We start from the raw sequence: 71404 nt of genomic DNA, 5'->3' as shown, positions 1-71404 counted from the left end.
ATTTAAAATACTTGTGTGAGATATGACCAGCTCAGCATCCCCCCCCCCTGCTGTGTACTTCCTACTTCTGCTATTCTTTCCTCCCTTTTATGATATCTGAACTAGATACTTTCTGTGGCATTTGAATACTTGACAATTCGAGGTCTGTATTTGATATGACCTGGGAGTTACTTTCTGTTAAGAGCCCTAATAATAATAATAATAATAATAATAATAATAATAATAATAATTTATATCCTGCCCTCCCCAGCCGAAGCCGGGCTCAGGGCGGCTAACAACAATAAAATAGTACACCATTCTAAAATCATTTCATTATAAAATTAATTCAAATCAAATTGATGGCAACCATTAGGCTAAAGTTCTGTGAAGATTGCCAAAGGAGGGAGTCAGGCTGTGCCCTGACCAAAGGCCTGGTGGAACAGCTCTGTCTTGCAGGCCCTGCAGAAAGATGTCAAGTCCTGCAGGGCCCTAGTCTCTTGTGACAGAGCATTGCACCAGATTGGAGCCACAGCCGAAAAAGCCCTGGCTCTACATGTCTATATGATACCATCATACCTTTTGACCGTCACCTTTGGTTGTAGTGGGATGTACCGTATGTTCATAACCCTGTGCCATCATACATTTTTGTCTCTGTCTCTTTTGTATCTGAGACTGAACACCTTGTGTTAAGTCAGAGTTAATGTGTTCTGCATGTTGCGTGTTGAGGTCCCCAATCCACCCCCCAAAATAACTCACAACGGACACGTAATTTTTTGTTTAAGATTTTTGGCATGATTTTGGCCACAACTTTATTAAAATACAAACTGTGAGTGGTTGTTTAGGCATTGGTTAAGACTATCTGTCCCCCCGCCTGGGGACAGAACTGACTTCCGGGCACCACCGAAAGACAGTGCGGGGGAAAGCAAGTCGGGGAAGAATTGGAGCTGAGACACAGACCCTCAACTCTCACCCGCCTGCTCCCCGAAGGCTTGCCGGCCCTAGTCCCATTCCAGGGATTGGACGAAAAGATGGCAAGCCCCAGGATTCCTTTAACGGAATTCCCTTTCCGCAGCAACCATGGAGGGGCAGGCCCAGCCTATCCTAACCCCTCCTCCACCAGATTTATAACCAATGCCTAACCACAACCTTACAAGTTGTGACGATTTGCTACGCAGTAGGCAAAAACCACCCAGCCAGCCAATTTGCCAGGTGGAAAAATTCCTACCAGGCCCCTGCTCAAAGGCAGACGACCCCATGACAGGCATAGCAAGGTCAACGCAACAACCCCTTATTCTAGGGCGGGTGGGCGGGTGATCCGTTGCATGCAGCAAAAGAGAAAGTAGAAGGCTGCATGCAGAGTATTTAAACCTTTTACCCCTCCCACCAAAATTGCAACATAACTTTTCCCCCAGCAACTCGGCAATCCAATCAATGCCCCCTGGCCATCTTGGAGAACTTACCCAGCAACAAAGGGGGTGGCTCAGTAGACCCCACCGCAACACGTGCTCTCCCTGAAGGAGAACACGCTTTGCAGTCTGGGCCTGAGTTTTCTATTAAACTAGAGCTTAGCAGGGGATCTTCGTTTATCTAGTTATGTGGCCCAGTCATTTTGTAATGCGAAATAAAGGTCTGTTTTCAGTCTAAGGGTTTTTCCGTAAATGCTTTGTAATTTTTACTTTGCTTTCTGCCACCCCGCTAGTTCAGTAGCATGCAGTGAAATTTCTAATGGAGGAACAGTTGGGGCTAGAGGCACTAGCTTGCAAGGGGCATATATAACCATCTGAAGAGTATTATTTTGCCCTATCTCAGTTCAGTGCATGCACTGAAATTTTTAAACTATCAGTTCACACATACCACCTCACAGTCGGTCTCACTGCTTATCTGACTATGCTAAAAGCTCTGGGCAATGCAAGAGCCACCACTAAATTTCAACCAGGTGTAAACTCTAAAGAAATACCATAGATTTCAACTGTAGAAAAAAAAATACTTGGAGTGTTCTTGAGGCCCTTGCTTGCAGTGGTCACTAAGGGTTTGTGGTTTGTCCTGCTTATATTGGTCTCCCATATAGAAAGGTGTGAATTGTTTTACATTCAGCACCTCTTTTTCTATTTGTGCCCTGAACATATTCAAAAACTTGCTGTAGTCATTCATCAGGTTCTGTGATAATACTACCACAAGCAAGGATTTCATATATATCTTACTGCTATCAATTCCTTTAAAGATGTGATACATTGTCTTGTTGGTGTAATATGAACAATAGGTTAAATTACAGAGTGCTTGGGCTCATGTCTTAAGGTGCACATCCACCATGTCTGAATGTTCTGAGATAAGGTTGCCACGTGCACTTTGTTGCCATGGCAACAGCAACGAGGTTGAGTATATGACTTACTGAGCCATTGCTTCAGGAATTATGTCTACACATAGACAAAGGTATAATAATCTCCAGGGCTTTGCTTTCATTATGGTTTTGTTGTGCACTTCCTGTTGCTGTCCTGCTTGCGTGTCAGGGCCTGAATCTGTGAGAGAAAGGGGAAGAGGTTGTAGGTTTTACAAAGCAGTATTAGCTAGCATGGTGATAGTGTTAGCAGATCTCTATACATATATATCTTTACTTCAAAGTCCAGAAGAACTGTACACATAGTAGTGTTTACACTACTATGTGTCTGAAGTGTCTATGTGTCTTGTGTCTGGAGACAATAAACACTTTGGTACTTTGAACTGTGTGGAAAAGGAGATTTTCCATTAACTGCGGACTCTGGAAGAAGCTGTTCTAATGGGATCAGGAAATTTGTGAAGACTCTGCTGATACATGCCACTAGATGAGGAGTAGTTAACTACCAACTGATTGCCACAAGGCACCAAAAAGTCTTGTGGTGCACTTTGGAGGCAGATTTAATATGAAATATGTGCATAAACACAAACTCTTTATGTACATTAGTATTTTCCATTTAAATACAATGTTCACCTTGCCTATTCCTTAAAAGAAATAAGGATACCTCTGTTCAATATAAAATCTTTTGTGTGGCTTATTGTGTGCCATCTTCCAATAAGTCCCAGAGCATGAAAAGTTTTTAGTCCTAGCAAAAGTTCCGTATTCACATAATATTGTAAATGGGATGGCCTCCATCTGATCTTGGAAGCTGACCCTCAATTCTCTGTTGGTATACAACCAAGGAAGCAATTGGCAGGCCCCCAGCTGGCTCCATCCCACCAGCTGGTGTACCAGACAAACTCTAGTCCTTGGTACCACATGAATCAGTGACCTGAACTTCAAAAGCTAGGGCATGCTCTAATCAGCAGACATAACGCTACGCAACAAAAGTTTGTGTGAGCATATTTACAAGCAGTTTATTCAGCATACATCAGGACAAAAGGAAAACATGTCTGATCCCCTTCATGTCCAAAGCAAGCAGCATAAGCAATAGCTATACACAAAACGAAAGTTCCCAGCAAGCTGTGCTGGAGTGTAAACAGGCATGTGACATACAACAATTCCACACGTCTGTTCTTAAGGTGGAACGCAATTATGCCAACATTCTCTGTGTGGAATTACTTCTCCAGTGTAAAACTACGGTCTAGTATTTTGTTTCTAAAAGCACTAGGTTTTTGTTTTGTTTTGTTGTTTAAGATTCTGATACTTTGTGTCAGTGATCACTGTGTCAGACTCTGTCACTGAAAATGGGAACTGGATAGCATGAGCAATTTTCTGTTTAAAAGATACAGCTCTCCTTATTAACAACACTGGAGACTTCAGTTTCCTTACACTTACATGTGGGTTCCAACTTTATGGTTACTCTTCAAAGGCACAACACTTCATTTTATACATGCGTATTCATGTAAGGCACAGCATGTCGTTTCAGGCAGACACTCTTTACACTGAAGTTTAAAACCCCAGTCAGCACTTTTCTTCAAATTTCTTCTCAGGGTAGACTATTTCCACTTACAATGGACATTTGTTTCACTGCCCTAGCAACTATCTTACAACCCCTTCTAAGATTTTTAATTCCACTTCAAGGAATCAAATTGGTTATCCATGTTTAGCTACAGTAGTTCCTAATCCCAATCAGAATAGGTCCTTCTCTCTCCAGGTTGCTGTCTAAATGACAAACAGTGCCTATCGAACTGGCATACAATCCCAATCTGTTTGACAGCAACAGATTGGTTCATGTTCTAACAAACTCTGACTGCTGCTGACTCAAGATCTGTCCACTGCAATCACATTTATCTATGCTGCTATTCCATCACACTTCCATTTGTTCTAAGGGAATGGTGAATTCCTCTGGTTCCTGTTCGGTTCTTGTTTCAGGAGTGATGTAAAAATCTACACTGGCGGGTGAGGAGGTGTGTCTCTTTTGTGTTTTCTCCTGAGCTTCCTTTAGATGGCAATATATTTTTGCAAAGAGGTTGTATTATTTCCCATGCATTCTGACACTTCCCTATCACAGGGCAGTGTTTGTATTTCTGACTGCCTCCAAGATGCATGTACATTTTGCTGAGATGTTAATTCAGATTTGTGTGTATGTGACATTCCAGTAAATCTATGAAATCCAGGCAACGCCAAAAATCATTTCATCTAGGTGCAGTCACTCCTTTGAAAACCTGAATACTTGGTTAAAATCACTGTGGTGTGTCAGAGCCGAAAGGAAATATGACCTGTTATTGTCCATGTGTAAGGGGTGCTGACATGTGTTCAGCCACTTTAAGAATCATGCAAGTGAACAATGGGGTATAAACTTCAAAATACATACATAAATGTATTGTCAACATGCCATGAGAGCTGACAAACAAAAGTGTGATATAGCTGAGCTTAAGGAATGCAAGATGTTATGTGACACAGGGCAGATATTGTGTCTGCATATATTAATTTATCAGGAAGATTTAACTTGAAAGGATGCTATATTCCAGGAACTCCCTTTAATTACACCTTTTCAGAACAAGCCTGGAAAATATATCCAGAGGAGATTTCCTCAAACCCAACCATTTTGATAATGCATTTTTGATCTCCTTATTCCTCATGCTGTAGATTATTGGATTGAACATGGGTGGAACAAGACTATACATCACAGTTAATGCAAAGTCCCCATCAGATGGAGTCTTAGAGGGAGGCCTAAGGTAAGCAAAACATGCAGTGAAACAAAATACAGAGAAGACAACAAGGTGAGGTATGCAAGTGGAGAAGGCCTTTTTCCTTCCCTCAACAGAAGGGATTTTTAGAACTACAGTAAAGATGTGCACATAAGTGACAACAATGAAGACAAAACATCCAGACACAACTATTATACTCACCACTATAGCTCCAATTTCCATTAGGTAGAAGTTTGAGCAGGCAAGTGTAAGTAACTGTGGGATCTCACAAAAGAACTGATTGACAATGTTGGAGCAGAAAGGGGTTGCAAAAGTTCCACTCGTGTGCATGACTGCATTAAGAATTCCAGCAACCCACACACCAGCAACCATTTGTTTGCAGGCTGCCCTGTTCATCAACATTTCATATTGTAATGGATTGCAAATGGCAACATAGCGATCGTATGCCATGACTGTAAGAAGGGAAAAATCAGATGAAAAAAAGAAAACAAATAAAAGAACTTGAGCAACACATCCTCTGTAAGAAATGTGTCTGGTATTCATGAAAGAATTCACGATGGATTTGGGGATGGTGACTGAAACAGCCCCTAGGTCCTGGATGGCCAAGTTCATCAGAAAGAAGTACATGGGAGTGTGAAGGTGGTGGTCAAAAGCTACAGCAGAGATGATGAGAAGATTCCCAAATACAGTTGCCAGATACAATGCCAGGAACAGAGAGATGTGTAGAATCTGCAGTTCTCGTATTGCTGAGAACTCCAGAAGCAGAAATTCAGAGACAGAGGATTCATTACTTATTTTCTCCTTCATTAATAAAAATCTTCCTGTCACTGGAAGAAAACAGGAAGATATGTATTGGTTTAAGTCCTCTAGTGATAACAAATATTTACTAAAAAAATTTTTTCCTTCCAGTAGCACCTTAAAGACCAACTAAGTTAGTTCTTGGTATGAGCTTTCGTGTGCATGCACACTTCTTCAGATACACTTGAAACAGAAGTTGCCAGATCCCTCTATATAGTGAGAAGGGTGGGAGGGGTATTACTCATAAGGGTGGTGGGAATGGGTGATTGGCAGATAGCTGTGATGAGCCTGTTGACGACTCTTAATGACTGCAATAGGTCTTACAGGAAAAAACAAGGGGTGAGAAGGTGAAAAATGGCTTTGTCATGTATAATGAGATAAGAATCCAATGTCTTTGTTCAGACCAGGTCTCTCCATGGTTTTAAGTTTGGTAATGAGTTGCAATATTTACTACTTTGGAGGAGGGTATTTGGATGTTGAAGGTAAAAGAAAGAAGTGAACAAAAAAGGAGAAACAATTATTTTTTATTCAAATGAGAATTAAGCTTTCAATTCCATACAGATATCATTATTTTTTAAAAAAACTACTACTGTTTCAAAACTAGTAGATTGTGGCGTTCACAAGTTCTTGAAGTTGATTGAATGCTGCCACTGCTAGAGGGGGAACACAGGAGTCTTACTGCCATCATTTCCATACTTGCTTTGTATGTGGAAATATGCTGAGGGCAGATGCACCTAGAGAGAATCCCCATATTTACAAAACATATTTTGATATTTTAATTCATGGTCAAAACTGAAGTAACTCTTAAATATAGGGGGATAACTTGCTGCCTATATGATGCAAATTCAAAATCAAGTTTCTTCTATAAATTCCAATGTCCATAAGATTTGGGTCATGGACATGTTAAATGCTTGATTCCTGATATCCCCATTCACTCAGTGAGTCTTTTGCAAGAGTAATGGATAATAGTTCCACAAGACTCACACACTTGGCTCATACTCACCTGTATTCTGTATTCTAGGCCTAATGTTTAGTACTCCTTCTTAGTTAAGATCACACAGGTTTCAACTATTTTTATCTTTGTTATATGTTTTCAATCTTAATGCATGCTGCACACAAACCACATTGTTTTGCATGTAAAATGTATAGGCTCACAGCTGCTTTGCGCTTACCCAGATATTTTGGCTGCCACATTATGCTAAGCAAAAGACAAGGTTCTTCAGCTCCCTCCTCACTCACTTGGAGCGGTAATGAAGTTTTTTTCATGGTTAATATTCATGGCTGGTGAGGAGAGAGCCAAACCTCTAGTCTTGGCTTCGATGATAGGCTAAACCAAAACTTGGTGTAGCTTGAGCTGACCCTAAAAAGCATCATGGAGGAGCAAAGCTACTGTACTCTGCTCTCCATGAGGTTCAACATTTGTGCAGTCTTCCTAAGATAAAATTTGGTTTAGCATGTCATGGAAGCCAGATCACTGGGTATTCCTTGTGAGTCTCAATAAGTTCCAGGAGAGACCACAACAAACAGGTTTCCTGATTCTACACCATACACTATAAAAATATTGTCTGTGTTTACTCCTCTGAAAACTACCCAGGTATCACAAAAGTTATAAAAATATCTTACTCTTTTTCCTTAATAGAAAGTAGATTTCCAGATGCAATTTCTTCTTCACTTCATTTTCATCTGTATTTTAGAAAATCACCCTATCCTTTTGTTCTGTAATATTCAACATATGGGTATACTCTTGCAGAATGAAGCTTTTAACATGGAGTGGAAAATTATAACCTCTCTCTCTCTCTCTCTCTCTCTGTGTGTGTGTGTGTATGTGTGTGTGTGTATATATATATATATATATATATATATATATATATATATATATATATTCAAGAGCCCAACACAAATTAGCCATTGTGTCTCTCGAAAATTGGACTCAGGAGTTCCACTAAAATAAAAGCAGTGTTTCTAAAGACTTAGCCCCAGGAGTCTAACACAAATAATCAATGTATGTAAAAAACAAAACAAAACTTCCAGTTTCTAAACAGCACACTTTCTAATATTTAAAATAATAAGATTGCTACAGAAGTCTGTCTGGAACCTTCTGGTTTCAACTGGACTTTTTCAGACTCATTTCTTTCTTTCTTTTTAAATAATGTTTTTATTTATTTTCATGGTACTGAGAGTTGTATGACGTATGACTGGCTCAGTGTTTCCCGCTCCTTCTCCTTCTCCCCCCCCCCCACTGTGTTTTGGTCAATGCTCTAAATTTCACCCAGGTGTTTATCTTGTGAACTGCCATGAGAGCTTGTGATGAAGGTTGGTTTTTAAATCTAGTAAGTAGCAAAATAATAATAATAACTCTAAGGAAATACTATAGTATTCCACCAGGAAATAAAAATAGTTGGAAGGGTATCCTTGAAACTACCATTTGCAATGCAGACATGGGGTTTGTCATCTGCTTCTGCTAATATTGGTCTCCAAATATAAATTTGTGGATTTTTTTACATTCAAATACAAGGGCCAGCACCTCTAATCCTATTTGTGTGTGGTTGCTTATGGGGTTGGTGAGAGGGCTTGCAGCACATCCTACTTGTCTCCAGAGTTTCCATATCTATGTGAGATTTAATGTGTATCACTGTTGACTTTGGTTGCCCTGGGCATGTTGTTGTTTAAAAAATCCATTATAAAAGCAGTTCCTATGCCTACTCTGGAGGTAACTATGGACAATTCATAATCAGAATATTGTGTTCAAATCTTTAGCTATGTTAGCATGCCATGTGTACAGAACACGAAGTTCTTTTCATTTATTCATACAGATTCCATACATTTGAGTACTCCCAGCCTTGTGAGGTCCAAAGGAACTTTGCAAGGAACATGTGTCACTAGTCTTTTTGGCTATGTTATTTAGATGTTATATACATCGTTCTGGTTGGATAGTGTTTTCGAGGTTACCAGCATGAGTTTGACCAAACTGCGGGAGGTAGTGGAGGACAGAGGTGCCTGGCGTGCTCTGGTCCATGGGGTCACGAAGAGTCGGACACGACTAAACGACTAAACAACAACAACAATACATCGTTCACTTTGCCCATTCCTCCAAAAATATAATGGTACCTCTGTTCAACGTGAATGTCTTTTGTTTGGCAAATTGTGTGTCATCTTTCAATGAATCCCAGAGCATGGCTAGTTTTTTCTCCAAGCAATGGTTCTGTATTCCCATACACTATCACAAATAGGATGACCTCTATCTGTTCTTGGAAGCTGACCCCCAATTTCCTGTGTAGAATTACTTTCTCTGTGTGGATCTCAATTCTTACATTTTCCAAAAGTATGTGGTTTTGTTTTTTAAGATTTTGAGAAATTGTGTCAGTGGCCACTGTGTCAGATTCCCTCACTAAAAATGGGAGGTGGGAAACATGACCAATTTCCTGGGTTTCCAAAAGATACAACTCTCCCTAGTAACAACACTGGAGACATTTTAACTCTTTGTCGGTAAAAAACAGCCAGGTCTTCTTCTTATGGGAAGGATGCCCTGTGTCCACTTATCTGCCACCAAAGGTGCAAAGTAATGAGGAGGCACTTCTGGAACAAAGATAGAATTTTATAGATTTACATTCATTGAAGATTTCAACTTAATAGTCACTCTCTTAAGGTACAACACTTCATTTTAGAAATGTTACTTGAGTGGGACACAATAGTTTCAGGCAAAAAATATTTACACAGAACTTTTAAACCCCAGTCAAAACACTAGTTTAAAACGAGTCTCAGGATAGACTTTTTCCAACTAAAATGGATATTCATGTCACTGCCTAGCAAGAATCTCACAGCCCCTTCTAGGGTTTTTTCCTTAGCCTCAGGGAAGCAAATTGGGTAGCCCTCTAAAGCTAATCCGTAAATCCAATCAGAACAGGTCCTTCTCATCTGAAATTCCTAAACAAGGGCTCATCCACATTTTTCCTTTTCCCATGGCTAGAAACCAAGTGGGTTCCCCCCCTCCTTTCTGTAGGAAAACCCACTTTAGCTTTAAATAAAAAGAAATGACAATCCACAGAAAAGCTGATTGCCAGAAGAATGCACTGGGTCAGAAAGGGTACACATGCACTATATGACAGACATTCCCTCTCTAAATGTATGATTAACAGGCTATGTGAACAGAGAGGCAACATTGTTAATGGTACAGCTAAGCTGGAGGAACACAAGATGTCCTTGTGACACCTGGCAGATTTTGAGTCTGCATATCAAAAAGTTTTTGGAAGCTGTAACTGGTCATATCTCCACAGATTCCAATGCTTATATCTACAGAGAGAAGTGTAACCGTTTCAGTATAAGTCTGGAAAAGATATTAATAGAAGAGTGCTTCACACCCAAGAGCTTTGATACAGCATTTTTAATCTCCTTATTTCTCATGCTGTAAATTATTGGATTGAACATGGGTGGTACAATGGTATACATCACAGTTGTTGCAAAGTCCCCATTAGATGGAATTTTTGAGGGAGGCCTAAGGTAAGCAAAAGATCCTGTGAAACAAAATATGGAGAAGACAACCAGGTGAGGTATGCAAGTGGAGAAGGCCTTTTTCCTTCCCTCAACAGAAGGGACTTTCAGAACCACAGTAAAGATGTGTACATAAGTGACAACAATGAAGACAAAACATCCAGACATAAGTATTACACTCACTACTATAGCTCCAATTCCCATTAGGTATATGTTAGAGCAGGCAAGTGTAAGTAACTGTGGAATCTCACAGAAGAACTGATTGACAATGTTTGAGCAGAAAGGAGTCACAAACGTTGCACTAGTGTGCATGGCTGCATTGAGAAAGCCAGAGACCCACACACCAGCAACCATTTGTTTGCAGGCTGCCCTGTTCATCACCATTTCATATTGTAATGGATGGCAAATGGCAACATAGCGATCGTATGCCATGACTGTAAGAAGGGAAACATCAGATGATGAGAAAAAGGAAAATGAAAGAACTTGAGCAATACATCCAGCGTAAGATATGTGTCTGATATTCATGAGGGAATTGGCCATCGATTTAGGGATGGTGACAGAAACAGCCCCTAGGTCCTGTATGGCCAAGTTCATCAGAAAGAAGTACATGGGAGTGTGAAGATGGTGGTCAAAAGCTATGGCAGAGATGATGAGAAGATTCCCAAATACAATTACCATGTACAATACCAGGAACAGAGAGAAGTGTAGAATCTGCAGTTCCCGTACAGCTGAAAACTCCAGGAGTAGAAATTCAGAGACAGAGGATTCATTGGCTATCTTTGCATTCATTACTAAAATGATTGGTGCTTCTAGAAGAAAACAGGAAGATAAGCACAGGTTTAAGTCCTCTTCTAATAATCAATATTTATTATCCAATACTGCTTCAGATATGATTTTTGTGGGATATAGATTTTTTAAAATGTAGTGAACAAAATAGTGTAATAATAAATATTTATCTAAAGGCGATATTAGCTTTCAACTCCATATATGTTAAAATAAATTACTGCTAAGTAGTCTTTTTTCTTCTGGGAATTATAGGGGTAGAGCTACCCAAAGAGCATTGAAATTTATTCATGTATGCTACTACGACGGCAAGAAAGTTATTTGCCCAAAAGTTGAAAGAAAAAGAAGAATCAACAAAAGAAGAATGGATACAAAAACTTATGGACTATGCAGAAGTGGCAAAATGTACTGGAAAAATAAGAAATCAAGCTAACAAACATTTTATTAAAGAATGGACTGAGGTAGGCGGAGACCTCCAGGTATCCCACCTGGGGGGAGGCGAAGCCAAGCCTGTGGTAATGGTGCCACATCGGGTCCAGGGGGCTGCACATGACCACGCAAAGGGCGCCCCCATTTAATGTGGGGAGTGATCATTATTGAATATTTATGAACAAATTGTTGCACTAAGCTGCAGTTTCATAAGAGTATATAATTAAAGTAGATGAATGAAAGAATCTGTTAAGATAATTTAGAATATGCTGGAAATGAAAATAAAAATAAAAATTAAGGAACCACGGAATGTGTCGAGTTTTGAAATGATAAAATAATTGTAAAACTATTGAAATGTATATACCTGACAACCATATATATATAAAAAACAAACTACTGATGTTTCAAAACTAGTAGATGGTGCTGCTCACAAACTGGATCATCTTAAAGGATGGTCCTGGTTGCAGGCAGGCCCACAATACAGTTCCCTCACCCCTGGTATGGGGGAATGATGCCCTTTATGCCAGAGTGGCATCATGATCACCCCAGGCCTCTTTTGGCCAATTGCGATTGAGTGGGGTGGATGCTGCCACTTCTGTAGGTCTATGTCCATCTTTGGCATATTTTCTGTCTATGTGGAAGTCTGCAGAAACAATGTAGAGAGGGCAGATGCCTCTTGCTGTCATCTCCATATTTACAACACATATTTTGATAATTACTTAGATTTTGATGCTGAATTTCAGTAATACTTATATATAGGAGGATGATTAGGTGCCCATATAATCGAGACTAAAATTTGTGGGGTTTGTGTTAATTTCCAGTGCAATGCCCATCACAACTTGAGTCTACAATACCTTAACAGCTTGTTTCCTAACACCCCTCTTTGATCAGTGAGGTCTTTGACTGAATCACTGGTAGTGGTTCCACATGGCTCAGACACAAAGCACATACTCCCCAGGAGGCATGTATTCAGTATTCTGGGCTCAATGCTTTGGAACTCCTTCCTAGTTGAGATCACAGAGGTTTCAAGTGTTTTAATCTTTGTTTTATGTTTTTAACTTTAATGTGCACTGTGGACAGACCACAGTCTTATAAATGTACAAATATATAGACTCTTGGAGAGAAGCTTACAGCTGCTTTGCTGCTCCCCAGATCTTTTTGCTGCCACACTATGACAAGACAAGACAAGCAAAGTGCTAAAACTCTCTCCTAACTCACTAGGAGCTGCAGTGAAGGTTTGTTCTTGGTTGCAGCTCATGGTTGGTGAGGAGATAGGCTAACCACTAGTCCTGGTTTGGATGGTGTGCAAGTCAAAACCTGGAGTAGCTTAAGATGACAGTAAAAAGGAGCACAGAGGAGCAAAGCTCCTGTAATCTTCTTTCCAGGGCATTGCACACTTGTGAAGTCTCACTAAGTTAAGATTTGGTTTAGGTTGTCATGGAAACCAGGTCACTGGGTTTTCTATGTGCAGTCTATATAGGTTTGAGGAGAGAACACATAACAAGCAGGATTTCACATTCTACATAATACACAATAGTTGATTTAACCCTCCAAAAACTACACAAAAACTACACAGGTATCACTAAAGTTATAAAAATAGAAACATCTCACTCTTTTCCTTTAAATAAATTTCCAGATGAAATTTCTTTATCACTTTAAGATGGTCTGCATTCTTCTAGCCACCCATGGATCTTTTTTTTTCTTTCTTTTAATCTCTTCCTCCTTTTCTTCTGAGGCAGTGAAAATGTTTCTATACTCTTGCAGAATGAAGAGTTTACCATGGGGTGGAAATTTATTACTATTGTTACAGTTATGTTCCTAGGAGTTTGGTCTCAAGAGCCTCAATCAAATCAGCAATTGTGTTCCTTGTTGCTTGGACTCAGGAGCCCCACAAAAAGCAGCAGGAGTGTTTGTTAAGCCTTGGTCCCAGGAGTCCAACACAAATCCATCAAAGTATGTAAACTTCCACCTTAAACATTGCTCATGAAAATATTTAAGCTAGAATAAACCACAGACACTTAGATTTATTTATTTTCCTGTTTCTAAAAAAAAACCCACCATATTATTTAATACTAATAATAGTGATGATGTCAATGCCATATAAGTCTTTCTGGAACCTTCTTGTTTCAGCTGGAGCTTCTCAGACTCATTTCTGATAGTTGCGTGAGGTATAACTAGCTCAGTGTTCCCCATGTACAGTAATTTCCCCTTACCCACTGTGTTCTCCCATTTAGGGTATCTGGAGGAGATGCTGTTTATTGCATTTTAATATATGTTCATCTGAGGCCTGTATTTTATACTGTCTGAGAGCTAGTTCTTCATTAACAACATCCCTATGTGTCCCTGAGATATCATCATGCATTCAACCCTTACCCTTGGTTGCAGAGGAGTCTGTGCTCATAACCCTGTTCCATAATATCATTTTTGTCTCAGTATCTTATGTGTCTGGGACTGGACACCTTATGTTAAATCAGAGTTAAGGTTTTAACACGCATGGTAGCCTGGTCCTGAGTTTTCTATGAAACAAGAGTTCATCAAGGGAGCTTCCCTGCTCTAAGGATGTGGCCCTGTAATTGTGTGTCAATGTCCCTAAGACACCCCCAAGAGAAATAAAGACACAAGGACACAGCATTTTAGGTTAATGTTAGTTTAGGCCACAACTTTATTGGTTACAGAATGTGAGCGGTATTGTCTTAGGCGTTGGCAACAACAGACTACACTCCTGCCTGCCTTGCAGGAAGTCTGTAAGGGTAAACCACCAGCAGGGGGAGCCCTGCTGATGTGGATCAACTTGAGCATCCCCTGGATTCCTGAAGGGATCTTGGGATGGCCCTAGCCCCTCCACAGGCTTTGGACGAGATCCATATCCCCAGATTCCTTTAACGGAATACCCTTAAGCATGGAGGGGCAGGTGATGGCTGCACCTTCCCTCCCCCACACAACACTATTCCAATGCCTAAGCACCATGCGAGCCCAAATCTCACCACCAATACCTTCACACCTGCAACCAGCCTCTTATGCCTTTGATAATATCGGCCAACCAAACATTAATTTTGTGATGCCAAATAAGGATCTGTTTTGAGTCCAAGGTCTGTCCATCCGTCTCCCCCCCCCCCCCAATACTTTATAATCTTCACTTCACTTTCTGCCTCTCCACTAGAGTGGGACTTTTTGAGACTAGAAGTAACATGAAAAAATTTATTAAGTACCTATTTGTTATTCCATTACACTTCCATTTGTTTCTAAGGGAATGGTGAATACCTCTGGACCCTGTTCTGTTCTTATTTCAGTAGTGATGTAAAAATCTGCATTGTCTGGTGAGGAGGTGTCTCTCTTTTGTATTTTGTTCCTGAACTTCCTTTAGATGGCAAAATATTTTTGCAAAGAGGTTGTATTCCCCCCCCCCCCATGCGTACTGACACTTCCCTATCACAGGGCAGTGTTTGTGTTTCTGACTGCCTCCAAGATGCATGTATTTTTGCTGAGATGTTAATTCAGATATGTGTGCATGTGACATTCCAGTAAATCTGTGAATTCCTCATCCCCCCAAAATAATTTCATCTAAGTGCTATCACTTCCTTGAATACGTGAATACTTGGTTAAAATCGCTGCGATGTGTCATAGCCGAAAGGAAATATGACCTGTTATTATCCATGTGTTAGAGGATTAAGGGGTGCTGAGATGTGTTCAGCCACTTTAAGAATCATGCAAGTGAACAATGGGGTATAAACTTCAACATACATACATACATACATAAATGTATTGTGAACATGCCATGAGATCTGACAAGCAAAAGTGTGATAGAGCTGAGCTGAAGGAATGCAAGATGACAATTTGAAACAAGGCAGATGTTGAATTTGCATGACTGCATTAAGAATTCCAGCAACCCACACACCAGCAACCATCTTTTTGCAGACTGCCCTGTTCATCACCATTTCATACTGTAATGGATTGCAAATGGCAACATAGCGATCATATGCCATGACCGTAAGAAGGGCAATATCACATGATACAAAGAAAAAGAATGAAAGCACTTGAGAAATGCATCCAGCATAAGAAATGTGTCTGATATTCATGAGAGAATTGGCCATGGATTTGGGGATGGTGACAGAAACAGCCCCTATGTCCTGTATGGCCAAGTTCATCAGAAAGAAGTACATGGGAGTGTGAAGGTGGTGGTCAAAAGCTATGGCAGAGATGATGAGGAGATTCCCAAATACAATTGCCATGTACAATACCAGGAACAGAGAGAAGTGTAGAATCTGCAGTTCCCGTACAGCTGAAAACTCCAGGAGTAGAAATTCAGAGACAGAGGATTCATTGGCTATCTTTGCATTCATTACTAAAGTGACTGGTTCTTCTAGAAGAAAACAGGAAGATAAGCACAGGTTTAAGTCCTCTTCTGATAACTTATATTTGGTAACCAATACTGCTTTGGATGTGGTTTTTGTGGGAAATAGATTTAAAAGAAAGAAGAGAAGAAAATAGTGTAATAATAAATCTTCATCTGAAGGAGAACTTAGCTTTCAGCTCCATATTGATACTGCAACATCGTCCTAAGATAAACTACTGCTAAGTAGTGCTTTTTCTTCTGGGAATTATAGGGGCAGAACTACCCAAACAGTATAGAAATTTATTCATGCATGTGACTACAGCAGCAAGAAATTTGGCTTAGCTTGTCATGGAAACCAGGTCACTGGTTTTTCTATGTGCAGTCTATGTCAGGTTTCCGGAAAAACCTAAAACAAGCACTATTTCCCATTCTACACAATAGACTATAGTAGCATTGTCTGCATTTTGTTCTCTGAAAGCTATCCAGGTATAACTAATGTTATAAAATTAAACATCTTACTATTTTTCTTTATAAAAAATAGATTTCCAGATGCAATTTCTTCATCACTTTAAGATGTTCTGTATTCTTCTAGCCACTCGTGGATCTTTTTTTCTTTTTTAAAAATTTCTCCATCCTTTTCTTCTGAGACAGTGAAAATGTTTGTATATACTTGCAGAATGATTATTTTACCATGGGGTGAAAAATTAGTACCATTATTATATTTATGTTCTTGGGAGTTTGGTCCCAAGTACAGTATGAGCCCCAAACAAAATAGCAATTGTTTTCCTGGATGCTTGGACTCAAGAGTCCCACACGAAACAACCATGGGTTTTTTTTAAGACTTTGCCCCATGGGTCTAAGACAAATACTGAAGATATGCAACTAAACCACCCTGTTTCAAAACAACTTACTATATAATATTTAAAATACTTGTGTGAGATATGACCAGCTCAGCATCCCCCCCCACTGTGTTCTTCCTACTTCTGCTATTCTTTCCTCCCTTTTATGATATCTGAACTAGATACTTTCTGTGGCATTTGAATACTTGACAATTCGAGGTCTGTATTTGATATGACCTGGGAGTTACTTTCTGTTAAGAGCCCTAATAATAATAATAATTTAAAAAAATTATTTATATCCCGCCCTCCCCAGCCAAAGCCAGGCTCAGGGCGGCTAACAACAATAAAATAGTACAACATTCTAAAATCATTTCATTATAAAATTAATTCAAATCAAATTGATGGCAACCATTAGGCTAAAGTTCTGTGAAGATTGCCAAAGGAGGGAGTCAGGCTGTGCCCTGACCAAAGGCCTGGTGGAACAGCTCTGTCTTGCAGGCCCTGCAGAAAGATGTCAAGTCCTGCAGGGCCCCAGTCTCTTGTGACAGAGCATTGCACCAGATTGGAGCCACAGCCGAAAAAGCCCTGGCTCTACATGTCTCTATGATACCATCATACCTTTTGACCGTCACCTTTGGTTGTAGTGGGATGTATGTTCATAACCCTGTGCCATCATACATTTTTGTCTCTGTCTCTTTTGTATCTGAGACTGAACACCTTGTGTTAAGTCAGAGTTAATGTGTTCTGCATGTTGCAGTCTGGGCCTGAGTTTTCTATTAAACTAGAGCTTAGCAGGGGATCTTCGTTTATCTAGTTATGTGGCCCAGTCATTTTGTAATGCGAAATAAAGGTCTGTTTTCAGTCTAAGGGTTTTTCCGTAAATGCTTTGTAATTTTTACTTTGCTTTCTGCCACCCCGCTAGTTCAGTAGCATGCAGTGAAATTTCTAATGGAGGAACAGTTGGGGCTAGAGGCACTAGCTTGCAAGGGGCATATATAACCATCTGAAGAGTATTATTTTGCCCTATCTCAGTTCAGTGCATGCACTGAAATTTTTAAACTATCAGTTCACACATACCACCTCACAGTCGGTCTCACTGCTTATCTGACTATGCTAAAAGCTCTGGGCAATGCAAGAGCCACCACTAAATTTCAACCAGGTGTAAACTCTAAGGAAATACCATAGATTTCACCTGGAGAGAAAAAATACTTGGAGTGTTCTTGAGGCCCTTGCTTGCAATGGTGACTAAGGGTTTGTGGTTTGTCCTGCTTATATTGGTCTCCCATACAGAAAGGTGTGAATTGTTTTACATTCAGCACCTCTTTTTCTATTTGTGACCTGAACATATTCAAAAACTTGCTGTAGTCATTCATCAGGTTCTATGATAATACTACCACAAGCAAGGATTTCATATATATCTTACTGCTATCAATTCCTTTAAAAATGTGATACACTGTCTTGTTGGTGTAGTATGAACAATAGGTTAAATTACAGAGTGCTTGGGCTCATGTCTTAAGGTGCACATCCACCATGTCTGAATGTTCTGAGATTCAGGATTTATGTCTACACATAGACAAAGGTATAATAATCTCCAGGGCTTTGCTTTCATTATGGTTTTGTTGTGCACTTTCTGTTGCTGTCCTGCTTGCGTGTCAGGGCCTGAATCTGTGAGAGAAAGGGGAAGAGGTTGTAGGTTTTACAAAGCAGTATTAGCTAGCATGGTGATAGTGTTAGCAGATCTCTATACATATATATCTTTGCTTCAAGGTCCAAAAGAACTGTACACATAGTAGTGTTTAAGTTCCTCTTGTGTCTGGAGACAATAAACACTTTGGTACTTTGAACTGTGTGGGAAAGAAGATTTTCCATTAACTGCGGACTCTGGAAGAAGCTGTTCTGATGGGAGCAGGAAATTTGTGAAGACTCTGCTGATACATGCCACTAGATGAGGAGTAGTTAACTACCAACTGACTGCCACAAGGCACCAGAAAGTCTTGTGGTGCACCTTGGAGGCAGATTTAATATGAAATATGTGCATAAGCACAAGCTCTTTATGTGTATTGGTATTTTCCATTTAAATACAATGTTCACCTTGCCTATTCCTTAAAAGAAATAAGGATACCTCTGTTCAATATGAAGTCTTTTGTGTGGCTTATTGTGTGCCATCTTTCAATAAGTCCCAGAGCATGAAAAGTTTTTAGTCCTAGCAAAAGTTCTGTATTCACATAATATTGTAAATGGGATGCTCTCCATCTGATCTTGGAAGCTGACCCTCAATTCTCTGTTGGCATACAACCAAGGAAGCGGGGGCAATTGGCAGGCCCCCAGCTGGCTCCATCCCACCAGCTGGTGTACCGGACAAACTCCAGTTCTTGGTGCCACATGATTCAGCGACCGAAACTTCAAAAGTTAGGGCATGTTCTAATCAGCAGAGATAACACTACGCAACAGACGTATGTGTGCGCATATTTACAAGCAGTTTATTCAGCATACATCAGGACAAAAGAAAAACATGTCTGATCCCCTTCATGTCCAAAGCAAGCAGCATAAGCAATAGCTATACACAAAACGAAAGTTCCCAGCAAGCTGTGCTGGAGTGTAAACACTCATGTGACATACAACAATTCCACACGTCTGTTCTTAAGGTGGAACGCAATTATGCCAACATTCTCTGTGTGGAATTACTTCCCCAGTGTAAAACTACGGTCTAATATTTTGTTTCTAAAAGGACTAGGTTTTTGTTTTGTTGTTTAAGATTCTGATACTTTGTGTCAGTGATCACTGTGTCAGACTCTCTAAACTGAAAATGGGAACTGGAAAGCATGAGCAATTTTCTGTTTAAAAGATACAGCTCTCCTTATTAACAACACTGGAGACTTCAGTTTCCTTACACTTACATGTGGGTTCCAGCTTTATGGTTACTCTTCAAAGGTACAACACTTCATTTTATACATGCGTATTCATGTAAGGCACAGCATGTCGTTTCAGGCAGACACTCTTTACACTGAACTTTAAAACCCCAGTCAGCACTTTCCTTCAAACTTCTTCTCAGGATAGACTATTTCCACTTACAATGGGCATTTGTTTCACTGCCCTAGCAACTATCTTACAACCCCTTCTAAGATTTTTAATTCCCCTTCAAGGAATCAAATTGGTTATCCATGTTTAGCTACAGTAGTTCCTAATACGAATCAGAATAGGTCCTTCTCTCTCCAGGTTGCTGTCTAAATGACAAACAGTGCCTATCTAACTGGCATACAATCCCAATTTGTTTGACAGCAAAGTTCTGTATTTTTTTACTCACCAGTTCTTTCATATTGGTTGATGTTCTAACAAACTCTGACTGCTGCTGACTCAAGATCTGTCCATTGCAGTCACATTTATCCTTTTTTTTGGGAAATAATATTTATTACTTTTAACAGGAAAAAAGACAAAAAAGAAAAGCAAAAAAAGAGAGAAAGAAACAATACATAATAATAATAATAATAATAATAATAATAATAATAATAAAAAAAATTTTTATTTATATCCCACCCTCCCCAGCCGAAGCCGGGCTCAGGGCGGCTAACAACAATAAAACAGTACAAAAGTACAGCATAAACAACACCCTAAAATCATTCATTATAAAATTAATTAATTCAAGCCACTGGCAACCATTGAGCCCGAGCTCCGCGAAGATTGCCGAGGGAGGGAGTCAGGCTGTGCCCTGGCCAAAGGCCTGGTGGAACAGCTCTGTCTTGCAGGCCCTGCGGAAAGATGTCAAGTCCCGCAGGGCCCTAGTCTCTTGTGACAGAGTGTTCCACCAGATCGGAGCCACAGCCGAAAAAGCCCTGGCTCTAGTTGAGGCCAGCCTAACTTCTCTGTGGCCTGGGACCTTCAAGATGTTTTTATTTGAAGACCGTAAGTTTCTCTGTGGGGCATACCAGGAGAGGCGGTCCCGTAGGTACGAGGGTCCTAGGCCGTATAGGGCTTTAAAGGTTAAAACCAGCACCTTAAACCTGATCCTGTACTCCACCGGGAGCCAGTGCAGCTTGTATAGCACCAGGTGAATGTGATCTCGCAGCGAAGACCTCGTAAGGAGTCTCGCTGCAGCATTCTGCACCCGCTGGAGTTTCTGGGTCAGTCTCAAGGGCAGCCCCACGTAGAGCGAGTTACAATAATCCAGTCTGGAGGTGACCGTCGCGTGGATCACAGTGGCTAGGTCAGGGCGAGAGAGGTAAGGAGCCAACTGCTTAGCTTGGGGGAGATGGAAAAATGCCGCCTTTGTTATAGCTGCAATCTGCGCCTCCATGGAAAGGGAGGTGTCAAAGATTACACCCAAACTCTTAACGGATGGTGCTGGCACTAATTGCGCCCCCGCAAGAGATGGGAGTTGCCCCCCCAATCCCGTATCGCCCCGTCCTAGCCACAGGACCTCTGTCTTCGAAGGATTTAGCTTCAACCGGCTCCCACGTAACCATCCAGCCACAGCTTCCAAACATCTGGTCAGTGTGTCTGGGGCCGAGTCAGGATGGCCATCCATCAACAGATAGAGTTGGGTGTCATCGGCATACTGATGGCAACCCAGCCCAAAACTCCGAACAAGCTGGGCGAGGGGGGCGCATAAAGATGTTGAAAAGCATCGGGGAGAGTATCGCACCCTGAGGTACTCCACACACCAAGGAGTGGCGCGATGACAATTCCCCCCCAAGCGCCTCCCTCTGTCCCCGACCAGAGAGAAACGAGCGCAGCCATTGAAGGACTGTGCCCTGGATCCCCACGTCGGCAAGGCGGTGGTCCAGAAGTTCATGATCGACCATGTCGAAAGCTGCTGACAGATCTAGAAGAATCAGCAGCCCCGACCCGCCTCGATCCAGCTGTCTACGAAGATCATCTGTTAGGGCAACCAGAGCCGTCTAGGTCCCATGACAATACATAAGAACAATACAATAAGAACAATACAATACATAAACAATACAATATATAAACAATACAAAGCACAAACCATCAAGCTGAAACATTTCTTTCATTCCCTTGTTTCTTCGACCTCCTCTCACCTCCCTTTTTGTATTCCACTTCTACTAGTTATTTCAGCAAATCCTTTCCATCTTTCTCTATTCTCTGTCAAATTGTAAATAACATATTTTATTTTATTTTTTAACCTTATGTTAACATTAAAGCTAAAATACTTATATATGCTTAGCTCTGTATAACATTTCTGCTAAATCCATAAAATATCAATCCACCATTTTTCTATCACTCATTAATTTTGCAATAAACAAACTTTAGATTTTCTAATCTTCTTCCATCAACTCCTCTCCCTGGTTTCGGATTCTGCCAGTCCTTTCCGTCAATTCCATATAGTCCATCCATCTGGAGTTCTTATGTCCGAGGCTCTTAAATCATTTCCAGGCCCCTTCTGCAGATCTTCTTCATATTCTTTAATGCTAAAGAGCAAATCTCGTGGGAACTCCATCCTAGCATTACTTTTATTCCTTCTGGACATTTCAGCCGAATTCCCATAATTGAAGCTAGGGTCTATACAGTATTTCAGGATGTACTTCGACATTCCTCCAAATCCAAAGGCCCCCAAACCTCCGATCTCCTCCAAATCCAAATCCATGTCCCAAAAGTCAATTAATCCCTGGGTAGAGGGATCTTTCCAACTTTCCTTCTTCAGTCCAAGCTGGGATCCAGTCTTCAAAATCTGGTTTTTTCTAACTTCAATCATAAAAGGCCTCAATTTATAGTCCTCCACTTGCTTATGTGAAACTGAAGATCCCACTTGTGCTATTTTAGGCTCGAGAACAACAACTTTCTCCTTTTCCTCCACCATTTGTTCTGCCAAAGTAGGATCCTGTGCCAGGTTGGTGCTCGCTTTTTGTCTCAAATTATTCACTTCAACCCTCATGTCATCCATCTTTTTATGTAGCTCTTCCAGCAAATAGTTTGTCTTCCATAATGCAGTCACAACAGCTTCTCCTATCAACATTTTGAAAAGTCCAAGGTCAATCTCTGGTTCTCAGAATCTTTATCTTGCAGCTGGAGACCTCCCCAGTTACTCTCCTGTAACAGTTTCGAAAACTCCCTCTAGAGGGAAACAGTCTCCACTTGTATCAGTTCTTTCAAGCACAGCTCAAACAATAAACTTAGTTTCGATTTTCAGTTACTTTTTCCTCCATTTTAAATGCAGAAGAGGACAATGGAAACAGTATCTTGCTCTTATATTAACTAACTGTCAAATCCGTTCTGTCAGCAAGCATTCCCCGAACGTCACCTGGCAGCCCGTTCCCAGGTTCAGAGCTGTGGTAGTTTAATTTCCCCCTCTCTCCTGCAGGCTTACTAGGTTCGAAACCTGCTTCCAAGTGGGGTTTTGTGTTCTTAACCAATGGGGATTTAATCCTTTGTCAAAAGCTTTCAAAGACTTTAGCTTGTAACGTCTTTGCTTCAGTCTATTTACAAAAAGCGGAAGGCGGACTTTCTGTTTTTGACCTTCCCGCTTCGATACCAAATTAAGATATTTAAAGATCCAATTTTCTGTTCTACTCACGGGTAGTTGTTTAATATCCAATTGTCCACAGGTAAAAGTCAGCGCTTTCCAGCAACAGCAATGTGGCTTCACTCCATGAAAAAAGCAGTTGATTCAAAGCACCGCGCCACTCACCCCACGTCTCTCCGGATCCCCAAAACAGGGTTTCCCCACGAGTAGGGGAGGCGCAAAAGGTGCCAGCCGAATCCCAGGTTCACAAGCTTCTCCCGCTTGTGATTTCTGTGGGTCTCCGCCTTCGCCGTGGTGGTCAGACCCTATTTTCCACGGAGCAAGTTCCTCCCGATGAGAGGAGCTCCGCCATTCTCCGGAGGCGCCAACCCGGAAGTCTCTGCAGTCACATTTATCTATGCTGCTATTCCATCACACTTCCATTTGTTTCTAATGGAATGGTGGATTCCTCTGGTCCCTGTTCTTGTTTCAGGAGTGATGTAAAAATCTACACTGGCGGGTGAGGAGGTGTGTCTCTTTTGTGTTTTCTCCTGAGCTTCCTTTAGATGGCAATATATTTTTGCAAAGAGGTTGTATTGTTTCCCATGCATTCTGACACTTCCCTATCAAGGGCAGTGTTTGTGTTTCTGACTGCCTCCAAGATGCATGTACCTTTTGCTGAGATGTTAATTCAGATATGTTTGCATGTGACATTCCAGTAAATCTGTGAATACCTCCTCGCCCCCAAAATATTTTCATCTAAGTGCTATCACTTCCTTGATAACGTGAATACTTGGTTAAAATTGCTGCGTTGTGTCAGAGCCGAAAGGAAATATGACCTGTTATTATCCATGTTTTAGAGGATAAAGGGGTGCTGAGATGTGTTGAGCCACTTTAAGAATCATGCAAGTGAACAATGGGGTATAAACTTCAACATACATACATAAATGTATTGTGAACATGCCATGAGATCTGACAAGCAAAAGTGTGATAGAGCTGAGCTGAAGCAAGATGACCATTTGAAACAAGGCAGATGTTGAGTTTGCATATCTGAATCTATTAGGAAAATTTAACTTGAAAAGATACTGTGTTCCAGGAGCGCCCTTTAATTACACCTTTTCAAAACAAACCTGGAAGATATATCCAGAGGAGATTGCCTCAAACCCAACAGTTTTGATAATGCATTTTTTATCTCCTTATTTCTCATGCTATAGATTATTGGATTGATCATGGGTGGTACAAAACTATACATCACAGTTAATGCAAAGTCCCCATCAGATGGAGTCTTAGAGGGAGGCCTAAGGTAAGCAAAAGATCCTGTGAAACAGAATATAGAGAAGACAACAAGGTGGGGTATACAAGTGGAGAAGGCCTTTTTCCTTCCCTGAACAGAAGGGATTTTCAGAACTGCAGTAAAGATGTGCACATAAGTGATAACAATGAAGACAAAACATCCAGACACAAGTATTATACTCACCACTATAGCTCCAATTTCCATTAGGTAGAGGTTTGAGCAGGCAAGTGTAAGTAACTGTGGGATCTCACAAAAGAACTGATTGACAATGTTGGAGCAGAAAGGGGTTGCAAAAGTTGCACTTGTGTGCATGACTGCGTAGAGAAGGCCAGCGACCCACACTCCAGCAACCATTTGTTTGCAGGCTGCCTTGTTCATCAACATTTCATATTGTAATGGATTGCAAATGGCAACATAGCGATCATATGCCATGACTGTAAGAAGGAAAATATCAGATGATAAGAAGAAAAGAAACAAAAGAACTTGAGCAACGCATCCACTGTAAGAAATGTGTCTGGTATTCATGAGAGAATTCACGATGGATTTGGGGATGGTGACTGAAACAGCCCCTAGGTCCTGGATGGCCAAGTTCATCAGAAAGAAGTACATGGGAGTGTGAAGGTGGTGGTCAAAAGCTACAGCAGAGATGATGAGAAGATTCCCAAATACAGTTGCCAGATACAATGCCAGGAACAGAGAGAAGTGTAGAATCTGCAGTTCCCGTATAGCTGAAAACTCCAGGAGTAGAAATTCAGAGACAGAGGATTCATTGGCTATCTTTGCATTCATTACTAAAATGATTGGTGCTTCTAGAAGAAAACAGAAAGATAAACATTGGTTGAAGTCCTCTTGTGATAACAAATATTTACTACTTTGGAAGAGGGTTTTTGGATGTTGAAGGTAAAAGAAAAAAGTGAACAAAAAAGGAGAAACAATAAATATTTATTTAAATGAGAACATAGCCTTCAACTCCATACAGATAATATATATCATTATTTTAAAATAAACTTCCCACTGTTTCAAAACTAGTAGATGTTCACAAGCTCTTGAAGTTTAATGCTGCCACGGCTAGAGGAGGAACACAGGAGTCCTACTGCCATCATTGCCATACTTGCTTAGTATATGGCAATATGCAGAGGACAGATGTACCTTGAGAGAATTCCCATATTTACAAAAGGTATTTTGATATTGTAATTCAGCATCAAAACTGAAGTAACTCTCAAATATAAGAGGATAACTTGCTGCCTATATGATGCAGATTCAAAATCAAGTTTATTCTATTAAATGCAATGCCCATAACAATCTGGGTCATGGATATGTTAAAAGCTTGATTCCTAATATTCCTGTTCTTTCAGTGAGGTCTTTGGCAAGAGTCACTGATAATAGTTCCACATGTCTCACACACTTGGCACACACTCACCTATATTTTAAATTCTAGGCCTAATGTTTAGCACTCCCTGCTAGTTAAGATCACACAGGTTTCAACTGTTCTTATCTTTGTTATATGTTTTTAACTTTAATGCATGCTGTGCACAAACCACATTGTTATGCATGTAAAATGTATAGGTTCAAAGTTGCTTTGCTGTTCCCCAGACCTTTTTGCTGCCTCAATGCTAAGCCAAGAAAAGATGCTTCAGCTCTCTCCTCACTCACTTGGAGCTGCAATGAAGGTTTGTTCTTGGTTGAAGTTCATGGTTGGTGAGGAGAGAGGCTAACCGCTAGTCCTGTTTTGGATGACATGCTGAAACAAAACTTGGTGCAGCCTGAGCTGACAGTAAAGAGTATCATGGAGGAGTAAAGCTACTGTGCTCTCCTCTCCATGAGGTTCAACATTTGTGCAGTCTTCCCAAGATAATATTTGGTTTAGTATGTCATGGAAACCAGGTCATTGGGTATTCTATGTGAGTCTCAATAAGTTCCAGGAGAGACCACAACAAACAGGTTTCCTGATTCTACACAATACACTATAGAAATATTGTCTGTGTTTACTCCTCTGAAAACTACACAGGTATCACTAAAGTTATAAACATATAAATATCTTACTTTTTTCCTTAATAGAAAGTTGATTTCCAGATGCAATTTCTTCACTTTATTTTCATATTTATTTATTTTTTTAAAAAATCATCCCATCCTTTTCTTCTGGAACAGTGAACCTATCTGTATACTCATGCAGAATGAAGCTTTTACAATGGGGTGGAAAATTATAACATGTGTACACACACACACACACACACACACACACACCCCACTCCTCAGAGTTTGGTCTCAAGAGCCTAACACAAATGATCAATTGTGTCCCTGGAAGCTTGGACTCAGGAGTCCCACAAAAATTAAAGCAGTGTTTCTAAAGACTTGGCCACATGATTCTAACACAAATAATCAAGGTATTTAAAAAGAAAGAAAGAAAGAAAGAACTTCCTGTTTCAAAATAGCACACTATATAGCATTTATAATAATAATAATGCTATATAAGTCTCTCTAGAATCTTCTAGAATCAGGTAGTTAGCCTTGTTGGTCTGCCATAGTCGAAATAAATAAAAAAATCATGAAAAGATTATTAAAAAAACTCTTCCAAAAAAAAAAATCCTTTAAAATGGTATTCAAGTCCTTTAAAAAAAAAGTCCTAAGACAGTCTTTAAAAGAATCCTTCCCAATTTATTTATTTTTTAAATTGTCCAGTAGCAGCTTAGAGACCAGCTAAGTTATTCTGGGTATGAGCTTTTGTGTGCATGCACACTTCTTCAGATACTCTGAAACAGAAGTCACCAGACCCTTATATATAGTGGGAGGGTGGGGAGGAGTATTTCTCAGAAGGGTGGTGGGAATGGGTGATTGGCTAATGGAACCTTCTGGTTTCAACTGGACTTTCTTACATTCATTTCTTTCTTTCTTTTTTGAATAACATTTTTATTTAGTTTCATGATACGGAGAGTTGTGTGACGTACGACTGGCTCAGTATTCCCCGCTCCATTTCCCCCCTCTGCTGTGTTCCTCCCACTTCTGCCATTCTTTCTTCTCCTTTTCAATCTCCAGAAGAGTTGCTGTCTGTTTCATTGCAATACTTGCCTATCTGAGGTCACCTTTAGTTGTCAAGTGATCAGTGATATTATTTTTGTCTCAATCTCTTATGTAACTGAGACTGAACACCTTGTGTTACGTCAGAGTTATAGTGTTTTGCACATTGTTGTCTGGTCCTGACTTTTCCATGAAACAGAAGCTCAGCAGGGGATCTTCCCTTTTCTAGTGATGTGGCCCTGTAATTTAGTACAGTGGTACCTCAGGTTACATATGCTTCAGGTTACATACGCTTCAGGTTACAGACTCCGCTAACCCAGAAATATTACCTCGGGTTAAGTACTTTGTTTCAGGATGAGAACAGAAATCGTGCTCCAGCGGTGCGGCAGCTGCAGAAGGCCCCATTAGCTAAAGTGGTGATTCAGGTTAAGAACAGTTTCACGTTAAGTACAGACCTCCAGAATGAATTAAGTACTTAACCTGAGGTACCACTGTAATGCCAAAAAAGAACCTGTGTTAGTCGAAGGCTTTTTTTCAGCAAATGCTTTGCAATTTTCACTTTGATTTCTGCCAGCCCACTAGACTGAAGCCTCTGTATGTGGGACTAGAGGTAACATTGAAAAAATATATATAGTAAACTTCTTAAATACTTGTGATGCAATCTGAGGGTCATTATCATTCCTGAAAATCTGAGGTATCCCATGCCTGGGAAAAGATAGCTCTCAAGTACGATTCTCAATTGTGACTATTTTTGTGTAATTTTGTTGCAGAAAGAGGTTTGGAAGGGAAATTCTTCAACCTCTCATAGTTGATACAATTGTGATTTCTCCAAGCACATTAAAACTTAGTTGGATTTACATCTGCCGCCATCCACCTTTAAACAAACATTTTCCCTGAAAATACTTCAGCTAGAATAAATGATAGACACTTTAGCTTAGGAAGGTGAAGATATCTACTCACATAGTTTCAAAAGTTGCAGCAGGTAAATCTCCATCCATTGGAAGTAAACAAAACAAAACAAAGAAGTAAAATGTTCTAAATGATTTAAAAGGAAAAGAGCTTGGTTTCGTTACAGAAAGGAAGATGCAATCTTTGAGTTAGCAAAGATGCAGGCTGTAAAATCACATTTTGGGAAGATTCAGTTCACTTGGGCTCTTTTGTAGCTGGGAGCCATGCTACAACTGCAGCTTATTCCAGGAAGCAGCAGAGTGGAGGGACAGAGACTGCTTGGAGTCTGCTAACTCCACCTACCTAGCAACTTGATCTCTGTTGGATCTAGGAAGCTTTGGATCTAGGAATTCTTTGTGTGGAATTACTTCCCCATTGTGAACTTCCTGTCCTCTATTTTGTTTCCTAAAAGGACAAGGCTTTTTATTTTATTTTTAAGATTTTGAAAGATTGTGCCAGTGATCTGTGTCAGAGTCCCTCACCAAAGATCAGAGCTGGACAACATGATTCATTTTCTAGGTGTTTAAACAATTCAACTCTCCCAAGTAACAGTTTTAAATCTTTGTCGTAATGTGTGTTTATTTAAACTGCAGCCAGGTGTTCTACTTACAGGTGTGTGAAGGATGCCCTGTGTCCACTTATTGCCAGCCCAGAGGTCAAAGTAGTGAGAAGAAAGAAAAATAAACTTTTAATGTATTTAAACTCATTGTGGGTTCCAGTTTAATGATAACTCTTTTAAGGCACAACACTTCATTTTAGACATGCTTATTTATGTGAGGCACGATATCTAGTTTCAAGCAGACACTATTTACAGAGAACTTTAAAACCCCAGTCAGCATTCTTACTGAAACCTCTTCTCGGGCTAGACAGTTTTCACCTATAATTGGCATTTGCCATAGCAAAAATCTCACAGCCCCTTCTAGGATTTTTATTTCCCCCTCAGGGAATCAAATTGGCAATCCCTGTTTAACTAATTCCTAATCCCAATCAAGGCATGTCCATGTCTCCTATCTAAATGACATACAATCCCTATCTAGCCAATATGCAACCCTTCTATCTGTTTAACTGTCAAATTCTGCATTTGTGACTCCAGATTGGCTTTTGTTCTAAACAACTCTGACTAGTTGCTGACTCAAGGTCTGTCCATCACAATCACATTTACCTGTGCTCCTGTGTCCAGCTCTTATACCCTCACATTTGTCTCTAAGGGAGTGGTTCATTCCCTTGCCCCCTGGCCTGTTTTTATTACATTAGTGATGCAAAAGTCTGCCTCTGCATTGTCCTGTATTTTCTTCTAATCCTGCCTTAGATGGCAACATACTTTTGCAAAGAGGTTGTATTTTTGCAAGCACTGTGACACTTCCTTATCAGAGGACAGTGTTTGTTTCTATGACTGCCTCCAAACTGCATGTACTTCTCTTGTTGAGATGTTAATTCACATTCCAGTAAATCTGTGAATTCCTTCCCCCCACCCCAATATGTTCATCTAGGTGTCATCACTTTTGTGAAATCCTGAATACTCTGTTCAAATCACTGTTTGCATGTTGTTGGGGGACAGAGCAGATGGGAAATATGGCCTCTTACTATCCATAAATCAGAGGATTAAGGTCTGCTGAAATGTCTTCAGCCTGCTGTAGGCCACTTTTAGAATCATGCAACAGATCAGTGGGGTATAAACTTCAAAATAAGTAAGTACATAAATGGGTACATCAACAAGGAATGTGATCTGAAAAGCAAAAGTGTGAATGATACAACTGAGCTGCATAAATGCAAGATGACCATGTGACACAGGGCAGATGTTGAGTCTGCATATCTAAATTTATCTGGAAGCTGTAACTGGCAATGATGATGTGTCTCAGGAACTCCCTTTAATTATACTTACACAGAGAGAGTTCACCTTTTCAGAACAATCCTGGAAGATATATCCAGAGGAGATTGCCTCAAACCCAACAGTTTTGATAAAGCATTTTTGATCTCCTTATTTCTCATGCTATAGATTATTGGGTTGAACATGGGTGGTACAAGACTATACATCACAGTTAATGCAAAGTCCAGGTCAGATGGAGTTTTAGAGGGAGGCCTAAGGTAAGCAAAACATCCTGTGAAACAAAAAACGGAGAAGACAACAAGGTGGGGTATACAAGTGGAGAAGGCCTTTTTCCTTCCCTGAACAGAAGGGATTTTCAGAACTGCGGTAAAGATGTGCACGTAAGTGACAACAATGTAGACAAAACATCCAAACACAAATGTTATACTCACTACTAAAGCTCCAATTTCTGCTAGGTATAGATTAGAGCAGGCCAGTATAAGTAACTGAGGGATCTCACAGAAAAACTGATTGACAATGTTTGAGCAGAATGGAGTTGCAAAAGTTCCACAAGTGTGCAGAACTGCATAGAGCAGACCAGCAACCCACACACCAGCAATCAATTTTAGACAGGCTGCCCTGTTCATCACCATTTCATATTTCAATGGATTGCAAATGGCAACGTATCGGTCATATGCCATGACTGTAAGAAGAGCAAACTCAGATGAGATAAAGAAAACAAATAAGAGGATTTGAGCAACACATCCAGCATAAGATATGTATCTGGTATTCATGAGAGAATTGGCTATGGATTTGGGGATAATGACTGAAATAGCTCCTTGATCTTGGATGGCCAAGTTCATCAGAAAGAAGTACATAGGAGTGTGAAGGCGGCGATCAAAGGCTACTGCAGAGACAATGAGAAGATTCCCAAATATAATTGCCAGGTACAATACTAGGAACAGAAGGAAGTATAGAATCTGCATTTCTCGTATTGCCGAGAACTCCAGGAGTAGAAACTCAGACACAGCAGATTTGTTATCTATTTTTGCATTCATAACTAAAATGCTTTCTGCCTCTGGAATAAAACAGAGAGATAAACATTGATTAAATCCTGTTCTGATAACAAATATATTCTGATAACAAATATTTACTAAACTCTATCTTTAAAATGTATCACAGTGGTTACAAAACTGTAAAAACATAAATGTTCTACCTCTTTCCTTGCTATACTTTATGCATATGCTAAATGCAGCAGAAACAATATGCAAAGGTAAATTATGGTGAATTTTGAATTATGGTGCTGGAGGAGACTCTTGAGAGTCCCATGGACTGCAAGAAGATCAAACCTATCCATTCTTAAGGAAATCAGCCCTGAGTGCTCACTGGAAGGACATATCGTGAAGCTGAGTCTCCAATACTTTGGCCACCTCATGAGAAGAGAAGACTCCTTGGAAAAGACCCTGATGTTGGGAAAGATGGAGGGCAGAAGGAGAAGGGGACGACAGAGGATGAGATGGTTGGATGGTATTCTCGCAGCTACCAGCATGAGTTTGACCAAACTGCGGGAGGCAGTGGAAGACAGGAGTGCCTGGTGTGCTCTGGTCCATGGGGTCATGAAGAGTCGGACACGACTAAACGACTAAACAACAACAAATGCAGCAGAAACAATCTGCAGAGGTAAGATGTCTCTCTCCATAATCTCCATACTCACAAAACACATTTTTATATTGTAATTCAATATTATAATTGAAAAACTAGCTCTTAAGTCTCACAAGATAACTTGCTACCCAAATCAAATTCAAGGTTCTTGTATTAAGTGACTATGTCAATAACAACTTAAGTCCAGGAGAGCTTAGGTGTCTGATATGCCTGTTTTATCACCAAGGTATTTGACAGAGTCTCATGGTTCACCCAAATGACTTGTATCGTTATTCTAGGCCCAATTTTCAGGAACACCTTCTGAGCTAAGACCAGACAGAATTTAACTGGTTTTTTAAAAATAAATAAATTAAAATGCCCATTTTTAACCTTAATGCACACTGCACACAGAATATGTTTTTGTTGTTGTTTAGTCGTTTAGTCGTGTCTGACTCTTCGTGACCCCATGGACCAGAGCACGCCAGGCACTCCTGTCTTCCACTACCTCCCGCAGCTTGGTCAAACTCAAGTTCATAGATTCGAGAACACTGTCCAACCATCTTGTCCTCTGTTGTCCCCTTCTCCATGTGCCCTCAATATGTTTTTAAGAATATACAAATGAATGGGCTCCCGGAGAGAAGCTCACAACTGTTCTACTCCTCCTCAAATCTTTTTGCAGCTACACTGTGTTAAATGAAGCCAAGGTGATTAAGCTCTCTCCTCACAAATTAGGATCTGTAATCAAGGTTTGCTCTTGGTTACAGCTGGTGGTTACTGAAGAGAGAGCTTAATCACTAGTCCTGGTTTGGATGACATGCTAAGGGAAAGCTTGGTATAAGGATCAGGGAGGAGCACAGCTACTGTAGGTGTCTTTCCAGAAGGCTACACAATTGTGAAACCTCACAAATCTAAGTTTTGTCTTAGCATGTCATGCAAAGCAAGACATTGTGTATGCTGAGCACAGTATATATAGACATTAGGAGAGAACAATAAAGCAGCACAACAGTACTATTGTCTGCATTCAGATCTCAGGAAACTACCCAGGCAATAACTAAAATTATAAAAATGCAAATGACTTACTCTTTTTCTTAATACATAATATATTTCCAGATGCAATTTCATCACTACTTTAGGGTGTTCTGTATTCTTCGAACCACTCATTGAGCTTTGTTAAGAAATCACACTCTCCATTTCTTTCTGAGGCAGTGAAATTGTTTGTCTACCCTCACATTTGAAAATGTTTGTATACCCTTGCAAAATGACGCCTTTACTATGGGGAACAGAATTATTACTACAGTATTTATGTTCCTGGGAGTTTGATCTCAGGAGCACAACCCAGATTAGCAATTGTGTCCCTGGAAGCTTGTACTGAGTAGTCCAGAAAAAATCAGCAATAGTGTTTCTTGTGACTTGGTCCCAGGAGTGCAACACAAATAACCAATCAAAATATGTAAATAAATGTTAACAGTCTCATCTATATTTCTGATAATGGGTCTCTTTAGGTACATGAGACTACATTAGCAAACATGAGCACTAAATTCTTCTTAACCACTAATTTGAATAATTCAGTGATCTGAACCAATAAAAAGTTTAAGATTACAATCATGTCAAGTGTGGCATCATTCAAAGTAATGAATATCATGCTCTTGAGGCTAGTGATCTGTTTCCAGCTAGTGCACTAAATCTAACTGTATACATAAAATGTAGCACATGAAAGACACACACGTTTTTAAAACTATGTATACATCAGGGACTGGCTGGTTGAGGAGGTGGGGACCTCCCGGCCAGGAGCCCCCCAGGGACGTCAAGGGAGAGGAGCGCTTCGATCCCAGGTCCTGGTGCTGGGACAACTGGGAAAAGGCTGGGGAACAAGCTAGGAGATGATGGAAGCAGGAGATTGGAGTGATCAGGGGGTGGGGTGGGGGTTCAGAAGAAGGCCCTTCCAGGACAGGGCTGGAGGCTGAGCATCTCAGTGTGAACACAGACACAAACAGGGAGGAATCAGAGAGTACACAGGCCATCCTGCAGCAGTCCTGCTGGCTCTCCTCCTCTCAAACCCAGATCTAAAGAGTCCTATGTGTTGCTGAGCAGCGGACCAGACAGGCCCAGAGCCCAGACAGGCTCATCCCCATGTTTTCATCTGTTGGGAAAGGCTCCAGAGTGAGAGGCTAGAGGGGAGAGGTGGAGTCAGAGCTCAGCATCCAGCAACATCTCAAGCTGAAGGAGTCAAGCCAGGGAGACTTCACTGTTATTTTATGTGAGTAAAAGGCCATTGCATTTCAAGCCTCTAGCCTTTTTTAGGGGCCCAGCACTTTCCTGTCAGCTCTCATGGCAGTATATCCTTATGTACAGCCAGGATTGGTTGAAAACTCTAATGAGTACACTCATTTGCCTGCATATACAGAAGGAAGACAGGAAGCAGTAATTAATGAGCTGCAGTCTGGAAAGCAGCAGCCTTCAGTGTCAATGAGACAGCCGAAATTGGGTGGCCACACACTGAAGCCAACTCCCTCTTTTACCTGGCTGCCTCTTACTGGAACAAGATTTATTTTAAGGTTATGCACTGGATTCAGCCAAGGCCCAAGGCCTGAGCAAAACTGGGCCTATTTGGACATTGGACAAGTTGGATTCACATACCCTCCAACATCCCTCTGGTAAAAATAGGGACATTTCTCACTCCCCCTCAACTGACCCTCCTCAACCCCTCATTTTCATCTCCCACCCAGCAGAAGAAGGGCAGGCACCACCACCACTATAACAATAGGACTCAACACACACCATCCTGAAAAAAACCTCTTAATCCCATTTTTATTCATTTTCTTGTTTGGTAGATTTACAAAAAGAAAATCACACCAATAAATAAATTTTAGAAGGGAGCAAATTAAGATGCGAACACACAAAGCATTTTTTTTAAAGTAATGAATCAAAACTCCTTGCACCCTGCTGCACTCCCTTTTCCTTCCCACCCAGGGTGGTCCTGCCCTCTGCCTGCTTCTCAGAGTCGGCACATCACTCTAGGTTGGGGCTCAATGGCAGCAGCTTCTCCTCCTCCTCACCTGCTCTCCAGCACCTGCTATGAGTTGCCCAAGGGAGGAGGCCCACAGTGGTGGCCATGGAGAGGCAACTAGATACTCCCTTGACAGCCACCACTGCTGCCGCCACCACCGCTCGGTACAAGGGCTGGCTCCTCCTCCCCGGGCTTGGAGCTGGTGGCACTAGCAGGGGAAATAGGGACATTCTGGATTCAAATCAGAAGCTGGGATGGGTCAAGGTGGGTGGCTCAGAGTGATCCATGGCTGTCAGAGGGAGAGGCAAGCAGGGCAGGAAAACCCTGCCAAAGCCTCTTTTTGATAGCTGGTGGCGTCTTTTGAAAGAAGGTGGGCCCAACTAGCTTCCTGCCTGACACACCCCTTTTGCCTGTTGAGCCGAGGCTTTGAACTTGCAGAGTGATGGGAAAAGGAAATACACTTTTGGAGCATCACATGCACCCTGCAGGATCACCCTCTTAGCTGAAAATATGTTGAGTGTAGGGGTTGATCCTTTGGGGAGGCACCCTCAGCCTCTGTTGGAAGGGTGTAGGAGACAGAAAATCTCCTTATCCCAACCTCTTTCTGGACTACATGTTTAAGTAAGCATTCGCCCTTCCCCTGAACTTATTTATGTCTGGATTTGGGACAAGGTGGAGGTCTCCAGATTGACCCACGGTATGTAATCTTGGTGCCTTCCCAGATTGAAGCCATGGAGGCGATTGGGAGGGTGCCAACAGTCCTAATTTATTTTGCCACAATTTGAACTGGGGTGGGCTCACCTCTTTACGTGGTGTCTGAAAACCTGCAGGAGTGGAGACTGCATCTGCTGCTGTTGTTAAAGTTCCAGCAAATTCTGCAGGGTTTAACCCACTGGGACGTCTGACTAGCAGCAGTCAAGCTTTGGAGCAAGAGATCCTGGTGTTCCACATCTCAATGTAAAGAAAGGTCTAAGATGGCCCTTAGATGAGAATTATTGTCATACCTAACCCACACAGTGCCAGAAAAGTCATAGAAAGCACAGGGGACAGTGTCCTGATATTTATTCACAGACTGGTCCCACATACATGATGTATGTGTTCAGCCATTTAGGCCACTTTCAGCCCACCTTTTCTTTTCTTTTTCCTTAAGAAGTTATTTGTTCTAAGTCTCCTCCACTTCCTTCAGCTTGATTTCAGACTCCTAAAACCAATAAAGTAACCTTCCATTCAAATCTTCTCCTTGGTCATACACAGAGATAGACAGGCACATTTTATCATTTTTCACTGTTTTAACAAAATGTGATTAGTGGCCATTTGGAGTATGTAAATCAAACAGGAAAAAAGAAGAAGGTAATGAAAGAGATGGGTTTAGCTCACATGAGTAATCATACTTTCTCCTTCATCATAACTCAGCTCATTTGTTACTAATTTGGAAACACAAACCAAACTTTTAGACGTCAATAACACATTTGCCTCTTCTACATAGTTATGCTGGACTCTTGAGAGCAAGACACCCCAAGCCCCAAAGCAACATAAATCTTCATTTGCCAGTATTTATAGATGTTCCTGGCAAACCTTGTGGCTGGCTCTTAAACATTATAGTTACAGCTTTTGCCAGCACAATATTCTTGAGTGTATAGAGAAGGATTTCATGCTAAGGGGAAATGACTCTATGAATGAAAAAGTAAGTCATTCTTTTAAGCTATTCTATTAGAAGTTTTCATGTTTTGCCTCATGCTCTGTCATCCATGAATCTATTCTTTCTCCATTTGTCTATGGTGTGGTGTGTTGTGGTTAGGACTTGAGGAGTAAAGCAGATCATCTTCTCAGCCTAAAGCTAACTAGAAGTATGATGTTAGTATACATAAATCCACATATCATTTCTTAAATAAGAATCTTGTTTTCAATAAGAGTCAAAACAAAATTATTGGCTCTAGGTCATATCTGAATTCCCCCCTCTCTCTTTCTCTCTCTCTCTCTATCTGTGTATGTATATGTCTGTGTGTACACACAGACATCACATTATATCACATCACATCACTGAAACCATAAGACAGGTTCTTTCTTAGAACCACAAATACTGACTAAAAAATGCTCAGCCCGAGAGCATGGGGTAAAAAAAGCAAAGACTGAAACTATATTAAATCAAGGTGGTGTTTTCTTCTGTTTGTTTGTTTGTTTGTTTTCAAATTTAACAAGGAAATGTGGGGAAGCAAGTGGTGAATGTTTTTGGAGTTTGTAGAACTCCATACCTGGGTTTAAGAAGAAACCTGTGTCCCTCCAAAAATTTAAGTTTCATCATCCCTGACCATTGGCTATGCTGCCTGGGGCTACTGAGAGTTGGTAAACAACAATAACAGGAGAGCCACTGGTGCCTCATCCTTGGAGTAAATATTAGAGTTGGTTCAGATAAAATTTCAGGAAGCTTTTGGCACCAAACCTCACATAATCCTGGCTTCTCTTCTTCTTTGCAGTCACCCAGAAAGACATTCTGAGTAGGTGTTTGTAAATAAGAGCTTCTTAAGGATTGTTAGAAAGCTTTTTGCTTATTACAACTACTACCATTCCGGGTTTTGTCTCTATTCCAGGAATGACTAACTTGGAAAGGTGGTACAGTTAATAATAATAATAATAATAATAATAATAATAATAATAATAATAATTTATTTCTACCCCACCCATCTGGCTGGGTCTCCTCAGACACTCTGGGCAACAAAAGATTTAAAATACATTAAAACATTAGTCATTAAAAACTTCCCTAAACAAGGCTTCCTTCAGATGTCTTTATTGAGCTGTTGCTTACTAGGCTAATAGGGAGGTGGGCAGGACAGTGGGGAAGTCCGTTGGGGGCGGGGGGCTCATTGGCAGAGTCACTTTTTGCTGGCAAGTGGCAACAATGTCACTGTCGAAAAGTTGGCAGCAAGGCACAACTCCATTATACCAGCCACTCCTGCTCTGTTCTGTGTTCTCATATATATCATTATTGTATAAATATTGTATATTATTGTATAAATATTACGTATTATGTTACAATGATTACATCTTTTTCTCTCAAGTAATTCATATTTAATGTAAGCTTAATGAAAGTACAATATACTGTATGCCAGGATCTATAGGAGACACAGTTGTATGTTCTTTATCTCACACATTCTAGTTAACATGAGCAACTTATATTTTCCTTAGCTATTGTTATGTGAGAGGAGAACTTCATAGTAATAGGAAACCTACTGCAACACATTCTGCTCTCTGGCTTTTTTGAATCTCACCTGACGGACATTACTAAATTCAATTTAAATTAATAGCACTTGAGGTTAACTCTTCTTTAGACCATGCAATAATGTTAACAACTTTCTTCCCTTTTTTCCTTCCGTAGAGCATTTTGCAATTTAAATCAGAGATGAAAAGATGTCTAACCAAACTTCTGTGAACACGTTTCTGCTCTTGGAGTTTTCTAATGTTCGAGAACTGCAGATAACACAATTCTTTGTGTTCTTGCTTTTTTATTTGGCCACTGTCACAGGAAATCTTCTCATCATTTCCGCAGTAGCTCTTGATCATCACCTTCACACTCCTATGTATTTCTTCCTGATGAACTTAGCTGTGACTGATCTTGGCTCAGTTTCAGTCACAATACCCAAATCGATGTCAAATTCCCTTTCAAATACTAGGGTGATTTCTTATTCTGGATGTGTCACTCAGGTTTATTTCTTTCTGCTTTTTGCAGCATCAGATTACACCCTCCTCACTGTCATGGCACATGATCGGTATGTCGCCATCTGCAATCCACTACGGTATGAGGCAATTATGAATCAAGGTGCCTGCATTCAGATGGCAGGCAGTGCATGGCTCAGTGGTCTTCTCTATGCTGTGCTGCACACTGGCAGCACTTTTGCCATGACATTCTGCTCCAATATTGTTGATCAGTTCTTCTGTGAGGTCCCTCAGCTTGTAAAGATCTCCTGCTCAAAGTTATACATACTTGAAAATGCACTTCTTTTCTTAAGTGTGGCTATAGCATTTGGCTGCTTTATTTTTATAATTGTAACCTATGTCCAGATCTTCAGTACAGTTCTGAGAATGCCCTCATCACAGGGAAGGCAAAAAGCTTTCTCAACTTGCATTCCCCACCTCGTTGTTTTCTCCATGTTCCTGTCTGGTGGAGCACTTGTTTACCTAAGACCCATACAGCATGCCTCCTCACATACAAATATGGTCTTTGCCGTTATATATTCCGTGATTCCACCCATGATGAATCCAGTGATATATAGCATGAGGAATAAGGAGATTAAGGTCGCTATGTCCAAGATTTTAGGATTGAAATAGCTGTCTAAGGATACAATTTGTGGTGTTATCCTTTATGCAGGGTTTTGTATGTAATGATGTTAAAGTGTATGAATGTTTTGATACACAATCAAAATAGGGGAAGTTAATGTGGTTCCCATGTTGTTGGAATTCAACTCCCATCTGTCTCAGCCAGCATGGCCAATGTGTGCTTTGTCCATTGCAGTCCTAAATATCTTCTCTTGTTTGTTATAGAAGAAAAAGGTCAGCAGTTTTAGAACTATTTCAAAGCATTAATCCTATTGTAATTGGATTGTAATTGTAAGTATGCTTAGGGTTTTAAAGAAAGAGCCATTTTTAATCGATCAATCAGCCCGTTTTAAATTTGTTAAGCAGTCTAGTGCATTTTCATGAATGGGTGTGTCTATATATATCTCACACTGAAACAATAATATCCGTTCTTTCTTAGATATTGAAAGAAATATGAGATAACTTACAACTGAATATAAAAATTAGTCACTCATTGCTCAAATAAAAATATAAGCTTCAAACATTTTCTTCTACATTCCATCAACCTGGTTTGAGTAGTTAATGACACATGTGTTGGGATTCACCTGAAATTGGTGTGATACACCATTCATCTGAATAAGAATGGGACATTCTAACATCTTGATGTAGGCCTGATCTGCACAGATCCCCATTCCCCGCCCTCGCTTCTAATTCCCTTGATGTTGATATAATGCGAGGTTTCATTCTGTTAAAATGCAAACAGATATAATTCTGTTCTTCTATGTTATACAGGTGTAATATCTTGTGCTATAGGATTGGAGGCTTTGTTTAGCTGATGCTTATGGTTCTCAAACAAAACAAGGCTGTAATTTTGATATACAGTATGTAATGTTGGAATCGAGCAGAGGGATCACGTCAGTCTCTTTTGTTAAGACCTGGCTAAGACTGTTAAACACCCTATTTGCATGACTAAAGAGCTGCACATGTTTCTATAGGAACAACTAGCTAATGGTGCTTCCAGAGGAAGGGTGCAAGTCTTTGCCTCTCACCTGAATGGAGACTAGGTCATCTTGTAAGAAGGAGAATAGGCAGGGAACTGAAAACTCGAAAGACAGAGACTGGAAATGCTCAGTGCTGAAACCAAAGCTCTGGTTTTGCAGACCCATAGAGACATAATGGGGAAGCAAGGTAGTTATAAGAATTCTAAGGTCTCAAATATATAATAAATATTCATAAATGCATACATATCTAAATATGTAAACCATGTGTCTGACATAGTACAGGAGAGTAATCCTGAAATCATTTTGACTCTCCCAATGACCTGAAATATTCCTCTATAGTAAGGGAGGCAAATGGGGAAAGCCTTCTCATTGTCTTTTTGCTTACAAATTCTGTCTTAAGGGCATATTTGTGTATGATTAGGGTGAGCCTGTGACCTGGATACAGGAACTAAAATTTTAACCATCACCAAACCATCACAATGGCCAGGCTGCCCAGGTAATGCAATCAGCGACAAATTATCAGGTATCCTGGCAGACAGGATTTCTGCTGTAGACCACCTCCTATGATGTATATATGATGATATTGAGATGATCTTTGGGCTAAGGGAGTTGGGTAATGTCAAAAGTCTTTAAAGGATGCACACTTTTGTTTAGGGAGGGGAAGGAATTCTGTTGCAACAGAAAAATAAATATCTGCCTTGCTTTCCACTGGATCCAGCCTCTATCCATTTTTCTCTGACCAATCATGGACTTAGGGGATTCAGAGTCCCTTGGGGAGTTGGGTAACAAACACCAAACTCCATTTTTTACATCAGAATGCCAGAGTGTTAATGCTGTGACTCCTCCCATCTTATGCTCAGATTGTATATATTTATAAAAATAAAACCATATATCCTGAAAACAACACAATTTCCAGTGACATCATCCCAAAGAAACCAAACCTGGGAAAGTTTTGGCACCCCTGGAGTCTCTCACCACTTAGAGACTGGAGCGCATGCAACACTAGCATAGTCATTCCTCTGATTTCATGGATCAGAAGTGTTCAGTACACCAGCCCTAGCCATCACTCCTTAAGGCAGTGGGATCAGAGGCGGAATTAGGGGAGTGAAACTGGTTCGTCCACACTGGGTGCCAAGCCGAGAAGACGCCACAGCCATGATGAAGAACAGAAGTTGAGAGGTGGGGGATGCTGAATTTTGGCATTTCACATGGTGCCACTGAAATTTTAAATCCCAAAGTCTGGCACTGGTGGGATGTAGCTACACTCTGCCAATGGTCAGAAACTGATTCCTCTGTCTTGGTGTTGGCATTCTTACATAAACATACTCGTCAACATAGCCTAGTTGCATCAATGGTTAGGTACTGCATTCTTCCTCTCAAATTTAAAAAAAAAAGGACTGTTATGTGGCTGATGTAAATCTGATTAGCCAAGCAGCAGGAAGTGGTGGGGGTTGAGGGTGTTCCAGATTGTTGTTATGGGTGGGTGGGTGGGTGTTATGCTGTGTCTGTTTGCACTGCCAGCATTCATGTATGTTTAGCTGTTCCACCTGGCCTTTGGTTTGGACTCAGTCTAACCCTTACATTTCCTTCGCCTTACTGTTTTGATCTATGGGCTACTTTTAAAATGAGGCTGCATTTTAAATTGCATTTCAACCTGTATTTTAAATTTTTCTGTATTATGTTTTTATTATGATTTTACTGGTGTTAGCTGCCCTAAGCCCAGCTCTAGCCGGGGAGGGTGGGGTATAAATAAAAATTATTATTATTATTATTATTATTATTATTATTATTCACATACAGCTGAGAAGTTTAGGATCTTTTGCTGGAGTTTTGACGTGCTCTTGTGATGGATGTGTGTTAACCGCTAATCTTATGCCCACAAGAAGTTCTCACACAAAGAAACAGAGAAAGCTTGGTTTATTATATAAAATAGGAGTGATAGAATATAAAAAAATGCTGCTTTAGATAGCAAAGTTGCAATCTAGCAAGTAGCACATTACAATACAAACACACTTTGATTAAAAATCAAGAGATCCCCTAATTATTCTAAAAGCCTACAGAACCAGAAATGGGGAGGAAGGGGGGAGTATGCCTGTCCTTAAAGTGAAGCAGATATACAGAGTCCTAGGGATCGCTGGGTTAAGTGCTGTCCTGTTAGAGCTGTGGGAGCTTTGCATCTATTTTTTTTATATATACATTTTGCCAAGGCATACCAGTAGAGGGGAGGGGGTTGTGAAATGAGTGATTCCTACAATTTCTATAGCTACACTAGTGGCCAAAATTGTGGAAACCTTTTGGGGAAAAGTGTATTTCCAAGATTTGATGGCTCATAACACCACTTTATTCTGGAGTAATACCATAAAATTATATATCAATGGAAAAACAATTTAATGAAGAATGCATTAAACTCAAGAGAGCAAATCTCTAGGAACACAAACCAGATATTACTGTACCCTCCTCCCCTTGCTGAATACATATTTTTGGCCATCAAGGACTGGTTGGGTTTCATATGCTTTTATGGATGACTATCCAAATGCACAGACAGCTGAAGTCATTAGAGGAGAAAGCACATCTGAAGGTAAGAGAAAAATATTACTAAATTAATTCATATAGTTCAAACCTTACCTAACACCACAGGAGTTACTTAATGGATCTCACATGTATATCCATTAAATCACTTGTTGCCAACTAATAGGTCATGGCCCGATTCAGTATAGGCTGCAACAGGAGCACCACCACCATGCAAATGTATAGTACAGGATTAATCAATTGTTCTCAACTTTATGTGTGGGTTAAAAGCAGGTCCTGAGTTGGAAAACGTTGAAGTTTCTTTGTTTGTTTGTTTGTTTATAAGAAAATCTTGATGAATGTGAGATTTTTTCCTGGACATGGGAATCCTTTTTTATTCTTCACACACAAAAAATAAATGAGTTCTTTAAGTTTTAAAAACAGGGTGTTGTGTTGGCTAGAATGCAGAACCACAATCAATAAAGCAAGAGCTGCCTTTAACATTTCAAACTGAAGTGAATTTGGGGGTTTCTTCAGTGGCAAAACATCCGAGGAAAGTAGGAAGAGGAACTTAAGGAAAGATTGAGTGAGTTTTCGCAAGCCTTCCAAAATTTATTTGAAAGTTTCCATCTGTATTGGGAAATTGAAAGGTTTTAACTAAGCTAGTGAAATTTCAGAGGAGGAAAGAGAGTTTGTGCTCCTTTCATAATATACTGTGGCTTCTCTGATGCTTTGATGGCAGAATACTTATTACCTGCTGCATCTGAAAAAATCATTAACTTTCTGTTTAATTTCAAAGTGCCTGGTTCTCATGTAACAGACTTTATCACATTGTGGATCTATTCAGCTGCAGCCCCATGCACTCTTAACTGAAAATTACATCCAAATTGAACATACGTAGGACAGGACTGTATGTCAGTGAGTTGTAAGAACCACTTTCAATGTGTTTAGGTCTTTTACCCTCACTCTTCCTATTTTTCTCTCACAATTCTTTAAGCGCTTATTTATAGAGTATTTTTCCCAGTGTACTTTTGTTCCCTTCTGATATTGTCCCCCTCAAAAATGGCACCCTGTGGGGGAAAGTAGGTGCTGATATTCAACAGGAGAAAGCTTAAAATCCTTTGGTGTGCAGGGTTAGGCTGTGTGCACAGTCCCCATTTCTTTGTGTGCTCCTATCACTGGTTTGAGAAGTGGTATACACACAGCATAAGCCACAAGCCACATGTCTCTGGTCATTTTTTAAGAACTGCTGCATTTCCTCCCAAACCACATTTGATCCATGTTGTGAAGAGTGACCTAGCTACATTTCAAGCTGGTATTTAGTAGACATCCTTAGCTGTTCTAATCCCACACCCAAAATATCTATCCAGTATTATAACTTTTGTGGAAACTTTTTGGAAACTCAACCTAGGCATTGTTTCTTGTCTTACAGTTGAGTTTGTTACTTATCTCCCTCAAAATTCTTCAGATGTTATTTTACACCACCCAGAATGCTGAAGTTACATCCATGGGAGCTCTGAAGGCTGCTGATGTCCTTCACAACTCATGGTGCAGGCAAGAGCAATGTGTTATTTTGTAATTGCAACTTTTGTTTTGCAACTATTTTAAGACTGTTTCCAGTAAAAATTTGAAACTCATTCTTATGTTGGAGAGCAAATTCTTCTCTACTCTACACAAGGTCCAGATCGGGGATTCCAATGCACCATTTTTTTTTGGGGGGGTGTTGGCATCCATCTGTCTTGGAGACAATGGAGTCCACCTCCAGGAGTATGAAATGTTAAATTCTCCAGGCTGAAGTGTTATATTACTAGAATATTCTGCTGTCATTAAAACTTTGTACTTCTGTTTCTTTTTGCAGAAAGCATGGACCAAAGCAAAGACCAAACTATAGCTAACCAATCCTTTGTTTCAGAGTTTCTACTCCTGGAATTCTCAAAAGTTCGGGAATTTCAGATAATACATTTTGTAATATTCCTGGTATTGTACTTGGCAATTGTAACAGGGAATCTTCTCATCATCTCTGCAGTAGCCTTTGACCATCGTCTGCACACCCCCATGTACCTCTTTCTAATGAACTTAGCCATGCAGGACCTGGGCCAAGTTTCAGTCATTATTCCCAAATCCATGGCCAATTCACTCATGAATTCTAGGCACATTTCTTATTCTGGATGCGTTGCTCAAGTCCTATTCTTCACCTTCTTCATATCTACTGATTTTTTCCTCCTCATAGTCATGGCCTATGATCGGTATGCTGCTATTTGCAACCCACTGCAATATCAGATGGTGATGAACCTGAGAGCCTGCACTGAAATGATCCTTACTGTATGGATCACTGGGTTTCTTTATGCAGGTTTGCACACTGTCAGCACTTTTGCAACTCCTTTCTGCTCCAATGTTGTCAATCAGTTTTTCTGTGAAATCCCACAGTTAATAAAGCTTTCCTGTTCTAAGAAAAATCAAATTGAAACTGGAATTGTGCTGTTGTTTGCTCTCGTTGGGCTAGGCTGCTTTATATTTGTTCTTGTGACATATGTACAGATTTTTAGTGCAGTGTTAAGGATGCCATCTGCACAGGGAAGACAAAAGGCCTTCTCTACCTGCCTTCCACATCTCATGGTATTCTCCACATTTATGGTCACAGGCTTGTTTTCCTATTTGAGTCCCATGACTAATACAGCAACACATTTAGATTTGTTTTTTACTGTGATATATTCTATGGTCCCACCTTTGCTGAACCCACTGATTTACAGCATGAGAAATAAAGAGATCAAGGCTGCTTTGTCAAATATGTTAAGGTTAAAAACATCTTCAAATAAATTTGTTTTTAGTTTTCTAATATAGAAATTAATATAGTCATTTTCTTTAGGTATGGATATGAGTGTCACATGGATGTTTCACATTGATTTCAATGGGACCAAATAAAACTAAATCTGAATCCATCAATTGGTTGTTGTCTAACTATATGGATCTGCTAACATACTACTTCTTGTCTTCCTGTGCATGCTTATGCCCTTCTAAATTTGTTCTTGGAGGTCCCCCAATGTCTCCAGAGTGGGAAAATGCATGCCTCCACCCTTCACTTCATCATAGACCACATTGTTCCCCAAGGTAGACTCCTTGAGCATTTTGTTGAAAGACCAGCCACACCACCACAGCTACTCTGCCATTGCTTTGCATCGTTCCCAGGTGTGCCACAACTGCAAAGTCACCGTCAACTGGCAGATCGATCTGGAGCTCTATGTCTCCTATGTGTACCTCAGCTTGTTCTACTATTTTGACTATGATGATATGGCCCTGAATAGCATTGCCAAGTACTTCCTATTTCTTTTTGAAAAACAGCTTTGACATTTTGCAAACCTTTCTGAGGATTTTTACAATCAAGTGGTGTATAAATTTTATGAAATAAATAAATTATTTATGCAAACACACATAACACAATCTAATTGAATATTTAGTGTACATAAGGATGTTTATTTATTTAATGGATTTAGACCCCTCCTTTTGGTGAGGGATTATACCAAGGTAGCAAACACAAATATATACATTAAATGTACAACAATATATAAATTCATAATTAACATTAATGGTTTAAAGTATGTTTAATTCTTCATTGAATAGCAGCCACAAATTCTGGTACTCACTTGTGTATTGTTCTCAAGACTGTTCCACAATAACTGCTCTTTGCAATCACATGCTTCCATTGACCTTCTATTTGAACATCTTTTTATTGAGATATAAGGAACTATATTATAAGTCCTATTTTTACTCACCTGTAAATCCTGCAAACAAACAGAGCAAGGAGAGATAAGTGCAGTAAGCTCCACCCATCCCCAACATTTCTATCTTTTTACCCTCTGACTTGTCGTGAAGGAATGGGACTGTTTAAAAAGAAATGAACATTTTCCAAGCAGTTGGGTTTGAGAATAATGGAGTTAATTTGCTTCCTGAAGTCAACCATGTATTGCAGGTGATCACTTGAGGAGATGTTAAAATGAGGAAGTAAAACATGGATTTGAGGCAGCCTGATCTATAAAGAAGATAAAGGACTCTAACTGAAATAATTTTGCTTAATGGAATTTTTGCAAATAGAAACCCCTTAGATAAGACTAGCAGGATGCTTTTATTGTGTTTGTACACCTAATTCAGCTGAATCCCAAACCAAGTGGAGTAATTGGGGGATACCATGGATTGCAACACTGAATGGAAAGGAAAGTTGGATGATAATGAAGGTGAGGAGGATAAATAGGCCAAACTTCATTCCAATTAACTCAATGTTTGCCTTAAAATTAAGAATTCCATTGTCTAGTCTATCCATGTCAATAATGTGTTCTAATTCAAGCTAAACAACCCCAACTCCCTCAACTGTTCCTCATAAGGCTTCCTTTCCAGACTCTTGGTTATCTTGGCCACCATTCTTTGCACATATTCCAGCTTGCCATGATCCTTCTTAAATTGAGAAACCCAGAACTACACAATATTCTAGATGTGATCTGACCAAGGCAGAATAAAGTGATACTATTACTTCCCTTGATTGGGACACTATACTTCTGCTGATGCAGCCTAGGATAGCATTATATTTATTTTTTTGCTGTTAAAACACACTGTTGACACATCTTAAGCTTGTGGTCTTCTAAGACCCCTAGATCCTTTTTACATGTACTACTGGCAATCCAGTGATTTAGTGCAGTTGTTTCTTCCTGTCAAATGTGGAACCTTACATTTGTCCCTGAAGAAATTCATTTTTTTAGTTTGGGCCCAGGTCTGCAATCTGTTAAGGTTATATTGAATCCTGATTCTGTCTTTCATGGCATTAGCAACCCCTCCCAGTTTGGTGTCATCTGCAAACTTGATGAGCATCCCCTCAATTCCTTCGACCAAGTCATTTATAAAGACATTGAACAACAATGAGCTCAGGACAGAACCCTGTGGCACCCTACTTGTCACTTGTTTCCAGGATTAGGTGTACTCTTTGGATTGGGTCAGCCAGCCAGCTACAAATCCAACTAACAGTTACCCCACTCAACCCACATTTTACCAGCTTCTTCCCAAAAATATCATGGGGGACTTTGCCAAAAGTCTTACTGAAATCAAGTTACACTACGTCCACAGCATTCCCCTGATCCACCAAGCTTGACAATTCAATCCATCAAAAAAAGAAAAGGAAAAAAAGGAATAAAGAAATGAGATTTGTCTGGCATGACTTGTTTTTGAGAAACCCATGCTGGGTCTTGGTAATCACATCATCCTTTTCTATGTCCCCACAGACTGACTGTTGAATTATCTGTTCTCAAAGTTTTCCTGGTTTCAATGTCAAGAACTTAGGCATGTGCCTCATCTGTTTTCCTTAAATATGAGTTCCATTGTAAAGCCCAAGGATATAATTGTCAGATTCACCTTTCACTTAATTAAGAGGAATTACTCAAGAGAGAGTCAAAGTGCTAAAATTCCAGGATTCCAAGACCATTGTTTTACAAAATATACGTGAAGGCACTTTGGGCACCACCACTACTCAGCCTTGTAATGGAGTATCTACACAAAGTGAAAATTCCATATAGATGAGGCTTCCCATTCAATCTGATGGTCATAGTGGATGGAATACTGCATTCGGCGACCTGCATTCAATTCATCCTTTAGGTGAATCCTAAATGTAATGTGACGATACTTTGATGGAACGTATGAGGGTTGGGAGACCCAAGCAAATGTAAAAGGGTAGCTGATGCTGTCCACAAGCACCAGCCTAATGTTATCTGTCTCCAGGAGTCACACCATGTTGAGTCTGTTGTATGCCTACTAAAACACAAGTATTTTTAAGACTGCTGTAAGGGGAATCCATTGATTCCCATTACCCAGATTGCATTAAAAATGTTGTTAGAATCAGCTTACTCATATTGTGCTAAGAATGTGTCAAGAATATTTGTGCAGGAATAACTCAGCCTTGAGCTAGCCTGATAACAAGTTCCATCCTCTTCTTGCTGAACAAGGTTTCTAGCTCTGATAATGCCTGCTTTTCCTCTGTGAATGTCACTTAATTTCTACATCCATGTGTATAAAGCTAAGGAAAGGGCTCTATATAAGCCTGTGTAATTTATACATCTGTGGAATCGACCCTGGTGAACTCCCCAGTGACTGTTGCTTCTTGTCGAAATAAAACTGCATTAAGCTTTCCTTGCTGTGTTCATAAAATAATTCCAACATACTATTATATTGTACCCAGGACCAGAAGTTCAAGAGGGGTTGCCATAATCTTAAATGCTACTTTTCATTCACCATAAGGTGAATGGCGACCCAGTTAGCTATTATGGCCCAAGTCCTTTATATAAATTCTAACAGCACTTTGGATCACGGACAATCTAAGTTCACCACCTGCACAACTCTCAAAATACACATCTGATTCAGTGTTGCTGAGCTGTACAAGACTCATGAGAATTAAACCTTCAGGGTGTGATTAGACATGAGACATGAATAAACTCAATGCTGAAGCTTACCACTGTTAGAACAGATAGAGAGATGTTGAGAGAACATCACTAAGATAGTTACAGCTGAATAAGAAAGAAGTAATATGATATATTTCTGTTCACAGGTACCAAACAAACATCAGAGAAGCACAATGTCTAACCAGTCAAGAGTGAATGGATTCCTTCTTCATGGATTTGCTGAAATCCAGCAGTTGCAGATATTCCACATCATCATTTTTGTCATGATGTATTTGGTGGCCTTCATAGAAAACCTTCTCATCATCACAGTCATCATCTATAGCCACCAGCTTCATACACCCATGTACTTCTTTCTGGCCAACCTGTCATTCCAAGACTTTGGCTCCATATCTGTTACAGTTCCCAAGTCCATTGCAAATTCATTGATGAAGACCCAAACCATCTCTTACTCTGGATGTATCTGCCAAGTCTCCTTTCTTGTCTTCTTCATGGTCTCCCACTTCATCATTCTTGGTGTCATGGCATATGATCGTTATGTTGCCATCTGCAATCCACTGCATTATGAGACTGTTATGAACAAAAAAGCTTGCATTCAGATGGCAGCCAGTGCATGGATTGGTGGAGTTTTTTATTCAACTATGTACACTGGGGCTACATTCAGATTTGAGTTCTGTTCTAATGTCATCAATCAGTTCTTCTGTGAAATCCCACAACTGCTGAAAATCTCTTGCTCTGACTCATATCTCAATGAAATTTGGGTTCTGATTTTTGGGTCTTCTTTTGGCTTCATTTACTTTTCTCTAATTATTTTTTCTTATGTTCAGATCTTCAGAGCTATTCTTAGAATCCCATCCAGCCAAGGGAAGCAAAAATTCTTCTCAACTTGCTTGCCTCACTTTATTGTTATTTCCCTGTTTGTGGTAAGTGGCACCTTTGTCTATTTCAGACCAAGTTCCAGTTCCCCATCAGCATTTGACCTCCTGGTTTCTATGTTCTACTGCATGGTGCCACCAGTAATGAACCCACTCATATATAGCATGAGAAATAAGGAACTGAAAGTGGCATTCTGGAAACTGATTACTAACATTTCTCCCCCAATCCTTCGGCAAAAACCGTTCTCCAGTGCATTTTAAAAAAACAGTTTCTGTTGTCTATATGCCTTGCGCAAAATTTCCATTCATATGTTTGTTTACTCAGAAGTAGGCAACACTGAACTCAATGGGAATTACTCTCAGGTAAAGATTGTAGCCATATAGGGCTTTAGACTGATGTTGTACTAAAGCTTTGATCCTCCCTACCCATTACCCATGCTAGCAGAGGCAGACTGGTAAATTATCACATGTTAAAATTCATAACAATGTTCTCCTTAAAAGCTTATACAGTGGTACCTTGGTTTAAGAACAGCTTAATTTATGAATAACTTGGATTAAGAACGCTGCAAATCCAGAAGTAGGTGTTTTGGTTTGTGAACTTTGCCTTGGAAGAAGAACATGTTCTGCTTCCTGTTGAGTGTGTTCCATTTGTAAATTGAGTCTGCCACTGCTATTGGAAAGCACACCTTGGTTTAAGAAATGACTTTCAGAACGGATTAAGCCCGTAAACCAAGGTACCACTGTATTCCTCAACATTTGTATTAGTTATAAATTCTTGCTGTGGAAATGTAAGCCAATAGATAAAAAGTAATTTCATTCATGGGAGCTTACCTATGTACCCATTCTTGCAGGTGTTGTAAATTTTCACCGATTCAATTGTTTTTAACTCATTGTTGTGTATGTCATTATAGGGATGTTATAATGTTTTTTTTTGTTTTCTTTTTATGTCACAACTTGCACATATGGCAATCAGCATTCAGAATGACCCTTGGGTGGCCACAAATTCCCTCTTGTGTTATGATTTCACATCCCAGCCCTTCTGTTGACATGCAGTCTCCATTTTGCAGATGTGGGATTGGAGCCAGAAGTGGAGGAATGGGAAGACTGGAGAGACAAAAGGTCATTGGGAAAGAGCAGGTGCAACACACTCAAAGGTGTTTTCTATTGCGTTTCATTCCTTAAAAAATGAGGTGAAATGTTTTATCTATAGCCTTTATAAAGAAGTGGGAAAGTGTGACTAGAATAAGCTTGCCATAGTCAAAATATATGAAGAGATAAAACAGTGCAACGTGCATTAGTACTCCAAATGAAGATGGGGCATTTTATACCAAGATTGGGGTGTCCCAACATGTAGCCTACAAGGCCGTTTTTGGGAGTCCTAGGCAGGGCAGGTAACAGCAAGAGGGTTTTGGGGCAGGGTTGCTGGCATCCTGTGTGGGTGAACTGGTAGCACTGCTCTAAATCTGGTGCTGCCCCCCACCCACCAATGTCAGGAAGGAGGAAGCAGAGAGCTAGGTGAGAGCTGCCCCCAAGTCCCCAGAATGCTGCTTCTGGTAAGTTGGAGGGGCTCCTCATTGCCTCCTGTTCACACAGGTCAATGACCTGGCTGGGGGCTAGAAAATGGGGAATCAGTGGGCTGGCGAGGAATGACAATTTGGGGCGATCAGGCTAGGTAGATCTTGGCTGTGCAGAAAATAACTGTCTGGTGGGAAGAGCAAACATGGGCTCTTGTTTATAGATTAGCAAGGGGGGGATTTTTTTTAGATACCCACCTCTAATGTCTCTCACACCCAAAGCACACACACATGTATCAATAAGGAAAGGGGTCCTTGGATTTGTGACTTTCTGCCTCTTCTCTTCACCCCCAGCAGGATGGACAGGGAGAGGGATAGTCAGGAGTGCAACTGCATGAGAGGGATGGAATGTGGTGGTAATTGTTTTGTGGTTACTTTGACTCCTGTTCCATATGCTCAGATCTTTCAGGGGTTGGATTCTCTCTCACACACACTGATCCTGGATTCTCCCACATTTTTGTGTTTTGCATCTATGTATTGGTAAGGGAGTCACCCTGAGTATGCAGATTAAATTTATTTAATAAATAAATGAATAAATACATTAAACCATTAAATTGTGTGTGGCATATATTAAATAGTATTAACTCTATTGTGAACACTTTAATTAATGACATGAAAATTTAATTCAGTGTGTGGTCTGTGGTTTCGGTATCAACTCTTGTGTCCCACTTGGTTTGAAAGGCTGGACTGCCCTGCTATTGATCCTCAGTTGTGGGAGTCAAATGCAACCCCTTAGACTCCTCTACGTGGCTCTTGGGACACTCCACAGTCTATAAATCTTCAGTAACACAATCTCCCCATGCCTGCTTCACACCTTCCTGAATTGTTTTGCCTGACTGAAATGTGTCCTTGAGCTCTGTTAATGCCTCTCACTTCTCAGGATGGAGGTTAGAGAGGGTAGTCTGCGTGTACAGAATCTAGCCTACTTTGCAAATGTAAAATTCACATTTATCGCTGCATCTAGTTTTATCTCTGGCCCTGTCCAGCAGTGGTACCTGGTCCTGGTCCAGGATGTAATGTGGTCCTTGACTGAAGAAGGTTCCCAATCCCCTAGACATCCTCATCATTTTAACACATAGTTGGGGAGTGGAGTTGCACTCCAGGACTGGCATCACATTTAATTAGACATTGGCCCCACCCAGATCTGAAGCAGCACAGGGCAGTGGTTCCCAGGTTGACACAGAGTAGGTCATCTTGATTCCTCCCATATTGAAGTCATTGGGCAGATGGTATGGGGGCCAGGGGCGCTGTGGAGAGGCCCAATATATTTTGACAGTTCCTGCCACAACCTGCACTGTGGTGGGTCACCTCTTTACAAAAGTATGCCACTGGGACTGGGTGAGTGGCCATTTCTGATTCCGCCCATTGCTGAAAGATTGCTCAGCAGCAGTCAATGGGGCAGCATGGTCAGATGGGGAAATTAGAGGTCTGCTGAGGAATGCCTGCAAATGCATACAAACACAGGCAGAAATATTAGCAAACTAAAATTAGCTAATAGGTATGTATCTTCTGGTTCGCCAGAAGCAGCTTAGTCATGCTGGCCACATGACCTGGAAGCTGTACACCTGGAAGCAAGATGAGCGCCACAACCCCAGAGTCGGTCACGACTGGACCTAATGGTCAGGCGTCCCTTTACCTTTATCTTTATGTATCTTCTGTCCTCCATATTTTCAAAAAAATGTTGCACCAAATAACAAGTTGAATGCATTTCCTGAATGTCTCTATTGCTAGTCTCTGGTGAACTCCAGGGAGCAAATCTCTAGGAACACAAAACAGATATTAGTACAATCTCCTCCCCATGTTGAAGAGGTGATTACTGGCATCAAAACCTGATTGATTTTCATATATTTCCATGAATGACTATCCAAATACAGTTAGCTGAAGTCAATAGAAGAGAAAGTGCTTTTGAAGGTAAGAGAAAAAAAAATTAATTTATATAGTTAAAATATTACTTAACACCATAGGAGTTACTTAATTGATCTCACATATATATTCTCTAAAGTTTCTATTTAGGAAAATACTGCGTTGAATCTGTCCACACACCCCCTTCTTTCTGGACACTGGAATATTTTTGGTATTTTATTCTTCACGAAAAATGTGAAATCTTTTACTGAAAAAAACAATGTATTATACAATGCAGGACCACAATGAATAAAACAAAAGCTGCCTTCAAAATTCCAAACTAGATTTATATTCTCAGTGAATTTGGGGATTCCTCTAGAGAATTTTTTTTTTTTTTAAGAAACTTAGTGGGGAACATGAAATTGGTTTCCTTAAGATTTCCAACATTTCTTAGTAGCATTCCATAGACCACTTGCTTGTTTGTGGATTTTGCAAGCATAGCATTCAAAATAAATTCAAGGATTCTCCTCAGGCGAAATTTATAAGGAATGTAATGGGAAATCAAAATGTTTTTACATGGCTAGTGAAATTTCTGAGTATTAATTGGAGTTTATGCAACTTTTGTAACTACAGTATGACTGTGTACATTAATTGCTTTTCTAGTGCTTTGATGCTAGGATGCTTATCATATGTAAAGCCTGAAAAATCATTAATTTTCAACGTATCTGGTTTCCATGGAACAGACCTTTCCCATTTTGGTTCTGTTGTAGTCTCATCACACTTAGCTGGAACTTAGAACTTATTCACACTTACATTTTGCCCTACTCTTTTCAGGAACAAGCCAACACTTTAAAGCTCCATGTCCAAGCACTCTCTCTTTTGCCCCGAGCTTTGCCCATGAAAATCTACTCTTTAAAGCTGAAGTGCAACAAATGGCAATTTGGCTTTTCCATGGCTTGCTGTTTGCTCCTACTCAGCTTTACAGAGCAAGTTTACATGGGGAATACTCCTGAGCTTTAAAGTGCAGATTGTGCCTGGAAAGTCTGAAGGAAAGTTAAGTGTGGATAAATCCTTACATACAAAGTAAGCATACATAGCTAACCACTGTATGTCATTCAGTTGCAAGAAACAGTTTCATCATGTTCAGAACTTTTATGCCTCATTTCCTCACTTTCCTTTGACTGTTTAAATGTCTCCATTCTTTGACCACAAATATAAAGTATTTTTTGCCAATGTAGTTTTCCTTCCCTCAGATATTTCCCCCCCCTTCAGAAATGATTTGCTATGGGGGATGGGAAGTGCTGATTTTCAACTGTGGGGAGATACAAATCATCCTTTGGTGTGCAAATAGAGGCTGTGTGGGGTTAACAGCATAAATCTAAGGTTTCCCCCACCATTTTGGGGGAGACAAATTGACTTTGACTGTGCTCAGCTCTTGTTTTAGGCATGTTATGGAGATGATGATGATGTTGTTGGCAAATTATACCCTGCCCACCTGGCTGGGTGGAGAGAACGAGTGGCAGTCAACCAGCAATTTGTCTACCTGAGTTAATGGAAGTGGTCTCGGATTGTGCTGGGGGAATTCAATACCCATCAGAAGACTAGCTTGTTTGTGCTGGTTCAGGGCTTCATGGCCACTATGGCAGCTATGGGGCTATTCCAATATGTCATTACTACATCACATGCATCAGGACATATTCTTCATTTGGTCCTGACAGCCATGTGGGAGGGCAAAGATCTGAAACATCTTAACCCTTATCATGGTCATGTCTTTTCCTGTTGAGATTAAACAATTTAGTAGCTCTTTCCCTTGGAAAGGGGGGGGTATTAAAATGTGCACCCCCAATTGTCGTGGTTTCTGGTGAATTTCTGAAGGTTTATGGGAACGATAGTTGCTCCTTCCAAAGCCATAGTTGATCTATGGAACCGAGAAATAACAAAGGCCTTTTCCAACGGGCAGAACTCTTGTAGCTCCTTGGTTTACATTTGAGCAGAGGTATAGGTAGGTAATTACAAGGTAGATCAAATGTAAGTGAAGAAAATCTCATTATGACCTTATTGGACACAAATGACACTGCTGGGAGCCATAATTAGGAAATTTTGTGCCATTAGTATGTGGGTGACACTTGGGTTTATCACTTTGTTCCATCTAAAACAGGAGATGTGGTTCAGGAGCTATACTTGTGCTTGGAGACAATGATGGGCTGGATGTGAGCCAATAAATTGAAGCTGAATCTTGAAAAAACAGAGGTGATATGTGCTCTGAGTTCTCAAGTCTAGAAGATTAGGGAATGGCCTGTTCTGGAAGGAGGAGGTCTATAGCTTGGACATGCTCCATTGTCACTGAAGGTTCAGTTAGGCACACCTATTTCTAGCTCTGTTTTATTTGTCTCTTATAGCACTTCTTAGACAGCATTGTATTATTACAATATTCTGTTACAATTAAGAGATAGCACTTCTGATTCTTTTTACAGATAGCATGGATGTTAGCAAGGATCAAGCCATTGCTAACCAAAGTACTGTTTCAGAGTTTCTGCTTCTGGAATTCTCAAAAGTTCAGAAATTACAAAGTCTACACAGCATCCTGTTCCTGGTATTGTATTTGGCAACTGTAACAGGGAATCTTTTAATAATCTCTGCAGTAGCCTTTGACCACCACCTGCACACACCAATGTATATCTTCCTGATGAACCTGGCCATGCAGGACCTGGGCCAGGTTTCGGTCATTATCCCCCAATCCATGGCCAATTCCCTCATGAATACTACTCTCATTTCTTATTCCGGATGTGTTGGTCAAGCCCTATTCTTCACCTTCTTCTTATCTACTGATTTTTTCCTCCTCATAGTCATGGCCTATGATCGGTATGTTGCTATCTGTAATCCACTGCAATACCAGGTGGTGATGAACAGGAGAGCGTGCACTGAAATGATCCTTACTGTATGGATCACTGGGTTTCTTTATGCAGGTTTGCACACTGTCAGCACTTTTGCAACTCCTTTCTGCTCCAATGTTGTCAATCAGTTTTTCTGTGAAATCCCACAGTTAGTAAAGATTTCCTGTTCTAAGAAAAATCAGATTGAAACTGGAGTTCTGCTCTTGTTTTCTCTCATTGGGTTAGGCTGCTTTATATTTGTTCTTGTGACATATGTACAGATTTTTAGTGCTGTGTTAAGGATGACATCTGCACAGGGAAGACAAAAGGCCTTCTCTACCTGCCTTCCACATCTCATGGTATTCTCCACATTTATGGTCACAGGCTTGTTTTCCTATTTGAGTCCCATGACTAATACAGCAACACATTTAGATTTAATTTTTACAGTGATATATTCCATGGTCCCACCTTTGCTGAACCCACTGATTTACAGCATGAGAAATAAAGAGATCAAGGCTGCTTTGTCTAATTTGTTAAGACTAAGGACCACTTCCAATAATATACTATTTAGTTTTCTTCTCTGTGTGTGGATTTAAGTGGCACCCTGATTTTCCACATTGGTATCAATGGGACCAAAGTGAAACTAAGATAATTTATCCAATCAAATTTCTCTAAATAATAATAATAATAATAATAATAATAATAATAATAATAATAATAATGCATGTCAACACTCTTCACTTCATCACAATTACAGATGGAGATTTTAAAAAACATTTTTTACTGAGAAACTACCCAGGTCACACTTTTCAAACCAAAGTCTGGAATTAAATAAAGCTGTTGTTCAAAATGTGCACTTATTTTATTTTTTTCATGCAGTTCTCAAACTCTATTTCTCCCACTAAAAAAAAGTAATCATGGGGCAAAAGTTGGAGCATCACCACTGACACTTATTTTGAAGAACAGAACATGACTCTTAGGGCCAAACTAGTTGTGATGCTAAATATGTATTAGGAATCATTGTGTGTGTGTCTCTCTGTGTGTGTTTAATTAGTAGCATGGCAGATGTGAGGTCTGCTACATTTGGGGAGGGGAGTTTTAACTCCTTCTCCACCCACCCATTCCTACGCTTCCCCAGTGTTTCCCTTCCCCCACCTTCTTTTGGCTTATAAAGGAACTTTCTCATTGATGCCAATGGAAACATTCCTTCCAGGTCTAATGGCAAATTGGAGGGAGTGATTTTTATCAGGACCTTGACCTTTGATGAAAGACATTAACCCTCTCTTCCCTGTGTGTTGCAGTCCTAATGAAAATCATTCCCTTCCACACCTGCAATTAACAGCTGCTTGGTTCAGTGCTTAGATAGAAATTTGAAATCATTAACTCTATTCAGTCATGTGTTGAAATGATTATTTTAGTATTATGCTGCCTGTTATTATGCTTTTAAAAAATGTAAAGGTAAAGGACCCCTGACAGTTAAGTCTAGTCGCGAACGACTCTGGGGTTGCAGCGCTCATCTTGCTTTACTGGCCGAGGGAGCCAACGTTTGTGTGTAGACAGTTTTTCTGGGTCATGTGGCCAGCATGACTAAGCTGCTTCTGGAAAAACCAGAGCAATGCATGGAAACGCCATTTACCTTTCCGCAGGAGCAGTACCTATTTATCTACTTGCATTTTGGCATGCTTTCAAACTGCTAGGTTGGCAGAAGCTGAGACCGAACAAAGAGAGCTCACCCCGTCGCGGGGATTCGAACCGACAACCTTCGGTTTGGCAAGCCCTAGGCTCAGTGGTTTACACCACAGCGCCACCCGCATCCCTTCATTATGCTTTTTATTATGTTTTTATTATTGATGCTCCATAAAATGTGTTCTTAGTGCTATCCCTGGTCCTGAGATCTTTTGATAAAGGGTGTTATAAACAGTAATATAATAATAATGTGTTCAGTTCACCAGCTAGAGTGCACACATTATCTCTGTAGAGACATTAGAGCATATCTGTATAAAAATTCTATGACCAACCACTTCCATTCAGTTTAAGGGGAAAGCTTTGCTGTTGGTGAAATGTGTTGACAAATGCAATGGTGTGATGGACATTTGCAATTTGGTGAATGTTAACCTTCATTGACAATTCCAGCCATTTTAGGGGACAACATAAAATTTCAGAAATTTCTGCAACCTTGTAGGAAGTCACACTTCAACTAATTAAATAATTTTATAATATTTTGCTGATTTGTTTCTGGAAAAGGTAATGCACCTTTATAACATCTTGGTAAACAATGTAAACACACTTTGTGACGTGCTCATTTCTTACATTAAGACTGCACTCTTATGGACAGTTACCTGGGACTATTAACCATTGAACTGAATGGGACTGACTTTCAGAGTAGATGCATATTGGATTGTGACATAATGCATTCCAAGAAGCACCACTCCAGGAAAACAACAAAATGCATCCTCACTGCAATCATTTATGAGTCAGTGTCAATACATATCATACAAAAAGCAAGATTCAATGAAAATTTTCATTATATAAACAGCTGATTGAGAAACAATAGGACTACAGAGCTGGATGGTTGCCTATGTTACAAATAAAACAGGAACCAAGAATATATATTAATTAAGAACAGTTACTGATAAAATAATGACTTGTTTTATCATGTATTATTTGTGTTAGCTGTGTGGAACACATTCATAAAAATAAAATGGACTGGATTGAACTATATGGTAGCACTGCAGTAAAACCACTGCCCCCTTTTTAAATCCTAGTGTCAGACCACTGTCCCAACTCAATACATACCATAGTAGATACATTTTTTCCCCCTAAGGTTCTTGGTTGCTTCCATTATTTCGCTTTCTTAGCTGCTCCCTGTGATTCAGCTCAGGCTTCAGCAAAATAATATAGCATTTGGGAGAGAAGATACAGCCTAGTAACCCAGCACTGGAAGCTAAAATAGAGAAGATCTCCACAGCCACCATGTATTTGCCTTTGGTGCTCAGGTACGTTGGTACAAATGACACCCAAACACTGCAGAACACTAGCATACTAAAAGTGATGAACTTGGCTTCATTAAAACTATCTGGCAACTTCCTGGCTAGGAAAGCCACAGTGAAGCTTATAACAGACAGAAGTCCCATATAGCCCATGACAATGTAAAACATGTTGACATAGCCTTCATTACATTTTATGATGATCTTTCCTGCTAGTGACTGCATGTCAACATCTGGAAAGGGGGGAGAGATTCCTAGCCACACTGCACAAATGACTCCTTGAACAAGGGAGCAGGAAAGAACAATTGAACCTGTCATTGTTTTCCCCACCCATTTCCTCATGCTGGATCCTGGCTTGGTGGCCTTGAAAGCCAAAACCACAATGATGGTTTTGGCCAACACAGAAGAAACAGCCACTGTGAAGATGATGCCAAAAGCTGATTGTTGTAGAAGACAGGTCACCTTCTTTGGTTTTCCGAGAAATAAGAAAGAACAGAGAAAGCAAAGCAGGAGAGAGATCAGAAGAGTATAGGTGACATCCCGGTTGTTGGCTTTGACTATGGGGGTCTCTTTGTGCTTAATAAAAGTTCCTAGCACCAAAACTGTGATCAGGGAAAGCATAGCTGAGAGTGAAGCTAAACTAATCCCTAATGGTTCTTCATATGACAGAAAGCTCACAGCTCTGGGAATGCATCGATCTTGGCCTTTGCTTGGGTACTGATTTTCTGGGCATCTGAAACAATTGTCCATGTCTGGGGGGTAGAAAAATATTTTAGTGCCAACTCATGAAAGACCTTTGGGGAAAATATCACAATTACTTCTGAGGTGGATTTGCTGCTCGCAGAGAGTTCTAGCTTTTCATTCCATGTACAGAATTGGTTATGTGAGAAGACATTTTTATATTAAACATAGAATCATAGAATTTTAAAGTTGAAATGGACCCAAGGGTCATCTAGTCCAACCCCCTGTAATACAAAAATATTTTGCCCAATGTGGGGCTCAAACCCACAATTTGAAGATTGGGGACTCATCTATACAGTTGCAGATAAAATGTTTTAAATGTGTTGTAAAGTGCAATATACACATGGGACACTAAATGGCGACAGTGAGCTATGCTAAATTTAATTTATTTTTCAAAACTTTTTTTTAAAAAAAAATATTTTCACAACGTTTTTTATATGTGTATATATTCTACCTAAGAGTCTTATGCTCTACCAACCTATAGTCCAGAAAGCTTATGAATAACAGTATGTACTGATTATTATTATCATTCTTAGAAGTGATTGAATAATATTATTTTTATGCTAGTTCTTTATACTGATTAATGCACATTTAACCCTTTACTTTGTGTTTTAGCAAATCCTCAAGTGCATTTTTGTCTTTCATGTATTGAATGCTGCCTTGAGCAAGAACAGCAACTCTAAAATAAATAAATAAATAAATTAGTCTGCTGCTAGGTTTTTTGCTATAGTTTTTAATTTTCTTTACACACTCTTATTTAATTAATTTGAGTTATTACTGTGGTTTTAATTGCTGCAATCCATTCTGAGATGGATTTAGGGCAGGCTAAAAATATTCTGCAATAAATAAGTAAATAAATACATAGGGTGACAACACACACATAATTCTGCATGTATTCATTGTTGCAGGACATTCTAAGCAGGGTTTCTAAGGTATTTGTAGAATGCAGATAGAAGCAGTTGCAGTGTTTGCCATTTATGGATTATAAGCTGGAGACACTCATGACAATTTGCCTTGTTTTCATTATGTTGGAGTGATTTCTCTTTCTACACACATTGACAATATACCGTATTTTTCGCTCTATAAGACGCATCAGACCACAAGACGCACCTAGTTTTTGGAGGAGGAAAACAAGAGAAAAAAAATTCTGAATCTCAGAAGCCAGAACAGCAAGAGGGATCGCTGCGCAGTGAAAGCAGCAATCGCTCTTGCTGTTCTGGCTTCTGGGATAGCTGTGCAGCCTGCATTCACTCTATAAGAGGCACACACATTTCCCCTTACTTTTTAGGAAGGAAAAAAGTGAGTCTTATAGAGCAAAAAATATGGTAGTCTGTGACGGCAATACATGATTCTTGACTAATTGTCTGGGTTGGTCAATTACAGTTAATCATGGAATTCTAGATTTCCCAATAATATTGTCAGATAAAGTCTGATTCACACATCAACGTACCACATGAATTCTCTTATCATTTGATGACCTACAGATAAATGTGTAAAATGCTTTCATTGACAAAGACTGCATTTGAAGCAAGTACTCAGATTGATGAACCAGTTTCGAGGTGGAGTAAACTTGTTGTAACACCTTGGAAAGATGGCACAAACTTAACACCCTCACCAAGTACTTACAACCATTCAATGGTCTGTTAGATAAATTGGTGGTATGTGCAGCAAATGTTGGTACCACTAACCCTTTTGGTTTGAAATCTCTCCATCTGGGCATGGAACACAATCATAGCAACAAAACTTCACCCCTTCTCTCTTCTTCTTCTGATAACCAGGGTGGCAGGAGTCACAACACAAAGAAATAGGCAGCACCTATCAGCAAAGCAAGGAATATGATGGAATCAATGAGAGGAAAATAATCACCTTTTTTTAAAAAAACCAAAATGAGTAAGCTGTTGACTCAGAAAAATCAAATTATATTGAACATTATTACATAGTACACTACTGAGCCCAATAGTTATGTTTCCAGAGAAGATAAATTACTTGTTTTAGTGCATTATTGTATAGAAACAGGCATGACTTTAGATGCTAGAAAGACAAGATTTGGCCCTTAAATATGTTTTATTATACGTATCCACAGTCTTGCCAAATACAAGGCAATTATTGTGACTAGACTGAGGGATAAAGAGTTGAGACAAATGAAATGGGTTAAAATGGGGCTACATTTTATTACTAATATGAGAAGTGCATAACCTAAAACCTCAACCTTTGGTCAAATATCTTGACAATGGCAAAGGGTATAGTATAGAACTGGAGTCTTATCACTCCCTTCTGGTGAGTAGAGAGGCCTTCTTGTTCCTGGTGCCCCATGACTCTGGGCACCTGCATCTTAAGAATGTTACATATCCAGCATATGGACCCATAACCTAGAGTAGCTGTCTTCCAGAAACATTCTTCACCTTCAAAGGTGCCAAATGGTGTTCATCTATTCCCTTTTCTCTCATTAACTTCTCCAGCACCTTCCAAACACATCAACACATTTCTCTGCATCTACCGCTAAACCCCTATCCTAGCATCCAGTATATTGGGGGGGGGGGATGCACAACTTAGCCAACTTGTGGTCCTAAAGTAACTGGAAATCCTGCACTGGATAAAGGGGTAGACTGGGCAGGTGTAGGAAATGGCAATAGAGGCCTACAGAGATGTGGTATATGTTGGGATTTGTGTGCTCACCAGCTGCGTGATAGCAGCACATTGTTTACATCATGTGATACTTCTGATGTTACTGAGCGTGAGACAGGATGTCCTACACTGTTCTCAGGGTTGTGTTCTCAGTGTAACTTGAGACCTTCCTGTGGTTGCTGCAAAGGAGGAAGGAGTGAGTTGTACGGAGGCTGCTGAGAGAGCAGACATGATTTGTACTAGCTCCATGTACAGTGTACAGTCTGTGAATAAAGTAGGATGTTAGACTACTTTCAGACTGTTTCTTTCTTCTGCTGAGATGCAAGGGGAAAGTGAGTGTGCAACTCTCAAAAGGGAGGTGTCGCTTATCACCGGTCTCCCTGGACTGACCGAAGACCAGCCAGGGGCAGACCACCAGAGAGAGGCCTCAGAGCCTGGGAAGAGGAGTCAGCCTTTCCCAAGGGGGCCACTCACCAACAGTATAGACCTATAGACCCATGACCATGCTCCCAGATGCCAGTGTGTGTGCATTTCCCTCATCTCCCTCATCTCTGTATTTGGCTCACCACAGCAGAACTTCCAGATGCCCCATTTTCTGACTGGAGGAAACAACTGTTTCCATGCAGAGATTGATATATTCAGCTTTCTTTCTTTTTTTTTACACCTCTCCTTAGTTTCTAAGAAGGGATGTGAGTGGCACTGTGGTCTAAACCACTGAGCCTCTTGGGCTTGCTGATCAAAAGGTCAGCAATTCGAATCTTCACAATGGGGTGAGCTCCTGTTGCTCAGTCCCAGCTCCTGCCAACCTAGGAGTTCAAAATATGCCAAAAAGTGCAAGTAGATAAATAGGTATGGCTCCTGCGGAAAGGTAAACAGTGTTTCCCTGCACTGCTCTGGTTTCGGTGTTCCATTGCACCAGAAGCGGCTTAGTCATGCTGGCCACATGACCTGGAAAAAAAACTGTCTGCGGAGTGGACAAACGCCAGCTCCCTTGGCCTGTAAAGCGAAATGAGCGCTACAACCTCAGAGTTGTTTGTGACTGGACTTAACTGTCAGGGGCCCTTTACCTTTACCTTTTTTTGTTTCTGGATGCAGTAAAAGGCACTGGATTTATCAAGACAAATTATCATCCATTACATGGATCTTGTTATTCAACAAAGGATAGTCTCAAACATTGGCACACCCATATGGAGAATGGAAAGTAGCTCCCCAAAGCACCTCAAAACTCATACCTGGTTAAAGCTTCCATGCCACACAATTATATCTTCATTGATGACAAGTTTATCTTCCATTGGAGCTTTGTGTTCAAACTTTCCAATTTTCACTCTAAGGAATGAGTTATTTGGGGAAATCACTAGGTTCACTATGTCAAGGTCAGCTTCCATTTCCTTTTTATCATTAAAGGACACAATTTCTTCTGCAGAATTATTAAACACAACGCCTTGAAGAAATGGGTGGAGCTAGTTGAAATGGGTAAAAATGAAACAAAGGGGTAATAAACTATATGTTTGGTGTCTTTGCATTAAAGAAACTTTATACAGAGCCTCTAAGAGGATGAAAGCAAGAATATTCCAAACAACAAAAAACTTGAATCCTATTACCCTAAACCTTAGTAAAAGCAGCAGCAACACAAGACCAAAATAAAAAGACACATATTATCTCAACTAGTCTAAAACAGTGGTGGACAACATTCAACTTTGACTGCAATGACTCTAGTTGGGTGTTAGAGTCCAACAGCACTCAGAGGGGCACAGGTTTCCCATCCTTGTTCTATAAGGTGACTCTAAAATATATGAGCAAATTAAAATGTATTTTAGTACAAGAAGAAAAATAAAGTGGGTGGCAGGTGAAGCTTCCTGAATGAGCAATCTTCAGCTATGGAGCAAGAATGGAAAAGGCCATTTGGAATATTTTTGAAACCTCCATGCTGGGTTTTACAATGTTTTTATTGATTACAGTTGTTTGAAGTTTTATGTAAGTGCAGCCTAAACAACAGCAACAGCTGTTCTGCAATAGCGGAAGATGGGAAATGTACACTTATTACTTGAACTTATATACTCTTTCTCCCCAAGTGGTGCTAAGTTTCTAGTAAAGGTCATTGGGGTGGTGCAGGTTGGGTGGCATGGTTTGCAAGTGCTGCTGCTGCTTACCCAGGTGGAAAAGGGGAGGAGCAAGGCGAGAGGAGCTCAACATGATGCAAGCATGGTGGCAGGAGTGTTGGATTGGCACTGTGCACACATAACATTAATCTCACCATGCCTCGAGCCTCCCCATCTTAGTATGTAGCAGTGGAACTTGCTGTATGGAAGCCAAGTGAGCAACACCTCTTCATCTCCACTGACCACTACCGGCACTTTCCTATGTTTAAGCATAATATTGGAGTATATACTTTATAATGGAATTACAGGAAGACAAAATGGGAAACCATAACAGTTTATCAAAAAATAATGTGCACACCACCATTTCACCAGTTATTCACAGATCAACAGGATATTGGATGTTTGATATTATCTCACTTTGTATTGAGATTTTCTTGATAACAAATGGTTGTCTCCAATTAAGCTTTACACAGAGTAGACCTATTGAAATGAATGTACCTAAACTAGTCATAAACATAGTCATAGGGATGTGGGTGGTGGTGTGGTCTAAACCACTGAGTTTCTTGGGCTTGCCGATCAGGTTGGCGGTTCGAATCCCTGTGACGGAGTGAGCTCCCGTTGCTCGGTCCCAGCTCCTGCCAACCTAGCAGTTCAAAAGCATGCCCAAAAGTGCAAGTAGATAAATAGGAACTGCTCCAGCAGGAAGGTAAACAGTGTTTCCGTGTGCTGGTTTCTGTGTTCTGTTGCGCCAGAAACAGCTTAGTCATGCTGGCCACATGACCCGGAAAAACTGTCTGCGGACAAACGCTGGCTTCCTCGGCCAGTAAAGCAAGATGAGCACCGCAACCCCAAAGTCAACTGTTACTGGACTTAACTGTCAGGGGTCCCTTTACCTTTACCTTTATCTTTACCTTTACCTTTACCTTTAAACTAGTCATGTCTATTAATTTGAATGGGTCTACTCTGCATAGGATTATCACTGAATGCAACCAGCAGTAAATTCATTGTAGAAATGCTACCTCCCAAGCCCCAAAATCTTGAAGACTTCTCTTCTTTCTTTTTATCCTGTGAATGGATCTAGATGAATACATTGCATGGAAAGAATGCACCACAGCATAAACAGCATTATAGATGCTGTAGCTGTGGCCAGTCACAGCTATTTCAAAGAGAGATCCAGGAAGACTTTCTAGCCTTTCCTCCCCTGTACATTCACTACCATCCTCCATCAGATTCTGGGAATTTGGAAATGAGCAGCCAAATATTTGCTCACAGAAGTCCTTGAAAAAGCTGTTTTCTTGTGTCCTGCAAAGTTTTATATTCTGAAGAAATTCCTTAAAGCTTGGAAGCTCGTGTGAGTGCGCTGTGAACAAAATAGCACCTTGGAACACTTGCAAATTTGCTTGGGCTTGAATGCTTGTTAATGCAACATCGATCTGGGCTGTCATGATCCACAGCTTTCTCCAAGACATCATATTTTCTTTATATACAAGATCTGCTATAAGAATTAACCATGAAATGATCATAGTTTCTCCATAGATAATCAATGTATTAGCTGTGCTATTTGTCAAACGTTGGTTAATATTGAAGGCCATAGTGTTCATTTGGTTTCCTGTATGCCAAGATGCTTGCTTTGGAATTCTTTCTGCAAAGGCTGAACAGATGCCATTCTGAGAAAGCATTGGTTCCAACACCTGCAAGAACTGTTCTCCACTATCATCATTCACAGCAAATAGCCCAACCCACATCCATCCAAAATGCTGAAGTAATCGGAGAATCCCCAGGTACTGATGAGATTCATTTGGAATCATGCGGTAAAAGGAAGATAGTTGTGTTGTATCACTTTTCCCTGGGGCAAAGGAGCCATATGTGAGCTATAAAAATTTTTTAAACTGTTCTTATTTCAGTGGTGCCTTTGTGATGGAAAACCTGTCAGTTTCAATTTCTAATTTTTCCACTTTTAATATCAGTTCTTCACATTTCCACACCAGATTTTTTTAAAAAATAGTCTGCATGAAAATTCATCAGCAATTTAGTGACTTCTCTAATATGCACATTTTTGTATGCAATGTTGCCTAATATATCCAATTTTTTAAAAGCAAATTCCCTTTAATTACATAATCATTTTTGTAAGCAACTTTCAGTAATATATGCATTTGTATGTGTGCACTTTGCTCTAGCATAGGCATATTTGAACACATTACTTTGCTGAAAAACTGCATTGCAAAACTTGCAGATGTGCAAATTTCAAAAGATGACTGTGTTTCAGTTTGCATATGGTTTCAGAAAGTGCAGATTAGGTAAATTTGCTGTTAAATACAAATCAACAAATTTTCTCCCCCATCACGAGCCATGCATTAGTAGAGATGTGCATGGGACTGCTTTGAATGTAAAAGAATTTCCATAAAAACAATGCACTATCACTGTAAAATAAAGCAACTTGAAATAACAGCAGCTATTGCAATAGCATACAAGCAGACTGTGGGGTACAATTTATGGGGGGGGGGGTAAGAAGGAAGACTTCCAAGATGTCAGATTCTATTCCAAGGCACCTGTTTTCCTAGTCTGTCTGAAGACATGCCTCATCAGGATATGTTCTATAATCATCACACAATATTTTGTTTTTCTGTGAACCATGCCTCTCTTTCTGTATGATCTTTTAAAGTCCCCCAATCTCCATGCACAAATCCTACCTGTGGAATCTTGTAGAGACCTAATATGTCTGATATGTGAAAGGAGATGTCTGAGCCAAGGCCACCAATGACAGCCATCAGGTTTTTTGGCAAATCACACCTGTAGTTGGGGGGAAATCTACGCAAATTGAAAAGCAGGTCCAGAGTGGTACGATAGGTCATCATCAGGCTGTAATAGCTGTCATAGATGTGGAAACCAAGTGTGATATTATGCAAGATCTTTGGATTCTCATTGATCTCATTCACAGCAAACGCCAAGGCTAGGATGTGCTGGTATAACTTTGCCACCACTCTGCAAATGGAGTTACATTCTCTTTCACAAGAGGATTCTACAATTCATATGAATCACTTTCGCACTGCGATGGCCCACACTACATTTCATTAAGACAAGTCTATACACACAAATGTCATAAATTTGTTAGAGTTAAATGGGAGGGGAGTAAACGTCAGAGAAAAACCAAAATGGTGATCAGAGGAAGAAAGATCAAATGATAACAAGATGGATGGTAGAGCAGTGCAACACTGAGAGAATTGGTGAAGTACAACTTAAAAGCTGCATTCAATTATTTAGTCGCAATGAATGTATGGTGCTTTCTTTTATGAATCAGAGCTTTGGTTTGCCTTCTCTACCTAGAGGTGATCCTCCAAGGTGTTAGAAAATGATTTCTGTGAGCTTTCAAGTGGTGCTGCCTAGGATTGTACCTTTTATATGCAAACAATGTGCATCGTCAGTGACTATTTCCAATCCACCCACCATGGAAATGCCCTGAGAGAGAGCTCTCCTCTACTCAACCAGATATATATGGTGATTTATTTGGCTTTCTATTGACTTGCTGCTTTAAACAACTACAATGAATACTGTGTCCACTATTAGTTTGTGCTCTATTTAAAAGAAAATGCATAAAAATATACTTTTCTGAAGTAAATTATACTATACTGTCATTCCTAGCGAGGGCCATTTAAGGGAGAAGGAAAAACGAACAAAATACTTCTCATCTTTTTCTACTTAAGCTAGTCTCCTGATCTGACACCCATCAGTGTTTTCAAACATCTTTTTCATGTTTATCCAAAGTGAAGAAAAATCTGGATTTGCACCAGCCTGTCTCCCTATTAGTATAAGGGAATCCATATGATGACCTCCACATCTAAGTGCTGTCCCAGACCTTTCCCTCTTTTACTGTGGGTCTTTAAAATCCTTGCAAAGTGCAAAATGTTCGAGATAAACACAGAGACATGGACATTTAATGGAAGGAAATATCCACAATTTTGTTCTGGTGTGGACAAGTGCTTAGTTTCTTTCCTTTTGAAATCTAAGTTCACTACTTTCTATATAACTTATTCCATCAGCTTTGCTATCTTCATGTCTGATTTTCCTCATGTCCACATATCCTTGCAGGCAACATTTTCAAACATGAGGCTTTCTGTTTACTTATTTATTTAGGCTTTAATTTCTGATATTCTTTTTAGAGTTATGGTACCTTATAAATATTATGCCTGCCTATATGCAAATGTGGTGTATGTAAAGAAAACATGACCCTCTGATTCCAAGACAGGAAGAATTTTTCATCAAGGGAGGAGGAAATGTGGATATACTGTGAAGATGTGAGGACAACAGAAGAATTAAAAAGTCAGTGATTGAGAAAGATAGGAGCCCTCTTTGGGCATTCAGGCTAGACACATAAGCACAAAAGTATGTTGGTGTGTGAACAAGGTGTCCCTTCTCCAAAGGAGGCTGGGTGTGCAACCACTTCAGCACTGACTTATATATTTAGCATGATGATCTGAAGGGGGCTTGCAAGTATGTTTTCCTGAAAAGTAAAAGTAAGGGATCTTGATCCCAAAGAGGCTTTCAAATATATAAGACAAACATGCTAACAGGCCCACATTGGACCTTTTCATAATATACATGGTGGTCAGGAAAGGAGGTTGTGTGCATTCCCTGTCCCTCTAAACTCATTTGCTGCAATTCACCCCATACATACATTGTTTGAGAAGTCTATTTCTTGCATTACTCACACTTGAACATCAAACTCATCCTGGGAAGGGTGTTTGCTGAAGAGAACATCTGAAGAAATGTAAATTATCTGAGAAGCAATTCCACCAATGAGAAGGCTACCTGATTGATACCACTCATGTGGAATATGGAGAGGATCGTTTATATGGCACTTCATGGTATCAACATTGAATATCATGTGAGATAGCAGAAGCAGCAACACCACTGGTCTCACCATTTTGACAGCAAGGCTTGTCTCTAGACACAAACTCTCCTGTGTCCTTCTATAGCAGCAGCTTGTTACATGGAACAGGCTACAGTTTATGATGGCTTATTCTGTCAATAGGCTTCCTGAAGATAATTTCTCCCCCCATTGGTAACAGAATACTAGTACTTGAATTGTCATGTCTCAACTATAACATAAAAAAGACAGACAGACACTCTGTTCTCAGTTTGTTCTCAAACAAAACAAAAACAAAAACAGAGAGAGCCCGGAGCACAACTCCTAGATCTCAATGGTATAGGAGTTTTTATAGGCTTTCTTGTCGATTTTTCTTCTGGAAAGCCACAGGAGATGAAAAGTAATGATAATGATTAGTGACTGTTAATTATAGGGGAGATAACAAACTGTCAGGAGTCCAGGTTCCCAGCTTGATAACACAGTAAGCACAGGATTTATTGCAAAAAAAAATAAAAATCAACAGATAGCTCCGGACAGCTCTAACAAAGCCTCCAGCATCATTACTCAAGATGACCCTTCTAAAGAGTCCTTCTGAGATCTACAGAAGATATTGAACTTACGACTCTCATGTCTCTTGTTTTGCTTCCTGTCTAACAACCCTCCCATTCACCAGCTTTTTGGACTAATTGTCTTAGCTCCAACCTCTTCCTGTTCCGACAAACTATCTCCTTGCCTGTTTGCGCCTAACTGATCTTCCAGAGAGCTTTGACTATGTTCTGGCTCGCTCTCCGTTGTTCCCTTGGCAATCGGCATTCCAATGCCTGTGGGAGTTGCACTGGGCACTGTTCAGCCTGCTGCAGATCTAACTCTCTCTGTTCTGCAGCAGGCTGTGGAGTTTCACTAGGAGCTGCCTCATTCCTGACACAAACTCTGCAAAGGATGGGGTCTGAGTGACACCACTGCTAGAAAGCTCTCCCACTGCTTCCCACTGCTACCCTTTCAATTATATGAGAATTATGAATGTATGCCTCCCTCCCCCCAGTCTTTCACTTGTCCCACTGCTTTTCCCTGGGAAAACCCGAGCTTTACTGCTGAATCAGAGCAAACATTATTTGGGTTTTCCATAGATTGACATTTTATCTGTTTTAGTGTCAAGGAGCAGGTTTTCACATGGAAAGTGGCAAGGCAAACAGAAAACTGCACAGGCCATGCTTAGAAAGCAAAGGACAAGTGGAAAACCACTTGAACTCATGCTTCCTAGGCACGGGACAGGTGGAAGTGTGGACAAGTGATAGGTCTCAATACAAGCCTTAGTCCATACTGAATAGTGTTCTCGAAACTCATGAATTTGACCAAACTGTGGGAGGCAAGACAGGAGTGCCTGGCGTGCTCTGGTCTGTGGGGTCACGAGAGTTAGACACAACTAAATGACTAAATGACAACAAGATAGTGGTCATCATGATACCTTATGTTGAATCATTCTTTGGTGTAATAGATGGTAGACTTTTCACAGAGCTGAGATTGCCTCAAGCTCCATGTCAAGTGTTCACTGAGTGACAAACCCAGGTTTGCTAAAGCAAATCAAAACAGAAAAAAAGACCCTGGCTATTCAAACAAAAAAAATAAAATAGAAGGGACTTGTTAAATAAACTGCAAATAATAAATATGTTATCATTCAGCCTATTTATTGATGAAACCTGGTGGTTACATTGCCAATGAATATTTAATATTTGCAATATTTAATACAAACAATTCATAAGAAAAAATGCTGTGCCTTCTCATAAGTGAAAG

At 40.2% G+C, this 71404-nt stretch overlaps 9 protein-coding genes across 9 annotated transcripts; 4 read left to right on the top strand and 5 right to left on the bottom strand.

Moving 5' to 3' along the window:
• Positions 1-4893: 4893 nt before the first annotated feature.
• LOC128398705 (olfactory receptor 14A16-like) lies at positions 4894-5871 on the bottom strand. The gene has a single exon (XM_053359957.1). The coding sequence runs from the start codon at positions 5869-5871 to the stop codon at positions 4894-4896; it is 978 nt and encodes a 325-aa protein (XP_053215932.1).
• A 4281-nt stretch (positions 5872-10152) lies between these two features.
• On the bottom strand, positions 10153-11139 carry LOC128398704 (olfactory receptor 14A16-like). Its single transcript, XM_053359956.1, has one exon. It carries the CDS (start codon positions 11137-11139, stop codon positions 10153-10155), a length of 987 nt encoding a protein of 328 aa, XP_053215931.1.
• Positions 11140-24296: 13157 nt separating this feature from the next.
• Positions 24297-25274, bottom strand: LOC128398703 (olfactory receptor 14A16-like). Its single transcript, XM_053359954.1, has one exon. It carries the CDS (start codon positions 25272-25274, stop codon positions 24297-24299), a length of 978 nt encoding a protein of 325 aa, XP_053215929.1.
• Positions 25275-30341: 5067 nt separating this feature from the next.
• Positions 30342-31313, bottom strand: LOC128398702 (olfactory receptor 14A16-like). Its single transcript, XM_053359953.1, has one exon. The coding sequence runs from the start codon at positions 31311-31313 to the stop codon at positions 30342-30344; it is 972 nt and encodes a 323-aa protein (XP_053215928.1).
• A 501-nt stretch (positions 31314-31814) lies between these two features.
• On the top strand, positions 31815-39226 carry LOC128399593 (olfactory receptor 14I1-like). Its single transcript, XM_053361201.1, has 2 exons — positions 31815-31826; positions 38309-39226. Exon 2 carries the CDS (start codon positions 38309-38311, stop codon positions 39224-39226), a length of 918 nt encoding a protein of 305 aa, XP_053217176.1. The 5' UTR covers positions 31815-31826.
• Positions 39227-42711: 3485 nt separating this feature from the next.
• On the top strand, positions 42712-45543 carry LOC128398701 (olfactory receptor 14I1-like). The gene is made up of 2 exons (XM_053359952.1): positions 42712-42772; positions 44561-45543. The coding sequence occupies exons 1-2, from the start codon at positions 42712-42714 to the stop codon at positions 45541-45543; spliced, it is 1044 nt and encodes a 347-aa protein (XP_053215927.1).
• Positions 45544-49309: 3766 nt separating this feature from the next.
• LOC128398699 (olfactory receptor 14A16-like) lies at positions 49310-50269 on the top strand. The gene has a single exon (XM_053359951.1). It carries the CDS (start codon positions 49310-49312, stop codon positions 50267-50269), a length of 960 nt encoding a protein of 319 aa, XP_053215926.1.
• Positions 50270-55903: 5634 nt separating this feature from the next.
• Positions 55904-56893, top strand: LOC128398698 (olfactory receptor 14I1-like). Its single transcript, XM_053359950.1, has one exon. It carries the CDS (start codon positions 55904-55906, stop codon positions 56891-56893), a length of 990 nt encoding a protein of 329 aa, XP_053215925.1.
• Positions 56894-59116: 2223 nt separating this feature from the next.
• LOC128398697 (vomeronasal type-2 receptor 26-like) lies at positions 59117-69610 on the bottom strand. The gene is made up of 5 exons (XM_053359949.1): positions 69456-69610; positions 67440-67731; positions 65769-66620; positions 61714-61840; positions 59117-60036 (listed from the first exon to the last, which is right to left on the bottom strand). The coding sequence occupies exons 1-5, from the start codon at positions 69608-69610 to the stop codon at positions 59117-59119; spliced, it is 2346 nt and encodes a 781-aa protein (XP_053215924.1).
• Between the last annotated feature and the right edge of the window lie 1794 nt (positions 69611-71404).

Source organism: Podarcis raffonei, chromosome 13, assembly GCF_027172205.1.
Source record: "Podarcis raffonei isolate rPodRaf1 chromosome 13, rPodRaf1.pri, whole genome shotgun sequence".
Taxonomy (NCBI): domain Eukaryota; kingdom Metazoa; phylum Chordata; class Lepidosauria; order Squamata; family Lacertidae; genus Podarcis; species Podarcis raffonei.
Note: the sequence above shows the minus strand (reverse complement) of the source record. Positions and strands in the feature narration are given on the sequence as shown.

Coding starts and splice junctions, on each gene's coding strand:
- LOC128398705 (XM_053359957.1), bottom strand. CDS start 5,871: ATGAAGGAGAAAATAAGTAATGAATCCTCTGTCTCTGAATTTCTGCTT.
- LOC128398704 (XM_053359956.1), bottom strand. CDS start 11,139: ATGAATGCAAAGATAGCCAATGAATCCTCTGTCTCTGAATTTCTACTC.
- LOC128398703 (XM_053359954.1), bottom strand. CDS start 25,274: ATGAATGCAAAGATAGCCAATGAATCCTCTGTCTCTGAATTTCTACTC.
- LOC128398702 (XM_053359953.1), bottom strand. CDS start 31,313: ATGAATGCAAAAATAGATAACAAATCTGCTGTGTCTGAGTTTCTACTC.
- LOC128399593 (XM_053361201.1), top strand. CDS start 38,309: ATGTCTAACCAAACTTCTGTGAACACGTTTCTGCTCTTGGAGTTTTCT.
- LOC128398701 (XM_053359952.1), top strand. CDS start 42,712: ATGGATGACTATCCAAATGCACAGACAGCTGAAGTCATTAGAGGAGAA. Junction 42,773..44,560: donor AGGAGAAAGCACATCTGAAG/GTAAGAGAAAAA, acceptor TTCTTTTTGCAG/AAAGCATGGACCAAAGCAAA.
- LOC128398699 (XM_053359951.1), top strand. CDS start 49,310: ATGTCTAACCAGTCAAGAGTGAATGGATTCCTTCTTCATGGATTTGCT.
- LOC128398698 (XM_053359950.1), top strand. CDS start 55,904: ATGGATGTTAGCAAGGATCAAGCCATTGCTAACCAAAGTACTGTTTCA.
- LOC128398697 (XM_053359949.1), bottom strand. CDS start 69,610: ATGAAGTGCCATATAAACGATCCTCTCCATATTCCACATGAGTGGTAT. Junction 67,732..69,455: donor GATGAGTTTGATGTTCAAGT/GTGAGTAATGCA, acceptor CTCCATTTGCAG/AGTGGTGGCAAAGTTATACC. Junction 60,037..61,713: donor AGAGATTTCAAACCAAAAGG/GTTAGTGGTACC, acceptor TCTACCCCCCAG/ACATGGACAATTGTTTCAGA.